Source organism: Copadichromis virginalis, linkage group LG19, assembly GCF_057382275.1.
Source record: "Copadichromis virginalis isolate Kocher_CV1m ecotype Utaka linkage group LG19, C_Virginalis_male_GT1.1, whole genome shotgun sequence".
Classification (NCBI taxonomy): Eukaryota; Metazoa; Chordata; class Actinopteri; order Cichliformes; family Cichlidae; genus Copadichromis; species Copadichromis virginalis.
The window spans coordinates 14061340-14133019 of record NC_140636.1 but is presented as its reverse complement, the minus strand read 5'-3'; the positions used below and the strand labels follow the sequence as shown (position 1 = coordinate 14133019).

The 71680-nt window shown below is 39.2% G+C and overlaps 3 protein-coding genes, 3 long non-coding RNA genes and 2 pseudogenes across 8 annotated transcripts; 1 reads left to right on the top strand and 7 right to left on the bottom strand.

Annotated features, from left to right (window-relative positions):
* Positions 1-2051: 2051 nt before the first annotated feature.
* Positions 2052-5194, bottom strand: LOC146685763 (uncharacterized). Of its 2 annotated transcripts, XR_014916869.1 has the most exons (4): positions 4795-5194; positions 4477-4613; positions 4168-4390; positions 2052-4079 (listed from the first exon to the last, which is right to left on the bottom strand). It is a non-coding gene; the product is annotated as an uncharacterized LOC146685763 (long non-coding RNA). The 2 variants fall into 2 exon arrangements; XR_014916868.1 differs by having other exon boundaries at positions 2052-4390.
* An 833-nt stretch (positions 5195-6027) lies between these two features.
* LOC146685762 (ATP-dependent DNA helicase PIF1-like) lies at positions 6028-9248 on the bottom strand. Its single transcript, XM_085442271.1, has 2 exons — positions 6809-9248; positions 6028-6648 (listed from the first exon to the last, which is right to left on the bottom strand). Exons 1-2 carry the CDS (start codon positions 9095-9097, stop codon positions 6538-6540), a joined length of 2400 nt encoding a protein of 799 aa, XP_085298397.1. The 5' UTR covers positions 9098-9248; the 3' UTR covers positions 6028-6537.
* Positions 9249-14272: 5024 nt separating this feature from the next.
* On the bottom strand, positions 14273-17170 carry LOC146685761 (uncharacterized). The gene is made up of 3 exons (XR_014916865.1): positions 16982-17170; positions 16133-16158; positions 14273-14885 (listed from the first exon to the last, which is right to left on the bottom strand). It is a non-coding gene; the product is annotated as an uncharacterized LOC146685761 (long non-coding RNA).
* An 18848-nt stretch (positions 17171-36018) lies between these two features.
* Positions 36019-39944, top strand: LOC146685760 (malonyl-CoA-acyl carrier protein transacylase, mitochondrial-like; annotated as a pseudogene).
* A 783-nt stretch (positions 39945-40727) lies between these two features.
* On the bottom strand, positions 40728-41181 carry LOC146685759 (uncharacterized). Its single transcript, XR_014916713.1, has 2 exons — positions 41018-41181; positions 40728-40936 (listed from the first exon to the last, which is right to left on the bottom strand). It is a non-coding gene; the product is annotated as an uncharacterized LOC146685759 (long non-coding RNA).
* A 2321-nt stretch (positions 41182-43502) lies between these two features.
* On the bottom strand, positions 43503-46983 carry LOC146685758 (serine/threonine-protein kinase pim-1-like). Its single transcript, XM_085441864.1, has 9 exons — positions 46159-46983; positions 45533-45769; positions 45282-45407; positions 45064-45158; positions 44878-44925; positions 44575-44793; positions 44305-44485; positions 44058-44228; positions 43503-43968 (listed from the first exon to the last, which is right to left on the bottom strand). The coding sequence occupies exons 1-9, from the start codon at positions 46217-46219 to the stop codon at positions 43877-43879; spliced, it is 1230 nt and encodes a 409-aa protein (XP_085297990.1). The 5' UTR covers positions 46220-46983; the 3' UTR covers positions 43503-43876.
* A 2758-nt stretch (positions 46984-49741) lies between these two features.
* On the bottom strand, positions 49742-55721 carry LOC146685757 (interferon-inducible GTPase 5-like; annotated as a pseudogene). The gene is made up of 4 exons (XR_014916700.1): positions 55673-55721; positions 54988-55094; positions 52228-52791; positions 49742-50952 (listed from the first exon to the last, which is right to left on the bottom strand). The product of XR_014916700.1 is annotated as an interferon-inducible GTPase 5-like (transcript).
* Positions 55722-64486: 8765 nt separating this feature from the next.
* LOC146685756 (interferon-inducible GTPase 5-like) lies at positions 64487-67424 on the bottom strand. Its single transcript, XM_085442437.1, has 3 exons — positions 66648-67424; positions 65981-66539; positions 64487-65291 (listed from the first exon to the last, which is right to left on the bottom strand). The coding sequence occupies exons 1-3, from the start codon at positions 67422-67424 to the stop codon at positions 64672-64674; spliced, it is 1956 nt and encodes a 651-aa protein (XP_085298563.1). The 3' UTR covers positions 64487-64671.
* Between the last annotated feature and the right edge of the window lie 4256 nt (positions 67425-71680).

Here is a 71680-nt window from a genome sequence, read left to right as displayed (position 1 = left end):
CATCTTTTTACACACGCAGCAGAGAGAGGCACAGGATTATTGCAGTCTATTTCTCATAGTGACGACTCCCCTCAAACAAATGACCATAATTTCCTAACCGTAGGGGCTAGAACGGTCATTCTTACACCGTTTTGTTCAGAAGACATGGGGGAATCTTCCAGTGTTTACAATTTATCATTAAAATATGAATTATTAAAGATATTTGACTTCTAATGCACCATAACTGAGTAGAGCGAAGCAAAAACTGCCTTGACTTGCCCTCAAACAACTCTTTGTGACTTGAAATCTATTTGGAGTATCGATATCATTCTTTCACCGTAAGAGACAGCAGGCTTTGGTGAACAATCATGGAAATTTTCAGGTCTCTGTGGAAATCCAACAAAAAGTTATGACGAGAGAAAAAAGTGGTTCATTTCCACAGTTTGAAATCTGAAGAAATCTGAGCGAAGGACGAATTTCCTACCCTCAAACAAGTCCAACTCATTTCAGAACGGTAATAGGTGAGAAAGAAATTCTTGAATTGTGAGCGTCAGGGGTGTCTGAAGATATTCGGGGACAAGCCTCATGTCTTAACTTTGCTTCGTTAAGGAGATATGACGATTCGAATATGCCTCTCATTACAGAAATCCAGCGGTGATTTTGAACAAGCTCTCCATTCACTTTATATGGAGAGTTTTCTGACCTTGTGTTAGTCTGAGGAGATTTGCAAAAATTCTATAAATCCCACAACAATGATGGTGACATTTTCTGAAAGCCAGCAAAAATACCTACGTTTTGATGTATAATTTGTGGAAGTTGAGTGAAAATTGAGCAAGTAGCAGGAAGTTGTTCGGACATGAAGTGAAAATTGCAAAACCTTCAGTGGCACACTGGAAGCCAAGAGCATAGCAACCATAACAACACATGTATTTTGTGAAAAATCACAATTTTGCAACTCAAAACTTTAAGAGGCATAAAAGTAAAACAGTAAAAGATTTGAAAAAGCTGAATCATACCTGAATAGCCCAATAATTTGTGAACATTTTAAAATTTGAATGGTTGTTCTAGGTGAAAGTATGAGGAAGTAGTTAAGTTTCAAAAACAAGCAAATTTTAGCAGAATTGCTGAAGTTTCCCATTCATTTCAATGGGACAAATTAAAGGAAAAAAGTGGAATATTTTAAAAAGTATAATAGTTAAAAATAGCAAAAGTCATAGCCGGCATTAGCAAAAATAGCTGAATAGTTTAAAATTTGAACGGTGAAAATCGGCTGAAAATTGTGGAAGTAGTTCTACGGCGAAAAGTGTACGGAAGTCCTAAGAATAATAATAATAACTAGAAAAATTTGCATTTCCTGCGAAAATGCAGTGTGGATGCTTAAAGCTGAAGCTGTCTGCAAAAAGTAGCTGAAAAAGCTGAAAAGTTGCAGAAATTGTAAAAACTTTGCAGAAGCAAAAGAACTTTGCTAAAATGTAATAACTTAGCAGAACTGCAATCACTTAGAGGAAACTGTAAAGCTGAAGCTGTCTGCTGAAAATAGTTGAAAATAGCTGAAGAAGCTGAAGAAATCAAAGTCAGTGTTTAAAAAGTTGCTGAAATTTTAATAACTTTGCAGAACAATATCAAGTTAAGAAAAATGTAATAACTTAGCAGAAATGCAATAATTTAGAATAACATAACTTAACATAACATAACAAACAAAAGTAGTGTAACCTAGCAGAAATAATATAATTTAGTAGAAAATTAAAAACTTGGCAGAAATATTACAACTTATCAGAACTGCTAGAAATTTGCAGAAATGTAATAATTAGGCAAAACTGTCAACAGATAACAGCTGAAAATGAAAATGCTGAAGTAACCTCAAAGTTACTTGTTTAACTGTGAAAAATTACCAAAAACATTAGAAAAGGAAGAAAACATGCCGGCAGATAAACTAATGTGGAACAAAACCAAGGTAAAATTGCGAGTTTGCACAGCTGGTGAAATCTAAAAATGGCAAAAAAACATAACAAAGGCAAGACCCACACAAACAACATTTAGGTAATAAATGCACAAGATGCTGCGGTCAGAGATTAAAACACCCAAAAATAATGTTATTGAAATGCCAAAAAGTGGCAGAAAGTTTAGAAAGTAGAAAACCAGTAGTAGAAAAGTAGAACATTCAAATATTTTTAGAAACATATGATACAAAATATTTACTCAGTTGTTTCCAATGATTACAATAATGGCATAAAGAAATAAAAATACCATTTGGGACAAACAGAAAAATATTAATAGAAAATGCAAATCAAATTGATCTAAAATCTATACAAACAATTGAAGCATCTGTTGGAATTGTGAACATATCCTTGTTTGCCATGTTTATGTTTATGGCCCTAAGATGCGCAGACACATGATAGGCTATTAACTGCAAAAATATACACATATATAGCAAGTGAGAGACAAAAATATATCCTCTGATTTGCTGGAGTTTTGTGTAAATACCATTTGGCAAGGATAAACAACATGTTCCTATGCCACATTAAAATTTTCATAAGCTTAATTTTTTCAATTAGTTTACAGTTTCCTGATTTGATGATAAATATGGTACCAATCTACAAAATACTGTCAAAATGAAGTCCACATTGTGATATATTTGAGGTGTGGAGAGTCACACAGCTGAACAATCGATTTGCATATTTAAAGAAACAAGGATCAAATAAAGAACATCGTTGTGGAATAAATTACAGTGAAAAATAATCACTGCTTTGCGTTAGAGAGTGACTTATGATGAGGTATTAATTGGCTTAACTTTACCTCTAACAGCTTTTCACATAGTGCTGTGACCAGGCTGAAATCCATCATAAAGTAACTGTAAACAGTAGAACCATTAGCATGAATGTTATGGTTCTACTCTGATCAAAACTCAAGTCAGCTGTGTGACCTGATATAAAATGATAAAGAGGAACACATATAAATGGATGTGACCTTTATGAACTTTTCAAAATGACTTTATATGTCTGACCCATTATCTATATATATTACAGCAGCGGTCCCCAACCCCCGGGCCTCGGACCGGTACCGGTCCGTGAGTCGTTTGGTACCGGGCCGCGAGAGATGAGGCTCAGGTGTGAAATGTATCGTTTTCAGGGTTTTTATCGGTTTTCAGCGTTATTTTGTTATCGTTTTTATCGTTTACTCGGTTTTCCTGGGTCTTTTGACGTGTGTTATGAATAAATTTTCTTTTTTTCGGTACCGGTACTAGTTTTATTTTGTTATATTTATCCGCGACACCTTAAAGGCCGGTCCATGAAAATATTGTCGGGCATAAACCGGTCCATGGCGCAAAAAAGTTTGGGGACCGCTGTATTAGAGCAGATGTGGAAAACCACTGTTAGACCTACTCTATACTAATGTAGTTACTGACACCCCATACTAAGGCAGGATTCATACAAACACACATTATTTATTCTCTTAAACACTTTCTTTTTTCACATTTTGAGATTGTGTAATTTCTAAAAAGAATACATGTAATGGTTCAATAGATATAGTTATTTAAATGTCCATAATAATCACATGATCATTTTTGTACATCCTACAATCCAGGATTTAGAGCTGTGTGTCTGTATGAATTCAGCTTGCTATACTTATAGACTTAGATATATTAATCCACTATTTACCCAAACAAGTTACATTGTTTGGGTAAATAGATTGGGTTTGTTCTACAAAATAATTATTCAACAATAAAAAAAACACAAAAAAAATCTGCACATTAATCCAGAGTTCAGTTTCATATGTCTGATATTGTTTGTTAAATCTGGTGACACAAACACAGTCAATAATTCATTGCTAGCGTGACATGTGGTCCTTTTTGCCTTTGACCAATGATATGCTGGTTACTTGGACCAGTTTAGTATTTGCTGTCACAGAGGAATGTTAACCATAAATCCAAAAGACAAAACTGAAAAAAATATGTTAATTGCAAACATGTTTTTGCTTAGTAAAAGGATTGAAATTACATGGAAACTGTCACCTTAAAGCCTCATTGTAAATATCATCACAAACAGATGTTTTCCACACAGTTAACAAAGCTCCACCACATCCGATCACTGCACATAAATCTAAAAGAAAACAAAAACAAATAAAAAAAATAAAATTAACACAAGGGAAGACTTTTGACTTAATAACTACGCTTAAAATAAGTGTTACCTTTGAATATTTGTGGGAAAAATCTGATGCTACCCCAAGAATACAAAGCCACACTGGAAACGATGACAGGCTTGCAGCCCTCTGTCTTCCTGGAGTCAGGTGCCTGATCAGTAGCAGTGAGTTGACAGAAGTCGGTGTCTGTAAGAGTGGCCAAACACTGATACTCTGTCCACTTGAGTAGAGTCTAAGAAGCTGGAATGCAGGCACACTGGACGAGCTTGTTCTAAAAAATACAGAAAAAGGAACATTTTATTTGTGTTAAGGCCTAAAAACTACAAATAAGTTATGCAATGAACAATGTTGAAATACCTTATAGGTGCTGCAGGCCACATAACCAGAATCCAGAGCAATCTCACACTCACATGATGGTGAGGAAAGACATGAGCTCTGCAATGAGGTTTGAATGTCTCAGTTGGGACACTGAAGAACTCAGAAGACAGCAATACCTGCACAGAGAGACAGAGTAGAAAAAGCATAGATTTGTAATCCATAATGTGAATTAAAACTCAAAAAGTGTCAACAAGTATAATCATTTGAGTGTGGAATTATTTATGCACTAAACAGGATTTTAATTAATTAATTGAATTAAAAACACTGACATTTTTTATCAAAGATAAAGAATCATACCTCTCTCTGCTCTGAGGATCACTGAGCATCTCTGACAGGAAATACAGTTTCCTCAGTATGAGTCATCATTCATGGTCTCAGAGGTGTGTAGTGTGGCAGCATCATGATGGTCTCCAGATCAGGCAGGAGGTCAGGTGATGGGTGTGTCATCTTCTCCATTGAAGACATACTGGTATGGCAGTTCATAAAACAGCAGTCTCTGTGTGGCATGTAGTTATCTGTGCAGTCCAGCACTGATGGATCAGGTTTGGCTCAGCAGTTCATGAAGATGGTGTTAAGATGTTGTTGTTTCAGCTGAGGATGGTGAAGTTTGAAGGTTTTCCCACAAAGGAAACAGGACTGTGTGTGCCCTGTCTGAAAAAAATACATCTACAAAACATAAAGTGCTTTTAACACCACCCACCCATCTCAGCCCCCAAGTGTCTATATAATGCTGGTATGGGGTGTCAGTTACTAAATCTAATTAGTGCGTCAGAAAGCGGGGGCTACACCTAAAGCCCCCGCTTTCTGATGTCTTTGTTTATTAGCAGCTTTTTCCAGCTGCTCAGAGAATTCTGACTTGGCCTTTATCCACCCAAACCCAAACCCACCCGGATAAAGGCCAAGTCAGAAAATTGATGCAGAAACTTTCCATGTACTTCTAAATCAGTTTTTATACAAATTCTGTAAGCTGTGAAAATGTTTTTCTCTACATAATGTATAATTATAGACATCTCTGGTAGCCTAAAGATAGTTTAAAACTTTTAACATTTTTTACCTGTAAAACATGATAAGCAAAACCTCATTCATCCAAAAAACATTTGATTCTACAAAATTTACTATAATCAAGAAAATATAATTGTCTGTATTTATTCATGTGACCCATAATAAATACCTGCATTTATCTGTGATTTATTTATTTACTATTTCATATTTGAAAGCATCTTGGAGGGGAAGATCTCGTTTGTTGAGATACATACGTCAGAGTAAAAAAAGTATCAAAAAAGGAGATGACAATTAACATCCATGAAAAAATGTATAAGTAGATTTAGTCATTTAAAACATGAGAATAAAAAATAAATTATGTCCGTTTAATGCAGTATATTTCAGATCTGAGGTGCATGATAACAGAAAGCAGATCTCCCGGCTCTGCATGAAGTACAGCCATGATTTGGTGACATGATTAATAACATTGCAATAAGAAAGGGTCTTCTTACAGACAGAGTAGGGAAGACAATTTTTTCCAATGAAAAATATTTTTCATACTCTACAATCAGTAAACTCTGTAACAAACATGATCTGTAATTGTTTCAAAACTCACCAGACGACTTCATGATTGGCTCGAGGACAGGACACAAAACACAGGGTTGTGGTAACTGTAGTATGATCTCAGAACACCGGAATGGAGACATTGATCTGGCTGAGAAATAAAAATGAGGTCAAGCAGGGTGTTCTTGTCTGTAGTGGCAGAAGTGATCAGCTGTGAATACCCTCTCGACTGAAACTGCTCCAGAATCTGTTTTCTTCCACTCTGCAACTGGTTCTCATTAAAATCTCCACACACAATGATTGGGTGACAGTCCATTATTTCAAGGGAATCTAAAAGACTTACCAGGTTTTGCATGAATGGTGTCAAACTGTAGTCAGGGGGTCTGTACACAACAGCAATGAGTGCAGGGAATGGAGCCTGAACCTTCAACACTAAAAACTCAAGATCAGTGACATTATGCAGATACTGTTTTACCTGAACCTGAAAATGATTCCTCAAATACACAACAACTCCACCACCACTTCTGCTGGCCATGTGAGGAAAGTTTGTGTAGGACACATGTCTGTTGCGTTTGAACATGGTGTAGCCGTCCAAATGAAGACTGTCTGCAACAAAGGAGCCTTGGAGGTGAGACTCTGTGAGACACAAAACATCTGCTAAACACATTTCATGATGACTCTTGATGTCACTGATGTGAGATGGCAAACCCTCCGTATTGTGATGGATCAGTGTAAGAGTGTCAGGTCTGCTGGCTGTTTCTCTGACCTGAAGAAGAGGCATCATTTCCTCAACGCTGGCTTGTCTCATGGTTTGGAGTGCTGCAGTTACCTCGGGATTGGAGTAAATCTTTTTCTCATCCAAGTCCTGCAAATAGAGTCCACTGAGAGACGTCACCCTGCTGAGAGCAACATAAGCCATACCTGGTTCAAAAATGTTCTTCATTGAAACTACAGCTGTCTGTGTTGTAAGACCCTGAGTTTTGTGAATTGTGCAGGCAAATGCTAGCTTTACAGGAAACTGTCTGCGTACCGCTCCTTTAAACTTCAGACTCTCCTCTGCTCTCTCAATGTAAACCAGATCATCAGATGCTGCATTAGCACTGCGGTTGTGTCTCATAGGCTGCCGGTTGTCCATTCTGAGCCCCAGTTTGATTATGTGTCCATCATTTTCAGATCTCACCACCTTTACCAGTATACCAAAAGCACCGTTGACTAAACCGTTTAGTGTGTCCAAGTTTCTGGTCAGCATGACTCGAGCTCCTTCAGCAACATTCAGAGTGTCAGGTAAATCATTTCTCCCACCTGTAAATGGTTTGTCTCTTCGTTCCATTCTGCCTGTACGTTTATCCTTCTGGAAATCGTCTGCAGTGATGATTATGATGTTTGAATGAAGCTTCTTCAGGGTATCTGTGTTATGGGATTCCACATTCTTGTTGGTGGCATAAATGTGTAAGACCTCAGTTGGACATTCTTCTGGTGCAGTCACAGCCTGTGACAACAAATCTCTGTCGCACTGAGAAAGTTCATCCGTCTTTTCTTTCACTCTAATCCTGTTCAGCATCTCTGCAAAGGCCACATCATCTTTCTGACGCATGATCTCGGTTAGAGTGATCATCTGAAAATGTTCCTGCCATAGGTCAATCTGTTCTGGATCGTAAACGCAGAGAGGTTTAGACTGTCGCACTGGTGGCAGCTGGTAAAAATCTCCAACAGCTAAAACTGACATTCCACCAAAAGGTCTCTGAGTGCCTTTGATTTGTTTCAGTCTTGCATCCACATAGGCAAAAAGGGGTTTTGAAACCATTGAAATCTCATCAATAACAATAATTTCTGCATTCATCAGCTCAGATCTGACTTCATCCAGTTGGTTACCAAGTCCTTGAATGGGTGGTTTCAGACTCCTGGGTAGTTTCAGTAGAGAATGTAATGTAGAGCCATTGATAGAAAAAGCTGCTGTCCCGGTAAATGAAGTAAGTAAAACAGTTGGATTTGATATGTCAGCTTCTTCTGCATTAGCAGGCAGTCTGCTCAGGATCTTTGATGCTTCAGAGTGAATACATTTAATCAGATGTGACTTTCCAGTTCCTGCACCACCGTTGATATAGAAGAAAAATGGATCTGGGTTCAAACCACAAACTCGCTGAATACACCAGTCTCTTATAGTATAGAACACGCAGGCCTGCTTCTGGTTCAGATTCTGATACATTACACGTACCACGGCTGGATCGACTGCAGGTTGTTCTCTGATGGCTCTGATCTCTGTTACAGCATCAGACTGACGACTGTAGTCGGGGACATTCTCCTGTTCGTTCTCATCATCAGAATGTCTCTCAGGAAGATTCTCATCACATTGCAGCCTCACAACTTCAGATTCAGGAGCAAGATTACACCATTCATCGATCACAACATCCCTATTTTGTTCAAACTCTTCCAGTGCACTCTCAATATCCTCAGAGTTCTTCTCATACTTGTCTTTATTTCTTTTCACAATCCGTTTCACAGACTCACTGTGGTCTGAACATGGAAGTCGCACAAAACCCGAGTTGTAGAAGGACTGATAGGTTTGGAAACATTGTGGTTTCAGTTCCTGCTCTGATCTGTGTGGAAGGTAAAGTCTCAACAGTCGACCATAATATTGCTCAGGATCTTTTTCCTGTGAACAGTGGTAATACCTGATTATAGCTGGTTTATCATTCTTTCGCCTTTGTACAAATCCAAGCTGGTTTAGAAGAGGAAGCACATCTTTTCCTTCATTTGGACCACTCACCAACCGGCACAGGGCAGCAAAATCAGCCAGCGACATTTCCTCATATTCTGGGGTCTCAGGTCTGCATTTGTATTTATCACTCAAACTTGTCATCCAAATATTACAGCTGTCATGTGTTGTGCTTTCCAGGAAGCTCATGGGCCGACTCATTTTTACTGGGTTATCATCTGTTGGTACAAATACAACACTGCGGGAACATTTTTTCATTTTTAGGCCACAGACTCGAGTCACACACTCCTGTGCGCTGATCTCTCTCTTTTTTGAGTAAGCCTGCATCACAGCTCTCATTTCATCACATTCATTGACGGTGTTCTTATCAGAGTTATCGATAACTGTCTTCAGGTATTCAGAGAGGCCAGATTCTTTCTTTGTTATATATTTACAGAGGTATTCTACACATGAATAGGCATTCAAAATGAATGAGACATCTAAATTAGAGTTCCAGGCTTCAAGCAGATCTGGGTTGTAATTGTTGATCCAACAGTCCTTTGGGTCACGTTTCAGAATCAGAGCTGTTTTCTTGTTTATGTCTTGGAGGCATTGTTCATACTCATTCATTGTCAAGTTGCATCGTGACAGAATCTGCTCTATGGTGAGGGAAGCAGCTTCAGGTTCCTTCAGCAGGTTCAACAAAGGTCTGAGTTTGGCTTTTGCAGCTTCAGTGTCTGAATCCTCATCCTGTCTCACAATCATTGTTCTTGTGGATGGTGGTTTTGGAAACCCAAATCTACAACCAGAGTTCACACTCTTAAAGCATGTCTTTGTGTGGTTCTTGCTGTGCTTTTGTAGTTCAGAGACTTTTTTGTGCAGTTCAGGTTGTTTTTCTGGATCAGGGAGTTGAGCTGAGATGTATCTGTCCACAAAGTCACAGACAGTTTGGTCATCATCCACATCTGCTTCTACCTTTTCTCGAATCCACAGCAACATGTGTATATGCGGACTACCTCTGTGCTGGAACTCAACTCTGTAAAAGTAATCAATGATCTCACCAAGGGGCTGTGCAGGAGAAAAAAGCAAATCTCTGAACAAAGCCTCAACACGCTTATCAAACATCCGCATGGTGGTTACTGGATTTGATCTTAGAATTTCACACTTTTCTGACCAGTCCAGGGCTTCAAAATCAACCTCTTCACCTTGCTGTCTCTTTATTGCTTGAATCACTTCAGGCCATCTCATCTCAGCAGCAGAGAAAGTGACAAAGAACTGAGGTGTTCCTATTTGACGAATCATACTGAATAAATCTTTGGTAGTTTTCTGCCAGTAAGCTGGAGTTCCTCTGAGTGGCTGCATAAATCTGATTGCATCTTTATTTCTTACCAGCTTCTCTACTTCTGTCTTACTTTGTAACATTCCCGATGTGATTTTGCGTCCATCTTTGGTCATAGTTTTACCTTTCCTTAGCTGTATTGTCATGCTGGAATTAGCCAAATGTATTTCAGTGACAAACTGTGAGAAAAACAGGTAATTTGTGTCTTTAGCAAATCTTGCATCAATGTTAAAAAGCCTTGACTTGAAGTAAGCACTTGGTGTGAGTTTAAGAAGTCTCTTTTCATCCAGTGTATTCTGACCAGTAGGAAACTGCACAGGAAATGCCATGGCTTCCAAATGAGGAGTTCTGAAGAAGCTAACAGGATTGTTTCTTTCTGCAGGAGCCACACAATATGTGTTATCAGTGAAACAGAGAATCTCTTCTGAAATGTCAACAGGCTGCAGACAACTTTCTAGAGCAAAACCTCCATTGTTCAAATCACTTTCTGGTTCATCTGGATTTTGTTCCTCTGGTTGTTCATCACAGGATTGCATATTAATAGCTTGGTCACTTTCAGACTCACTTTCGCACAAAAGGGCATCTTTTTCATAGTTGTCAATTTCCATTAAATCTGCTTCATCATAATCATCACTTCCCATGCTGGCTTCATCACTGCTGTCATCATCAGGTAACGTTGGATCACAAAGCAATGCATCATCTCTGATAATAATATCTGTGTACTGTGGATGAATTTGTTTGAGTTTACGCAGGGCTTGAATGAGTTTAGACCAGGTGACAGTCTGGAACAGCTGATGGCCTTTGTAGCACAGTCGTCTTTTCAGCTTTATCCTCATGATCTGTGATTGGCTTCTGATCCTCGGTAAACTGTCAACTGTTTGTTGGACCTCAGATGGTACACACACCACATTACCACGTATGAGTCTCTGTCTGCCCTTTGGAAGTGGAATAATCTTAGCAAATGGTATGCATTTGGCAATCAGATGTCTCTCCAGAATGTTGAGATCGCACAGTTCAGCTGGAATATCCTGCAGTTCTAAACCGTTGACAGCAGCAAGTCTTGGCATGCGTCCACTTTTGAGGGAACTGTGACACGTGTGACAGATATACTCCTTTTTTCTCTCAACAGGAAAGCTGCAGTGATCATGACATGCTTCATCACACACATGAACAAATTTACCAGTTAGACACTGCTGAGCTACAATTTGGTGTTTTGAGTAATTTTCTCTTTTGCAGATTTTCACCTGATTAGGAAAAGAAGCTTTTAGACAAACAGTACAAACATAAGATGGTGCTGACTTAATGTTTGATCTGAAACGAGATATGGCCTCATTCATTAAAGTGTTCTCTGGATGACACTGTAAACTGTCAGCTGGTCGATGCATCTGACGATATTTTCTTTTTATTTTCATTGCACATCTGATATTATGCATCTGTCTAAAAGAAATACTGTTCCAATATTTTACTCTCATTCGTTCTCTCATATTGTCCTTGTGTTGCTGCTGAAATTGTCTCTCTTCTCCATAACGTTTAGTGATGTAACATTTTTTTTTCTGTCTAAATTCTACACTTTCTTTATATAGGTTAGAAACATATGACCTCATGTAAGCTTTATGTTTCTCTCTGAATCCAGCACAAGTTCTGTAATTTCTTCTTATACGTTCCTTCTGCTGTTCTTTGAATATAGGAGATTGTCTATAAGATTCTTTATATGTTTTTCTCATACGTTCCTTCTGCTTTTCTCGAAAAATGGGAGATTCTCTATATGTTCTTGTTATACGTTCCTTCTGCTTTTCTCGAAAAATGGGAGATTCTCTATATGTTCTTGTTATACGTTCCTTCTGCTTTTCTCGAAAAATGGGAGATTCTCTATATGTTCTTGTTATACGTTCCTTCTGCTTTTCTCGAAAAATGGGAGATTCTCTATATGTTCTTGTTATACGTTCCTTCTGCTTTTCTCTGAATAAAGAATCTTCTTTATACATCCTTATGACACGTTCTCTTTTTCTCTCTCTAATTTTAGCACTATCTCTATAGATTTTTCTAAAATGTTCTCTCTGTTTCTCTCTATATGTAGCATTGAGTTTACACAGATTATTTTTGTACACACTCTTCTTCTGTCTGTGATCAGGATCATGAGACTTTCTGCTAGAATCTTTTTTCTTTGCCTTAAAGCTTTCATCAAAAGCGTACATCTGTCTTTCTTTCTTTTTCTGATTTTCCCTTCTCTGTGGTAGTTTTTCTTGGACCAACAGTCGTCTCCTAATCTTTCTCCTTTGCTGTTTATTATGCTTCAACAGTTTATGTGAGAGTTCATCTGTTGTCATAGTTAAACAGGAGGCAGTGTTTAAATCATTCAGAGGAACAGAATCTTTTGTTACCTGAGTGTCTCTTACAGAAGATGCAGAGGTTTCTATTTCTAAATAATCAGAATTGTTCAGCTCAGCAGCTGGCTCATTTGAATAATCCACTCTGGATGACATCACTTCAGTAGCTAAAGTGTCGGCCATAGTTTTCTGTGTTTTCTCAGTGGATTTGGGGGTTTCAAATTTAGGTTCATTTAAAGCTGGTGCTGGAACAGTTGTAGCTGTTTGTCTGTTTTCATCAGCATTTCTTTGGTCAGCAACGTTTTCACTGTGGAACTCAACAGGCTGTAGTTCATAAGTGCAGGTTGGTGCGATGCTACACATTCGGTACAAACGTTTGATCCTGTCAATCATGTCGTTAAGACGTGTGAATTTTAACATAACTGCAGTTCCACCACTTACACTTAGCGACAATGGCATTCCTGTAGACTTACGTGGGTGAGGATCAAAATATGCGTATTCACCTGAAGTCAGCCTGGAAACTGCAATGGCTGTTCCTCCCATGACTAGCAAAGCATAGCAAATGTCTGAAGCCAAACACTGTAGTCCCTGTTCAAGGCTCGGAAGATGATCTGTACCGTCAAATGTGCCATAAAGAGCAAACTGAGACATGTCGACTTGATACTCGTGTCTGCGGCTGATGATCACAGTGGGAAGTTCATCACAGGCTAGAAACACGCTGTTCACAAACCTCTTTCTGGCATCTGAATACACGGCATGGCCTTTGTCCAACACACGGTTAAGATCTGCTCTGGTAATGAATTCATCCTCGTGTAAGAATGACAGGAAAACCAAACTGTTCGCCATGCATTGCTGATTCCGGTACTTTCCATACTTAGCATTGGCCTGGCTTCGGGATGCACAGATGCTACTCACTCGTGGACGACTTTCACTGTTTGTAACCTGTACATGAGACGGTCCTGGAGCTTCTCCATCATGCTGCGTTTGCACAGTTAGCTGGGGTTCAGTCTGGATTACCTGCTGTACTTTAGCATTTGGCACCGATGATGAGCAAACACCTCTCTTTACCACATCTGCATAAGACACTGCGGCTGTCTGAACGCTGAGCTGCACTTCTGGACTGGGAATACTTGTAACAGACACCTTTACCTGCTCACCGGTCTGAGAAAGATTTACCTGTTCCTTCTGCTTTTGCCATCTAAGCTTCTGGGACTGTGACCTTTGACCTTTCCTTGGCATTTTGTGCAAGTACAAACTGGACCTTATATGTATTTATACACAAATGTATACAAAAATCAACCTGTAAACACTGAAAAACTCCTCAAGTTTCTATTAAATGGATAAATGTAAAACTATACAAATGGTAAAGTGTTCTTATAACTGTTTAATTGATGTAAAAGGCTGACTTAAATACAAACTCAATATAAAAGTTATTGAAAGATCTTTAAAAAGTTTTATTGTAGCTTTTTCAAAAACTGTATATTATACTTTTTTTTTTTAAACCAGACTGGTTAATGAATAGGTCTATACTTCTGTGAAGTAATATGCAGAATAAATCTCAACAATCAATCAACAGGCTATAATAAAACTCTTAGTTTTAAAGTAGACTTTGTGTAAATCTTTCAGATATCTAAAATCTAAAGCAAATATAAGGAGCTGTGGTGGTGATCAGATGACAGGCGATGAGGATTCTTCAGCTGGATGTTCTGCAGCAGTCAGGAAACAGGAAGTCTGGGTTCTCAGGGCAGCCTCTAGATGACAATTGTAACTGAATACTTACACTGAGTGACAAAAAAAGGGTTTGTCCTTAAATAATAATAGTTTAAACTTGTAGTCAAATGTTATAGCCAGTGAAACAGACTTGAAAAATGTATTTGAATCTAATTTAATATTTATCTAAATAGAGCAGTCTGAATGTATATATTACAAAATAACCAGATTGTCTTATTACAAATAAACCTTTAAGAGGTGTATATTTTATATAATTTCTCAAAGTAATTGCACCTGTAAGCCAAACAGCCAATCAATGTTTATTCCAAAGTGTAATGCAAAATTAAAATGACAAATTTAGGGCTGTGTAAATAGTTTCTACAGTGACTTCTACTGTACTGTATATTCAACTTCTTACTTGTAATTTCCAGTAAAATGAGTGGATATGAGAGAGTTTAACGACAGGAAAGAAGGAGCAGTGAGAGCAGAGATCTCTCAGATTTCTGAAAACAGATCGTCGAAGTTGCGGTAACTTCAATTTCCAAAAACTTGGTTTGTTGTCAACCTTGGTTTGTTGTCAAACTTGGTTTCTTGTCAAACTAGGGCTTATGCTTGTCAAAATTAGATAGAGTACATGGCGGAGAAATGATAGAAGATAGAATCCCTTGTCAAAAAAGATGGAGCAGGGAGAGGGAGAGTGATAGGACAGACTGAATTTGCTTGTTAATGGCTTGTTAATGATAGAGGGAGAGGGTTTTCTGCAGCAGGTCACCTGTAAGACAGAAAGAAAGTGGAATTAGACACACTTCCAATAAACCTGGCTTTACCCTATTTTTCAGACTATAAGGCACATTTAAAAGCCTTTAATTTTCTCAAAAATAGACAGTGCACCTTATGTATGGTTGTGCTTACTGATTTCAAACCAATTCTATGTGGTACACGGCACTCTGTCAAATGTTCTAGTATGACTTTGGTAAGCTACAAAGCAGCACCACTTGATGTATCGTCGGAGCATGGCTACCATAGTCAGCACCCTCGTAGAGTAATTCGTACTGTGCTTCAACATAATATGGTGTGTGTGTATAAGGGCCTGGCACCTGTTGAGAGCCATGCTTATGTAGCAGATTTCAAACTGATCAATCCACATTCATCAGTCCATAAATCCTGAAAAGTAAGTGTATTGTTCTGTATTTTATGTCTTACAACTGAACAATTTTGAGAGTTATTGTAAATGAGTTGAATAAAGTTTGACTTATCTGTTTTGTTTGGCTTAATGTGCCTTAGAATTTAGTGCACCTTACAGTCCGAAAAATACAGAACATATATATCATTACACACTGAAGAGTTGTACAGTACATTATTAGATTCAACTGAATAAAAATGTTTATCATATGGTGGTGGAACATTTCTAAGGACATTTTCGCATTCTATTAACACAATAAAAACAAACAGAGTCTGTAAACCAAGATATGGTGCTATAGTAACTTACTATAAACATTATATGGTCAAGCTAAACCCACACAATGAAGTCAGAGCAGACAGTTTCAGACCACCTGCTTTAAACACTTCACATGCACTCAACTCACATGATCCTAAATGCCCAAAGGTCTCAAATTCCCATTTCTGTGTGTACTTACCTGGTACAACAGTATATCATAATGTCTGGGGAGCAGTTAACATAAAAGTAAAAAAATAATTTACTCAGTATGACTTTTGGCAAAATGAAAAATTTGGAGACAGATGACTCCTAAACAGCAGTTTCTACATTTTTCAGTCAAATTTGGGGCATGTTTAATACACACTCCACTAAATCTACAATAAACTTAGCATGGCCGATATTAGGGCCTAATTAAAAATGTACTATGATGATAAGAGAGATCTGTAAGTCTGGAAATGTTTACATAGACTTTTCTATGATCTGATTATTCCCAAGAGCTGTGCTGACTCACTGCACTAAACTGAATCTCCTATAATGAGAAACATTTCCCAGAACTGCACCTCAGACAAACCTTTACTTACCAGACTGAGACGATCAGATCAGCAGTCTAGAGAAAGGAAACAATTCATCAGATCACTGTTTGATGATTCAGACTGTTGAGCCTCTTCACACACAATCCAATTTACTGTGACATAAATTAACTAGTAAATTTATTTAAGGCTTTATGAGCTTACTGTAGTCTAAAGAGGAGATAAATGAACTGCAGCGTCTCACATGGCTATAGCAAGTGTAATAAAAGCATTCTTTACTACAGAAATACAAAGAATAGCCACCAATATTTGTTGGCACAAGTGCAGGATATACCAAATATTTCCTACACAGAAGCTTTGTGGCTCCAACATTTTCTACAACAGGTCAGTACTAGTAAAGTGTGAAAACCAAAACTTTTAAAAATGTTAGATACAAAGTAATTATATAAATCAGAAGCAACAGAAAACCTCGTCATGTCTGATATGAATATGTAAATCTTAAAATAAATATTGACATGTTACAATAGCAGAGGTGCACCATGTTTTGTAATTAAAATTAAATGTCTTAAATTTTTACACTAAAAAGTCCTCTCATTGTACCCGTTGCTAGGAATATTTATGTATTTTGCAGTGTACCTTTTTGGCAACTTTTCTATTTAATTTTAAAACACATTATATTCACCAAATAAGTGATAAACTAATTAGACACACTGGCTGTAATGTACCTAACAATGTCCACTCACACCTCTGGTTCTCTTAGTTTTTCATTATGACTTTGTGTTTTTGCCAATCAGTAAATGGAAACATATCACAAAAAGTCAGACTACTGTATGTAAGTTGCCAAATGTGCTACGCAATGCCAGGTTCATACTGCTTCAGTTACAATCACTGTTTACTTACCAGCAAAGGCAAAACCAAAGATCTCTTTCACTCTGTGTAACAAAAGACAAAGCACAAAAACACAGAATAAGACAACTCAAATCAGCATCACAGTCAATACTGCATCACTCTGTGTAGTCCAAAAGATTCAGTACACTTCTTTGTTTACCACAGCAACAAACAACTCACCTCTTTTTTCTACACCTTATTAAAGATTACGTCTTCATTAAGGTAAAATGTGGTTTCATCCATTTATAATAAGCCACACACGTTTCTCAGTTATGTGATAGCTCTATTAGTTTGGTGCTATTAGATAACACAGTAGATTTAATAAGCAATGATTTACTACACCTAGCTCTGCACACTTTATCAAATTCTGACATCACAATTTCAAAGCATGAACAATCATAAATGAAAGCTTGGATGATATTTTTGTAGGCTTCAACATTTGAGTTCGTCTGCATTCAAATTCTGCTTCCTAAAAATATTATCACCTGCACACAGTATCATTTAATATGCTGTTGTTTTAAATATCTACATATCATATTTATAATATTAATGGTGCACTGCTGCATTTTATTTATTTGAAGGTAGACGTTTTTTATATTTCGTTAGTTTTTCACAAAGTGAGAAGTTAAACAGAACTGCAGGTGAAGGTTTTATTTTAAAAAAAAAACAACCTGCACAAACAAGTGTTTGTTAAACAGTTCTTAAAATTTAACTAAAAAACTAAAATTACCTAATTAAAAAAAACTTCTTGTTAAGAGATGTTATTATTCTTATATTATGTGTTTCATCCTCACTCTCTCTCTCCCTTCTGTTAATTAACCCACAGCACAAAAACACACCGGTACAGGCACGTGACTCTTCTTCTCCCGGCTTTCAGTCAGAAGCTGTGTCCCAAAATGTCGGCTGCATCCTCCGGAGGCCGCATTTGAAGGCCGATTATGTCACAGCCAGTCGACGAAGGCTGTCTCAAATGCGGCCGACAAATGAGTCCTTCATTTCATAAACTTTTAACATATTTTTAGGCGAGAAAGTAGCGGTGTAAATTGCAAATATCTGCTTGGTTTATCAAGACATCGCATATTTGCAAAAGTGTGCCGACGTTTTCAGAGACGTCTGTCACCCACCGGCTCGATGGCAAGCCGGGAGGGGGGTTCAGACCCCCGCTCTTTCGCTACTCAGGTTAAACATGATATACAAGTCACTCTGATAACTTAAAAATGTAATTGTTTGCCTTTTTCTGTGTTTTATTTGTTCTGGAGTAAATCGGTTTGGCTGAGATCAAAGTTATTAGATTATTAGATTAAATAAAGCTTTATTAATCCATCCGGTGGGTTCCTCTGGGATTTTCACAAAGCTCAATAAACGTTAAACGGTCGAGAATTTACGCCAGTGTCCTGTTATATTTTAAATAGCAAGGAGCAGACGGCCGAGTTTATTAAACTCCAGCGAGACAGCGGTGACGCAAATCTGAAGGCTAGACCGTCCAGTTTCACAGCCTTCTCGGTCCACGTAGACCGCGAAGGCCGGGTCCTCCGAAAGATGCAGCCGACGTTTTGGGACACAGCTAATGGCGGTAAAATGGCTCCTTTGAAGTTGCCGACCCTGCTGCTTCAGCAGCTAATCAGTGGTTCTAAAATGACGGCTCATTACCTTACAACCGAAAGAATGAGGCCGTTTTAACTGACTGATTTGTGAAGAGAACTAACTTCAGCTTCCCTAACAGACTCAGAAACACTAACACACCGAATGAACCAAATACAACACAATAACTGTAATAAACAATCAAATGAACCATATTAATTTCACACTGGGCCTATAGCAGCTAGGCTAGGCGTTAGCACTTAGGGCTAGCATACCAAACACTCCTTTTAAATAGTAAAATTACAACGTTTCACTAAAAAAGCAGCCATTGTGTTACTTTAACATGACTTATACTTCGACTGGCTTCATAAGTCACTAACAACAACTGGGTAAATCCCTCATACAGCTTATAGACATTTCATTTCAGAAAAGAGAGACAGAGAAGCAGCGCTTACCTGTGGGGATCGAGCTGAGAGTGGACGGAGATTCAGGAGTCAGGCAGAGACGTTAAAAAAAGAGGCATTCACGGGTAGTGGGAAACTCCGCAATTACACAAAATTGGCATGGAAAACGTGAAAAATATATGTAAATTTAAATATTATTATACTAGATTTTTTTGCAACAAAAAGCAACTAGCAGAAATTTTATTCTATAAGTTTAATAAATGTTTCAAACAGGATTCTTTGAATTTGAAATAATGGTTAAAAGACATAAATAAACACAAGGTCATTATGTTAAAATGTACTTTATTATGATAGATTTATTTAACTGACTGCAGTAATAAGAACAGTCTTCTGCTGAACACCAACACCAAGGAGCTGGTGTTGGTGATCGCCTAAGCATCCTCACAGTAGGAGCTGCAGAGGTTCATCTCACTCCACTGCAGGACTCAAGAGGTTCAGGAGGTCCCTTAACCCCACTGCTATGAGACTTTTTAACAGGGACTCCTGATATGTTCATTGCACATTTGTTTCTTTTATTCTACTACATATTGGTTGTAATCATGAATTCTGAATTGCTTTAAAGCTGAAGCTGTCTGCTAAAACTAGCTGAAAAAGCTGAAAAGTTGCAGAAATTGTAAAAACTTTGCAGAAGCAAAGGAACTTTGCTAAAATGTAATAACTTCGCAGAACTGCAATATCTTAGAGGAAACATAATACTTGGCAGAAATACAATAGCAGAACTTAGCAGAAATATTGTAACTTACCAGAAACATGATAACTTCTCAAAAATACAAGAATTTAGGAGAAATAGTATAAGATAACAGAAAGAATATATTTCGCCAAAAATACTTAAACATTTCAGAAACACTATGATTTAGAAAAATAATACAACAGAGCAGAAATATTGTGATTTACCAGAGATACTGTGATGAACTATGAATATTGTAATTTTAAATTAAGACTATGTTTTAGCACAAATATTATAATTTGGCAGAAATACTATAATTTGGCAGAAATACTATGTTTCAGCACAAATACTCTGGTTTAGCACAAATATTATAACATAGCAGAAATACAATTATATAGCAGAAATGCTATATTTAGAAAGAAAAATATAATATAGTAGAAATAGTATGATTTAGCAGAAATACTGTATTTAGCACAAGTACCAAAAAGTAGCAGAAATACTATGATTTAGCAGAAATACTATGATTGAGCAGAAGTACTAAGATGTAGTAAAAGTACTTTGATTTAACAGAAATACAATTATGGAGGAGTAATACTTTAAAATGGGAGAAATAGCCTAAAGGGAAGAGTATTTGTGCCATGGAGTGTTAACAAGAATGTGAGGTCCATATTAGAAAAGCTGGTAAAATCTTAAAAGTTTGCAGAATTGTAATAAATGATGAATATGAATTACTGGTCTGTGACAGTGTATTAATTTGTAGGAAAAAAAAACATGTTGACCAAGGTGGAATTGAACCCACGACCTTTGGTTTGCAGACCCGTGTCATTACCAACTGCGCCACTTGGAAAGAGAGGAGCCATTTTGAAAAACAGGGTGATGAGGAGTCAGAATTAGATCGCGGTGAGAGGCGGAAAACCCCATTTTTTGCAGTTACAAAACGTTGTGTAACTCAAACACTAGGTGGACTAGAAGCATAATTCTTCTACTGGCTGAATCAGTGGACTTTGGTGTACTTTGACTGCGATTTTCATTGCTCTTTGTACAACCGTCACTGAGATATGACGAGAGAGGAAACGGAAGACCTCAGATATGATTGGCTGACTGGGAAGCCGTGCAGGCCCTGATATGTGATATGTGTCTGAGTCCGCACAGAGGATTGGCTGCCTGGCAGAAATATATAGAAATAGTATGATTAAGCATAAATACTACATTTAGCAGAAATACTATATTAAGCACAAATCCTATAAAAAGCAGAAATAGTATATTAAGCACAAATCCTATTAAAAGCAGAAATAGTATGATTTAGCACAATAGTAATAAGTTAAACAGAAAAATCGGAAAAGCAAAATGGACAGCTGAAAAAATGCTGAACATGCTGAGGGTCCCTCAAATATACTTGTTAAATGAAAAAAATCAGCAAAAAAAGTATATAACAGCCACACAATCAGAAATATGTACACATAAGGAAACACACATGCACAGAGAGAGACACACACAAGATCCAATTCAGTCAACCAGTCTAAATATATTGAATTTGAAGCTTAGAATGAGGTCATCCCATTGAAAGCCTTTCTCTCTCTCTCTCTCTCTGTCACACACACACACACACACACACACACACACACACACACACACACACACACACACACACACAGGGAGAGAGAAGTAAGTTTCTAGGTCAGCCTGGGAGCTGCTGAATTTGAATCCACCAATCAGAGAGCCTGTGCACTTTTTCCCGCCAAAACAGGTGCTTCTGTTTACACACGCAGCACAGAGACACACAGGATTTTTGCAGTCTATTTCTCATAGTGACGACTCCCCTCAAACAAATGACCATAATTTCCTAACCGTAGGGGCTAGAAGGGTCATTCTTACACCGTTTTGTTCAGAAGAGATGGGGGAATCTTCAAGTGTTGACAATTTATCATTAAAATATGAATTTTTAGAGATATATGACATGGATGACTTGTTGACTTAGAAGCCACGAATTCCCCAATATGCAAATTTGAATGCCTGGAGCCCACATACATGATTGGCTGGCTGGGAAGCTGTGCAGGCCCTGATTTGTGGATTTGAATTCCTCAGCCCTCAGATATGATTGGCTGGCTTAGAAGCCACGAAGGCCCCAATATGCAAATTTGAATGCCTCAGGACACATATATGATTGGCTGGGAAACCGTGCAGGCCCTGATTTGAAAATTTGAATGTCTAAGTCCTCACAGAGGATTGGCTGCCTGGGGACCTGGCAGAAATATATAGAAATACTATGATTAAGCATAAATACTACATTTAGTAGAAATACTATGTTTTAGCACAAATACTATAAAAAGCAGAAATACTATAATTTAGCAGAAATACTATATTAAGCACAAATCCTATAAAAAGCAGAAATAGTATGATTAAGCATAAATACTACATTTAGTAGAAATATTATGTTTTAGCACAAATCCTATAAAAAGCAGAAATACTGTACTGTGATTTAGTAGAAAAACTATAATTAATCAGAAATACTATATTTTGCACAAATCTTATAAAATAGCAGAAATACTATGATTTAGCAGAATAGTAATAACTTACAAAATTACAAATATGGAGGCATATTGAAACAAATGCACAGAGGGACACACAAACACAGGCTCTAATTCAGTCAACCAGTCTAACTATATTCAATTTAAATCCTACAATGACATGCTGCCAAATAAGGGCAGGGTCCTCTCTCTCCCACTAAACACACACACACACACACACACACACACACACACACACACACACACACACACACACAGAGGGAGAGAGCTGCCGAATTTAAATCCACCAATCAGAGTGGCTGTTTACGTTTTCCCGCCAAAACAGGTGCATCCTTTTTACACACGCAGCACAGAGAGGCACAGGATTATTGCAGCCTATTTCTCATAGTGACGACTCCCCTCAAACAAATGACCATAATTTCCTAACCGTAGGGGCTAGAGCGGTCATTCTTACACCGTTTTGTTCAGAAGAGATGGGGGAATCTTCCAGTGTTAACAATTTATCATTAAAATATGAATTATTAAAGATATTTGACTTGTAATGCACCATAACTGAGTAGAGCGAAGCAAAAACTGCCTTGACTTGCCCTCAAACAACGCTTTGTAACTCTAAATCTATTTGGAGTATCGATATCATTCTTTCACCGTAAGAGACAGCAGGCTTTGGTGAACAATCATGGAAATTTTCAGGTCTCTGTGGAAATCCAACAAAAAGTTATGACGAGAGAAAAAAGTGGTTCATTTCCAGGGTTTGAAATCTGAAGAAATCTGAGCGAAGGACAAATTTCCTACCCTCAAACAAGTCCAACTCATTTCAGAACGGTAATAGGTGAGAAAGAAATTCTTGAATTGTGAGCGTCAGGGGTGTCTGAAGATATTCGGGGACAAGCCTCATGTCTTAACTTTGCTTCGTTAAGGAGATATGACGATTCGAATATGCCTCTCATTACAGAAATCCAGCCGTGATTTTGAACAAACTCTCCATTGACTTTATATGGAGAGTTTTCCGACATTGTGTTGGTCTGAGGAGATTTGCGAAAGTTCTATGAATACCACAACAATGATAGTGACATTTTCTGAAAGCCAGCAAAAATACCTACGTTTTGATGTATAATTTGTGGAAGTTGAGTGAAAATTGAGCAAGTAGCAAACAGTTGTTCGGACATGAAGAGAAGACTGCAAAAGCTTCAGTGGCACACTGGAAGCCAAGAGCATAGCAACCATAACAACGCATGTATTTTGTGAAAAATCACAATTTTGCAACTCAAAACTTTAAGAGGCATAAAAGTAAAACAGTAAAAGATTTCAAAAAGCTGAATCATACCTGAATAGCCCAATAATTTATGAACATTTTAAAGTTTGAATGGTTGTTCTAGGTGAAAATATGAGGAAGTAGTTAAGTTTCAAAAACAAGCAAATTTTAGCAGAATTGCAGAAGTTTCCCATTCATTTCAATGGGACAAATTAAAGGAAAAAAGTGGAATATTTTAAAAAGTATAATAGTTAAAAATAGCAAAAATCATAGCTAGAAAGAGCAAAAATAGCAGAATAGTTTAAAATTTGAACGGTGAAAATCGGCTGAAAATTGTGGAAGTAGTTAAGTGCCAAAAAGTGTACGGAAGCAACTGGAATAATAATAATAATAAAGTATAAAGAATAAAGAGAAACAGGAACTCAATAGTGTGGATGCTTAAAGCATCCACACAACTAGAAAAATTTGCATTTCCTGCGAAAATGCAGTGTGGATGCTTAAAGCTGAAGCTGTATGCAAAAAGTAGCTGAAAAAGCTGAAAAGTTGCAGAAATTGTAAAAACTTTGCAGAAGCAAAAGAAGTTTGCTAAAATGGAATAACTTAGCAGAACTGCAATATCTTAGAGGAAACATAATACTTGGCAGAAATACAATAGCATAGCAGAATTTAGCAGAAATATTGTAACTTACCAGAAACATGATAACTTCTCAAAAATACAAGAATTTAGGAGAAATAGTATAAGATAACAGAAAGAATATATTTAGCCAAAAATACTTAAACATTACAGAAACACTATGATTTAGAAAAATAGTACAACAGAGCAGAAATATTGTGATTTACCAGAGACACTGTGATGAACTATGAATATTGTAATTTTAAATTGAGACTATGTTTTAGCACAAATATTATAATTTGGCAGAAATACTATAATTTAGCAGAAATACTATATTAAGCACAAATCCTATAAAAAGCAGAAATGGTATGATTAAGCACAAATACTACATTTAGTAGAAATACTTTGTTTTAGCACAAATCCCATAAAAAGCAGAAATACTGTACTATGATTTAGTAGAAAAACTATAATTAATCAGAAATACTAAATTTAGCAGAAATACTATATTAAGCACAAATACTATGAAAAGCAGAAATAGTATGATTAAGCATAAATACTACATTTAGCAGAAATACTATATTAAGCACAAATCCTATAAAAGCAGAAATAGTATATTAAGCACAAATCTTATAAAATAGCAGAAATAGTATGATTTAGCACAATAGTAATAAGTTAAACAGAAAAATTGGAAAAGCAAAATGGACAGCTGAAAAAATGCTGAACATGCTGAGGGTCCCTCAAATATACTTGTTAAATGAAAAAATCTGCAAAAAAATTTATTACAGCCACACAATCACAAATATGTACACATGAGGAAACACACATGCACAGAGAGACCCACACACAAGATCCAATTCAGTCAACCAGTCTAAATATATTGAATTTAAATCTTAGAATGAGATCATCCCATTAAAAGCCTTTCTCTCTCTCTCTCTCTCTCTCTCTCTCTCTCTGTCACACACACACACACACACACACACACACACACACACACACACACACACACACAGGGAGAGAGAAGTAAGTTTCTAGGTCAGCCTGGGAGCTGGTGAATTTGAATCCACCAATCAGAGAGGCTGTGCACTTTTCCCCACCAAAACAGGTGCATCTGTTTACACACGCAGCAGCACAGAGAGACACAGGATTTTTGCAGTCTATTTCTCATAGTGACGACTCCCCTCAAACAAATGACCGTAATTTCCTAACCGTAGGGGCTAGAACGGTCATTCTTACACCGTTTTGTTCAGAAGAGATGGGGGAATCTTCCAGTGTTGACAATTTAATATTAAAATATGAATTTTTAGAGATATATGACATGGATGACTTGTTGACTTAGAAGCCACGAATTCCCCAATATGCAAATTTGAATGCCTGAGGCCACATATATGATTGGCTGCCTGGGAAGCCGTGCAGGCCCTGATTTGTGGATTTGAATTCCTCAGCCCTCAGATATGATTGGCTGGCTTAGAAGCCATGAAGGCCCCAATATGCAAATTTGAATGCCTCAGGACACATATATGATTGGCTGGGAAACCGTGCAGGCCCTGATTTGAAAATTTGAATGTCTAAGTCCTCACAGAGGATTGGCTGCCTGGGGACCTGGCAGAAATATATAGAAATACTATGATTAAGCATAAATACTACATTTAGTAGAAATACTATAATTTAGCAGAAATACTATAATTTAGCAGAAATACTATATTAAGCACAAATCCTATAAAAAGCAGAAATACTATATTAGGCACAAATCCTATAAAAAGCAGAAATAGTATGATTAAGCATTAATACTACATTTAGTAGAAATACTATGTTTTAGCACAAATAGTATAAAAAGCAGAAATATTATAATTTAGCACAAATAGTATAAAAAGCAGAAATATTATAATTTAGCACAAATAGTATAAAAAGCAGAAATATTATAATTTAGCACAAATAGTATAAAAAGCAGAAATATTATAATTTAGCACAAATAGTATAAAAAGCAGAAATACTACATTTAGTAGAAATACTATGTTTTAGCACAAATAGTATAATAAAGCAGAAATACTATAATTTAGCAGAAATACTGTATTTAGCACAAGTACCGAAAAGTACCAGAAATACTATGATTTAGCAGAATAGCAATAACTTACAAAATTACAAATATGGAGGCATATTGAAACAGAAATGCAGAGAGGGACACACAAACACAGGCTCTAATCCAGTCAATCAGTCTAACTATATTCAATTTAAATCCTACAATGACATGCTGCCAAATAAGGGTAGGGTTCTCTCTCTCCCACTAAACACACACACACACACACACACACACACACATACACACACAGACAGACACAGACAGACACAGAGGGAGAGAGCTGCCGAATTTAAATCCACCAATCAGAGTGGCTGTTTACGTTTTCCCGCCAAAAAAGGTGCATCTTTTTACACACGCAGCAGAGAGAGGCACAGGATTATTGCAGTCTATTTCTCATAGTGACGACTCCCCTCAAACAAATGACCATAATTTCCTAACCGTAGGGGCTAGAACGGTCATTCTTACACCGTTTTGTTCAGAAGACATGGGGGAATCTTCCAGTGTTTACAATTTATCATTAAAATATGAATTATTAAAGATATTTGACTTGTAATGCACCATAACTGAGCAGAGCGAAGCAAAAACTGCCTTGACTTGCCCTCAAACAACGCTTTCTAACTCTAAATCTATTTGGAGTATCGATATCATTCTTTCACCGTAAGAGACAGCAGGCTTTGGTGAACAATCATGGAAATTTTCAGGTCTCTGTGGAAATCCAACAAAAAGTTATGACGAGAGAAAAAAGTGGTTCATTTCCACAGTTTGAAATCTGAAGAAATCTGAGCGAAGGACAAATTTCCTACCCTCAAACAAGTCCAACTCATTTCAGAACGGTAATAGTTGAGAAAGAAATTCTTGAATTGTGAGCGTCAGGAGTGTCTGAAGATATGCCGGGACAAGCCTCATGTCTTAACTTTGCTTCGTTAAGGAGATATGACGATTCGAATATGCCTCTCATTACAGAAATGCAGCGGTGATTTTGAACAAACTCTCCATTGACTTTATATGGAGAGTTTTCTGACCTTGTGTTAGTCTGAGGAGATTTGCGAAAGTTCTATGAATACCACAACAATGATAGTGACATTTTCTGAAAGCCAGAAAAAATACCTACGTTTTGATGTATAATTTGTGGAAGTTGAGTGAATATTGAGCAAGTAGCAAACAGTTGTTCGGACATGAAGAGAAGACTGCAAAAGCTTCAGTGGCACACTGGAAGCCAAGAGCATAGCAACCATAACAACGCATGTATTTTGTGAAAAATCACAATTTTGCAACTCAAAACTTTAAGAGGCATAAAAGTAAAACAGTAAAAGATTTGAAAAAGCTGAATCATACCTGAATAGCCCAATAATTTGTGAACATTTTAAAATTTGAATGGTTGTTCTAGGTGAAAGTATGAGGAAGTAGTTAAGTTTCAAAAACAAGCAAATTTTAGCAGAATTGCTGAAGTTTCCCATTCATTTCAATGGGACAAATTAAAGGAAAAAAGTGGAATATTTTAAAAAGTATAATAGTTAAAAATAGCAAAAGTCATAGCCGGAAAGAGCAAAAATAGCTGAATAGTTTAAAATTTGAACGGTGAAAATCGGCTGAAAATTGTGGAAGTAGTTTAACGGCGAAAAGTGTACGGAAGTCCTAAGAATAATAATAATAATAATAATAATAATAAAGAATAAAGAGAAACAGGAACTCAATAGTGTGGATGCTTAAAGCATCCACACAATAAAGAATAAAGAGAAACAGGAACTCAATAGTGTGGATGCTTAAAGCATCCACACAATAAAGAATAAAGAGAAACAGGAACTCAATAGTGTGGATGCTTAAAGCATCCACACAACTAGAAAAATTTGCATTTCCTGCGAAAATGCAGTGTGGATGCTTAAAGCTGAAGCTGTATGCAAAAAGTAGCTGAAAAAGCTGAAAAGTTGTAGAAATTGTAAAAACTTTGCAGAAGCAAAGGAACATTGCTAAAATGTAATAATTTAGCAGAACTGCAATTTCTTAGAGGAAACATAATGCTTGGCAGAAATACAATAGCATAGCAGAACTTAGCAGAAATATTGTAACTTACCAGAAACAAAGCTTCTCAAAAATACAAGAATTTAGGAGAAATAGTATAAGTTAACAGAAAGAATATATTTAGCCAAAAATACTTAAACATTACAGAAACACTATGATTTAGAAAAATAGTACAACATAGCACAAATACTGTGATTTACCAGAGACACTGTGATGAACTATGAATATTATAATTTTAAATTAATACTATGTTTTAGCGCAAATACTATAATGTGACAGAAATACTATCATTTGGCAGAAATACTATGTTTCAGCACAAATACTCTGGTTTAGCACAAATATTATAACATAGCAGAAATACAATTATATAGCAGAAATGTTATATTTAGAAAGAAAAATATAATATAGTAGAAATAGTATGATTTAGCAGAAATACTGTATTTTGCACAAGTACCAAAAAGTAGCAGAAATACTATCATTTAGCAGAAATACTATGATTGAGCAGAAGTACTAAGATGTAATAAAAGTACTTTGATTTAACAGAAATACAATTATGGAGGAGTAATACTCTAAAATGGGAGAAATATTGATACACACACACACACACACATACACAGAGCCTAAAGGGAAGAGTATTTGTGCCATGGAGTGTTAACAAGAATGTGAGGTCCATATTAGAAAAGCTAGTAAAATCATAAAAGTTTGCAGAATTGTAATAAATGATGAATATGAATTACTGGTCTGTGACAGTGTATTAATTTGTAGGGAAAAAAAAACATGTTGACCAAGGTGGAATCGAACCCACGATCTTTGGCTTGCAGACCCGTGTCATTACCAACTGCGCCACTGGGAAAGAGAGCAGGCGCTTTGAAAAACAGGCTGATGAGGAGTCAGAATTAGATCGCGGTGAGAGGCGAAAAACGCAGTTTTTTGGAGTTACAAAACGTTGTGTAACTCAAAAACTAGGTGGACTAGAAGCATAATTCTTCTACTGGCTGAATCAGCGGACTTTGGTGTACTTTGACTGCGATTTTCATTGCTCTCTGTACATCTGTCGCTTAGATATGACGAGAGAGGAAACGGAAGACCTCAGATATGATTGGCTGGCTGGGAAGCCGTGCAGGCTGTGATCTGTATACTTGAATGTCTGAGTCCTCACAGAGGATTGGCTGCCTGGGGACCTGGCAGAAATATATAGAAATAGTATGATTAAGCATAAATACTACATTTAGCAGAAATACTATATTAAGCACAAATCCTATAAAAAGCAGAAATACTGTACTATGATTTGGTAGAAAAACTATAATTATCAGCATACTACATTTAGTAGAAATACTATGTTTTGGCAGAAATACTATATTTACCTCAAATCCTATAAAATAGCAGAAATAGTATGATTTAGCAGAAATACTATATTTTGCACAAGTACCAAAAAGTAGCAGAAATACTATGATTGAGCAAAAGTAATAAGATGTAGTAAAAGTACTTTGATTTAACAGAAATACAATTATGGAGGAGTAATACTTTAAAATGGTAGAAATATTGATACACACACACACACACATACACAGAGCCTAAAGGGAAGAGTATTTGTGCCATGGAGTGTTAACAAGAATGTGAGGTCCATATTAGAAAAGCTGGTAAAATCATAAAAGTTTGCAGAATTGTAATAAATGATGAATATGAATTACTGGTCTGTGACAGTGTATTAATTTGTAGGGAAAAAAAACATGTTGACCAAGGTGGAATCGAACCCACGATCTTTGGCTTGCAGACCCGTGTCATTACCAACTGCGCCCTGGGAAAGAGAGCAGGCGCTTTGAAAAACAGGCTGATGAGGAGTCAGAATTAGATCGCGGTGAGAGGCGAAAAACGCCGTTTTTTGGAGTTACAAAACAGTGTGTAACTCAAAAACTAGGTGGACTAGAAGCATAATTCTTCTACTGGCTGAATCAGCGGACTTTGGTGTACTTTGACTGCGATTTTCATTGCTCTCTGTACATCTGTCGCTGAGATATGACGAGAGAGGAAACGGGAGACCTCAGATATGATTGGCTGGCTGGGAGGCCGTGCAGGCCCTGATATGTGATATGTGTCTGAGTCCTCACAGAGGATTGGCTGCCTGGGGACCTGGCAGAAATATATAGAAATACTATGATTAAGCATAAATCCTATAAAAAGCAGAAATAGTATATTAAGCAGAAATCTTATGAAATAGCAGAAATAGTATGATTTAGCACAATAGTAATAACTTAAACAGAAAAATTGGAAAAGCAAAATGGACAGCTGAAAAAATGCTGAACATGCTAAGGGTCCCTCAAATATACTTGTTAAATGAAAAAAAATTGGCAAAAAAAAATATAACAGCCACACAATCACAAATATGGACACATATGGAAACACACATGCACAGAGAGAGACACACACAAGATCCAATTCAGTCAACCAGTCTAAATATATTGAATTTGAATCTTACAATGAGATCATCCCATAAAAAGGCTTCCTCTCTCTCTCTCTCTCTCTCTCTCTCTCTCTCTCTCTCTCTCTCTCTCTCACAGTGGCGTGCACAGACATTTTGGGGGGCAAGTGCTCCAGGGGGAAAAAAGGGCACTTTTTGCATATGTGGAAAACCTTTTCTTTGTATAATAAAAAAATCGCACAGGTTAAATGCAATTTGACTTTTATTTTCTCCTTTCTCAGCCTCTCTTTCCTAGGCATTATGCTTGCTGAAATTAGTAAATAAATAGACCAAAATGTATGAGAACGAATAAGACTGACTGTGGTCATTACAAGAACAGGGCAGAATGGTCGTTTTCACAGGCAATTGGGAACTGCCTATTTTTCCTTTAGCAAATTAATGTGTTAATGTTGCCAATATGTTACACCAAAAAAAATTAACATGTCTAACCAGTGCTTCTCAAAACTTTTAACATGCACCACCCCCAACACCGTACCCTTCAAACTACCAATAACAACGTCACTGTTCTGTCACAATCAGGTCACAACACAGTGCGTAAATGTCTGCGAGCATCGCTGAGTCAGTAACAACCAGTTAGGCTAAAGACTGCATCTTTAGACAGTTGGACGGTGTTCTAACTTTCTCACAGGAGACACCTACTAAAGACAGTCAAAGACATTAATTTCAATCTTACCAAAGTAGGACAGTAGTTGACGTTAGTTATGGAAAGGCTAATCCACAAAAACGGAGAAACGTCCATAATTCTATTATTCATAATCATGTCAAGGTTTTAGGTTTTTCTGCAGTTCCATCTCTAAAAAGTGTGATGTCTTCCTGTCACTGACTTCAGTTTGAAAACTTTGTATTTATTCACAGATTTCCGTGAGATCATCCTAAAATTTGTAACGAAAAATGGGCTCAAAAGAGCCCTCTGCCTAACGGCATGTAGCCTTAGCCTATAGCATAACGTGATATTTTCAATAGTGTATGCAAAAAGGTCGGAATTGATGGAGAGTGGGGTTGCCTAAATGGTTTAGGTTACATTTTAAATGTGTCGTTTTTTTGTTTATCCATATGGATGGATGGAGGGGTAAGCTGGCAAAGTTTGTCATGTGCAGTTTCTGACAGGCTACTTCACAACAAAACAATTGCAGGTTGGTCTTAGAGGGCAAACAGAATAATTTCACTCGATTCATGGGTTACCCGACTGGTTGGGAAGGGAAAGAGCTGCCGTGTTGTCCGCTGTGGCTCCCAGTCGCTATAGTTAGCCTACTATGCCTACTCCAAGTAGTCCTGTGTCATGCCGCTGCTACACGCCTCACAACAAATGAACTGCAAGCGTGTTCACGTGACACGGTGACAGTGAAAAAGCGACAGGGTTCGGGTGTCTTTGAAGAAGGGGCACAAATCAAGCCATTATTTTCACACCTTTTTAAATCGCGCAGCTTTAAAAAAAAAAAAAAAAATCACGTCTTTCAAAAGGGCACTTTTTTGGACTGAGGGCAAAAGGGCAAGTGCTTCAGCACCACCTCGTCTCTATCTGTGCACGCCAGTGCTCTCACACACACACACACACACACACACACACACACACACACACACACACACACAGAGAAGTAAGTTTCTAGCTCAGTCAAGCAGCCTTGGAGCTGCTGAATTTGAATCCACCAATCAGAGAGCCTGTGCACTTTTTCCCGCCAAAACAGGTGCACGCAGCACAGAGAGACACAGGATTTTTGCAGTCTATTTCTCATAATGACGACTCCCCTCAAACAAATGACCATAATTTCCTAACCGTAGGGGCTAGAACGGTCATTCTTACACCGTTTTGTTCAGAAGAGATGGGGGAATCTTAAAGTGTTGACAATTTATCATTAAAATATGAATTATTAAAGATAATTGACTTCTAATGCACCATAACTGAGTAGAGCGAAGCAAAAACTGCCTTGACTTGCCCTCAAACAACGCTTTCTAACTCTAAATCTATTTGGAGTATCAATATCATTCTTTCACCGTAAGAGACAGCAGGCTTTGGTGAACAATCATGGAAATTTTCAGGTCTCTGTGGAAATCCATTAAAAAGATATGACGAGAGAAAAAAGTGCTTCATTTCCACAGTTTGAAATCTGAAGAAATCTGAGCGAAGGACGAATTTCCTACCCTCAAACAAGTCTAACTCATTTAATTCTTGAATTGTGAGCGTCAGGAGTGTCTGAAGATATACTGGGACAAGCCTTATGTCTTAACTTTGCTTCGTTAAGGAGATATGACGATTCGAATATGCCTCTTGTGCCTCTTGTGCCTCTTGTGTGGATGCTTAAAGCATCCACACAATAATAATAAAGAATAAAGAGAAACAGGAACTCAATAGTGTGGATGCTTAAAGCATCCACACAATAATAAATCCGAGCAATAGTAATAAGTGTGCCTTTTGGCATAGGCACACTTAATAATAAGAATAATAAATCCGAGCAATAGTAATAAGTGTGCCTTTTGGCATAGGCACACTTAATAATAATAAGAATAATAAATCCGAGCAATAGTAATAAGTGTGCCTTTTGGCATAGGCACACTTAATAATAAATCCGAGCAATAGTAATAAGTGTGCCTTTTGGCATAGGCACACTTAAATATTAAACATTATTGTGCAGCACATAAGATCAACAGAACACAGTGTGCTTTGAGGTAGGAGCCAAAAGGGGTGTAGTTTGTGGGTGTGATCACCCGTGTGTACACCTGTGAGCATGGACGCACTTGTTTTTTTAAAAGGTTCCTTCATGTAATGATCTGCTAGAGGGTGTGGGGGGGCCACAGCCCCGTCCTCCAGGGCATGAAGCAGGTATGGAGGAGATCAAAACTCCAGACATCCAGAGGCCCCCAGAACACAAGAGACCAAGGAAGACTAACAGAGGGGCAGCCGCGCCACTGTCCCAGAAAGAGCTGAGGAGAGTCCCAGATGAGGGCTCACTCAGCAGCCGCGGAGCAGAAGCCAGGGGGAGTTGCAGTGACGCGCCCGTGAGCTTCGCCGGCAGCCAGCTGTGCCTGAGTGACCGAGCCCCAGGCCGAGAGGCCGGGGGCACCCCACCTCCGAAGTGGCCCGAGCGAGCCCCAGGCTCCAGGCCCCGATAAGCGGCCGCCAAGGAGTGAGCCGGCGTGTACCTGGACGCCCATCCCCAGACACAAAGAACCACCAACGCACCGATGTCTGAGGGAGTCCGCCACTGGCAGGGGAAGTGGTGGTGGGGGGAGATAGGCCTCCTTTTTTTAGATTTCTACAAGGCGTTCGACTCCTTACAGTATGAGTTTATTTTTACTGCTTTAAATAAATTTGGGTTTGGTCAGTCCTTCTGTAATGCCGTTCGGACACTGTATTCCAATAGTAACAGCTCCATAAAGCTTGCCACTGGTATTTATTTCCCCAAGATTCTCTCTAAAGCGTGGAGTGAGGCAGGGTTGCCCCCTATCCGTATATTTATTCCTTCTTTCTGTGCAACTCCTTAATTCACACATTAAACTCAATTCTTTAAAAGGCCTGGTCATTGCTAACAGAGAAATACTCATAAGTCAGCTGGCAGACGATACAGCTCTCTTCCTCAGAGACGCCTCGCAAGTTTCAGTGGCCATTAACAATATACAGCCATTCTCTAAAGCCTCCGGACTTTCACTCAACCTGCATAAATGTGAACTTTTACCAGTTAAAAGTTGTTTAGCAACTTCAATTCATGGAATACCTGTAAGAAACTCTGTAAGATACCTTGGAATTCAAATAATAAAAAATGAGCAATCCAGATGTTCCACAAACTTCATTCCTATTATAGATAAATCCCAAAAAATCTTTAATCATTGGCTACAGCGAGACCTGTCGTTGAAGGGTAGAGTTCTGCTATCGAAGGCTGAAGGTATCTCCCGTCTAACCTATGCTGCCCAGTCACTACATGTTGATAATACAACCTGTAAGTCAATTAACAAATTATTATACAATTTTTTATGGAAAAATAAAACTCACTACTTGCGTAAATCAGTAGCTTTAAATTCATATGATAAAGGGGGTATAAATTTTATTGATTTCGGTGCTCTTAACAACACCTTTAAAATAAACTGGATTAAAAAGTATTTAAGAAATCCCACTTCTATCTGGAACTTTATCTCACATCATGTGTTCTCTAATTTAGGCGGCCTTAACTTCCTGCTGCTCTGCAATTATAGTATTCCAAAAATACCACTGAAACTTTCTCACTTTCATCAACAAATTCTTTTGGCATGGGCGCTGATTTACAAACACAATTTCTCTCCACAAAACTGTTTTATTTGGAATAACTGCAATATTATTTATAAAAAATAAAACTCTTTTTTTAAATAACTGGTTTAATAATGGAATAATCTTGGTTAGTCAGTTATATAGAGAAGATGGACTCTTTTATAATTACTCTGAGTTCCTCAGGAGATACAATGTACCGATAACGCCTAAAGAATTCTCAATAGTGTTCGATGCCATCCCATCTGGTCTGTCCATGTTACACAGATGCTCCCACAGTGCTCCACTACAGGTCACTCCCCCGGATGTGTTACATTCTTCTCTTGGCAATGTTTGCTTTTCTTCTCATAAATCTATAAATACCAAAATAAGATCTCTCTTTCAGGATGCAATGGTCTCTGTTCCATCAGCCATATTTTATTGGGCCAATTTTGCAACAGATATTGAATGGAAAAAAGTTTGGACTTTACCACAAAGGTTTTTCTTAACAAACAAAAGTAAAGAGATTTCCTTTAAGTCAATTCATAAGTTTTACCCTACCAAACAATATTTGTCCAAATTTATGGCTGAAATAAATGTAAATTGCACCTTCTGTCAAGAGCAACCTGAAACAGTTTCTCATCTGTTTTGGTCATGTAAATTTACATGTAAATTCTGGAAGGATTTCCACAAGTTTATTACTCGTCCTCGGCAGAAAGCCTGAACTTCTTGTATTAAAAATGGAACTTGCACAATATATAAGGACAATCTCCTCATCAAAAAACACTAAGGCTCTCAAGACTGTTAACATCTATAACCGATTGAAACTGCTAACTTGAGTTTGGCTCTTGCAAACTTTTGTTTATTTATGTTCCCCTTAATTTATTTTATTTTTTGTACTCACTTTTGTCTCACTGTCCTTGTCCCTCTCTCTGTTCCTCATTGTACTACCACAATGTCATTTTTATGTGATTCTTGTTTTACTTGACTGTATGTCTAAAATGTGATAAATAAAGTTAAAAAAAAAAAAAAAAGTTCAAGCAAAGTTGACTCTTTCGGTGATTACAGTTTGTCCGGGCGGGCTGTGCGTCTTATTTCATCCGCAGACACGTCGTTGGATGAGGAACAGCTCATGTTGGCATCAGTGGCAGTCAGGATGGCAGCATCTTCCAGAGGGAATGTCAGGTCGCCGGTCTCTCTGAGCAGGACGCTGTCCACCAACAAGCCCGGTTCCACGGCTGGAGATTACCCTCCTCCGGCTGAAGTTCCCGCTTCTCCCCCGAACAGCGAGCCAGCCGCGGCGCCTCAGCGGAGACCCAAAAAAAACCCCAGCGGCTGCTCCGTGCTCCTCTTCCCCCGGTCAGGGCAGCCAGTTTGTGGGCATGGGCAGAGGACTTTTGAAATACCCCAACGTTAAAGAAATGGACAATAACTGCAGGTCCTGCCTTCTTAAATGTGGCCATTTTATCTTTTTAAAAAATAAATAAATAAATACTGCTACAGTAATATTAATTTATATTTAAAATGTGCGCACATTATGTATGAAGGTGTGGATGAATGATGCTTGTTGTAAGAAAGCATTTTGAGTGCCCAGTAGAAGAGCATCTTTCAAATGCAAAGTTTCTCATTTCAACTTTAATTACTGCACCTGATTAAGGCGATAGAGTAAATAAGGCTTCCAACAGTGGGTATTTCTTATTATCACATCTTGTTTTTATTGTTTTTATCAGTAGATTGTTGTTTCACTCCCACCAAAAACATCACCGTAAATAATCTTCTGATTCTGAATGACCATTTAAAAAAATAAACAAATTGTCCTGAGTTAATTTCAGTTACGGATGTATCAGTGACGTAAATGATATATCGGTCATAATCGGGAGGCTGTTACATTTTTATTTTTTTTGACTTGTTTCCTGCTGTACACAGGCCATTGAGCTGTGTGTTGCTGCTGCAGGTTTCAGTGTCGGAGAATTTGCTGCTCTTGTCTTTTCTGGGGCGATGAACTTTGCAGAAGGTAGAAAGATTTCTTTTTTGGGTTTTTTTGTGCATTTGTAAAAGGTGTTTTAATCACAACTTTGGTTAATATTCTGTATTTACTCCTTATGCATCTTCTAGCTTTGTATGCAGTGAAGGTGCGAGCGGAGACTACACAGAAGGCCTCAGAACTGGTTCCCAGTGGGATGCTGTCAGTCATTGGTAGACCTCAGGCTGCCTGTCTGCAGTAGGGCTGCCAGGATAGTCGACTAGTCACGATTACGTCGACTATCAAAATCGTCGACGACTAATTTAATAGTCGAGGCGTCGTTTGAAGCTTTGTAAGATCACAAAAGACGCAGGAATAAGTAGTAGGATTTAAGAGTGTAATAACGGACTGAAACAGAAGATGGCAGCACTGCATATACAAGGATGCCAGCTGCCGTTAAACCCCGAAGAAGAAGAAGAAGAAGCGGTGTCCCAGAATTCATAGCGCGGCCCAGCTCAGTTTCCAACAATGGCGGCAGCTAGTTAGTTTTAATATTACTCTTATTATTCTTTCTGGGTCACAAAATAAACGTTTAACATATTTTCAGGCGAGAATGTAGCTGTGTAAACCTCAAATATCTGCTCAGTTTATCAAGACACCACATATTTTCAAAAGCGCTCCGATGTTTTTGGAGACGTCTGTTACCCACTAGCTCGATAGCTAGCCGGGGCAAGGCTAACTAGAGCCGTGAGAACACCGGACTCCCGGCAGATCGTTTTCAAACACACCGCTGTCTTTCGCTGCTCAGGTTAAACATGATATATAAGTCACTTAGATAACTTAAAAATGTTATTGTTTGGCTTTTTTTAGTATTTTATTTGTTCCTGAGTAAATCGGTTTGGCTGAGATTAAAGTTATAGTTTTTACATGGCTGAATAAACGTCAAGCAGACAGCTGATTATCAGAAGTGTGAGATGCTCAAGAATATTCTCCGGTGTCCTGTTATATTTTAGATAGCAAGGAGTTTATTAAACTTCACCGAAACAATCTGCAAATTTCATTAAAATTTAATAAACTATCATCTTGTCTTTATTTTTAGTTAGCACATACCTTAAACACTTAAAGCTGTAAGCTAATGATAGTTATATAAGAGCAGATGCATGCTGGTGCAATAAGCTGAACGTTTTACGTCCAATGGATGATGATCTGATTAGTCGACTAATCGCAAAAATAATCGGTGACTAGTCGACTATCAAAATAATCGTTTGTGGCAGCCCTAGTCTGCAGGCAAAAGAGCACTGCAAGAGTCTGGGGATGGAGAATCCTGTGTGCTCTGTGGCCAACTAGCTGTTTCCAGATGGCAGGGTTATTGCAGGGCACCAGCAGGTAATGCATTCATATATTCTTGCTGCTTTAATATACCGTGAATCTATTGTGTTCTCTTTTCCGTCTTCTCTCAACCATCAAAGAAGTTGTTAGAGCTGCTCTTGTCATTTCTGCTGTCTTCTTTGACTTCTCAGGCTCTGGATTTCCTCCAGGAAAACTCTCGGCGCCTAAAGTTCATGCGGACCAAAACTCTCCCAGTCAGTGATGCGTTCCATACTGAGCTGATGGCATCGGCTACTGAACCCCTCGGACAGGTGCTCCGGCAGGTGGAGGTCAGTCAGCCACTTTATCCAAAAGGGATTAACATATTTTCTGAAACATGCATTCAATTACTCTGTAAAGCTACACCAGTCCTCATTTTTTTAAGATAACCCGTCCTATTCAGTCTGACTTGGAAAGTTCACCATGAACTCAAACTGAAGCGGGAAAACAGTCAGCGGGAACGCAGCCGGAGCGCCCGCAGCAGCTGCAGCAGCAGGGGCAGCCAATCTGATGACTTGACTATCCATGAGACGGAGAAGACAGAAAAAGAGAAAGACAAACAGGACTTAGAGATTGAAAACATTATCAAGGTAAGTGAGGGCTATAAGAATCTTTTTTTGTAATATTTATTTAATTACATCATGCACCAAACTATCCATGGTAGTGATTATTTAACTAATTCATAGTGGCACTGTGCAGCTGCCAGTGCAGTTCATTTTGTCCATTTAAAAAGTACCATGTACACTCACTGGCCACATTTTTGTTAGATACACCTGTTGAGCTGCTCATTAGGTCAAATACCTAATAAGCCTATCACATGGCAGCAGCTCAGTGCATTTAGGCATGTATACGTTAATAAGACGACCTGCTGAAGGTCAAAGGGGATTTAAATGACTTTGAACATGCATTGTTGTTTGTGTCGGACAGGCTTGTCTGAGTATTTCAGAAACTGTACAACCATCTAACCGGTTTATAGAAAATGGTCTGAAATGGAGGAAATCTCCTGTGAGCAGCACTTCTCTGGGAAAAAATCACTTGTTGGTGCCAAAGATCAAAAGCGGAATGAGCAGATTACTTACAGCTGTAAGGAAAGCAACATGAACTCAAATACCCACTTACTTCAACCAAGTTATCAAGAAGACCACCGCTGAAAGCACAATACGTTGAACCTCGATGCTGATGGCCTAGTGTCACCTGCTGGATAGAGGTGAAAACACAAACCAAACAATGGCTCTTTCATCTGTTTCACAGCATGCACGGGAACTGGAAACTCGCCGAAGGGAGGCAGAGGAGAGAGAGCGGAGGAAGCAGAGGGAGGTGCAGATGGAACTGGAAAGACAGCTGAAAGAGGCTGAGATGGTAAAAAAAAAAGTTTTCCACTTGACACCAATTATGTACAGAGTCTTTTCTCCTTGACTTTGATCTTTGAGAACTGCAGCAAAATGTTGACTGTCATTATAAAATTCACACCTAGTCTTTAATGATTTGGAAAAATGGTTATGACAGTCCAGGAAAAGGTGATTCAGGAATAGGTCAGTTTATACCGCTCTGTTGGTGCATCTGTTTATGTAGCTGTGTGTGTGTGTGCATAGATAAAAGACAGCATGCAGGCTGAGATGCAGGTGAAGGAAAAGGAGGCTGAACAACAGAAGAAGAGGATCAGGGAGCTGGAGCCGACACAGCAGCAGCTGGAAGTTGCCCTTAATATGGAGATCCAGGCTGGAGGAGGAGAGGACCAGACTGGAGCTTGAGCGGTAACAATGGATTTCTAACTCTTATTATGGCCCTCTCATTCAAGAAGCTTCTTCAGTTCTCTGAAGAAATTCTGAACTGAAGAAGCTTCTCAGATGAGAGGTGAAACATCTTCAAGTAACTTAAAGGAGTCCGGATTATTTTCTTTCCAAGCTCCTTAGACTGTAGTTAAACTTCACACACTGGACTTGTCAGTCACACATCCTTCGCCAGTAGGCATTCCCAGAATGATCTTTCCCCTTCTGACGCTTAGAATGACCAAATATGTGCAAAATGGACAATTCAACATGCCACCATGTCACTCTTTTATTAAATATGACATGAAACAAATGACTGAGCCATTAAATTTGTCACAAAGGTGTTCACCTAATTCCAGGCAAATGGAATAGACTTCTATGGGACCATAAGTCTTTTTGCACATTTGTTTTACTTTTCAGATCTGTAACCTATAACTTTTATACTGTATGTGTTTTGATCATAGGAGTCTACGGGGACTTACTTACTTTTAGCACGTTTAGCAGTTGATGTTGGCTTCTTTTTTCAGTACTGGAGCTTCCTGCTCATTGAAGACTTTTCTAAAAGGAAATGCTTAATCCAAAATGGCGTTTTAAGGGCTTGGATTAATGTCAATTTCAGCAAATATTCTTTCTTATGTTAAAAAAACATGGATCTCTGTCAGTGATAACTTCTGACTTTATAACTCAAATTTTAAGAGAGAGCTTCACTGCTAAGCTCTCATCTGTGTGGGTGTCACGGTTCGCTTGAGGACTCACACGCAGGACTCAGAGGCACAGTCAGTATTTATTACAGTTCCACCAGGTGTATATACAAACAGTGCAGGGGATAGTGCTATATACAAAGCGGTGACAGGGAAAAGGCTCCGGGGAAATCCAGGTAGGGAAAAGACACTTGCTCCTCTTCTGACTATCTCTCAAAACACTCACACAAAAAGGGAATCCGCTCGGGGAATGCAGAGTCGGGTCCAGGGGATCTATGTACAGAAGGAAACACACGTGAGAGGTTTTGGACAGGGAAGCAAAAGAGAACTTGCTCAGAGCCGGGCTGCACTGACGCGAGTCACACACAACGATCCAGCGATGAGTAGAAGCCACTCCCTGGCTTAAATGCTGGCTGCACTGATGAGGCCCAGGTGTTTCCTCTTCAGAGGGGCGTGGGCCGAGGGCGTGAACCCACCATGAGTTCCGCCCTGGCGAGAGAGCAAGAGAGAGAACACTACTAGTCAGCGGCCTGCTGATCCCCTAGCCGTGACAGTGGGGTTCAAATCCCTTATTCAGAATAAGATTTTATGTGACATTACATTGGCAAAAATTAAATTTACTTGAATAATGTGAGTATTGGAGTAAGTACTTGAGTAATTTTTGAATAACTTTAATTTTGTAATGTGCATATTTTATGAATAATGATGTTTCAATACTTTAATCTACTGAATAAGTAAGAATTAGACTTAATAATCTTTTTACTTTAAAAAAGGAAATTGTGTACAATCTTTTATTCTCCAAAATGCACATAATAAAAATGTTTTGGGGAATGTATATGCTTTTTAAAAACCAATTGCTTCTTACTTGATGCATGCTATAACTTTCAGCAAAACTGAACTAAAATTTGTTAACAAGCTTACCAAATAAGAAATGTTTTGTGAATTTTCTTTGCAGAGCGACTGGAAAGCCGGCTGTTATCAAAGCCCACATGCCCTAAAAAGGAGGACGCGCTGGCCAGTAATGAGTTCATCACTAAGTTTAAGATAAGAGTTGATCAGAATAGAGGCGATGATGAAAGTCTGGAGCATCAGTTGGAGGCTGCCAACCTGTCTGATGAATCAGTCGAGGCCCAGACAGAAGTCAACGGACAAATATGATCACAGACATTTTAAAAACGCGAGTTGAGAGTTAAGGGGGAAAAATATTGTAATAAGTATATATTTGAATTGCACACTAAGATATAAAGTGATGGCAGCGAGCACAGTGTTGCAGGATTTAATTAAAAACACATCTGACTAAGACCAACTGAAATTTAGAGTTGTGTATAATAAAGTTTATTCATGATTAATAAAACAAATCTGTAATATTTTTCTTTCTCTTTTGTCCATTTGAATCTCGCTACAGCTTAAATAAAAGAAAAGAATGTGTTTTGAATAAATTAAACTCTATTCTCTCTTTTTCTTTCTTTTATTCTTGGTGGGTTTTCTTTTGCAATCAAACGCAACATTATACAATTATATAGTATAGTAAGAAATATCCTTTAACTTAATTTAGTATTTGTTTTTTCATTTTTGTTTTTATTGTTTCCCCTTCAGTTTTGTGCTTATAACATGATCTGACATATTATGCAGTAAATTATTTTTGCAATAACTTAGCAGGCCATTGTGGGAGCCAACATTCACTTATCAAAGACATATTTGTATATTCTGTGGGCTGCTTTATGGTTAAGTCATTTAGAAACATAAGCCACAACAGACTTCCACTGGAGAGTACTTAAAAATGTATTTTTATGTAAAGATATTTTAATAACTACTATATTAAGAGAGAACCTATTGTTACATGGATTAATTGTACAAACTGTAGAGAAATAAGTTTAAGCGTGCAACTTTTTATTCATTTTTAACTGTATTAATGTTTTTATGTTGATACAGCCGCCTCATATCTGTTTCCTCAGTGTTTTTTAAACCATGTACTCCATCTATGAGTAAGAACATGAATAAATTCCTTTCCAAATTTGTAGTTCTTTTTTCCAACTGTTTTTAGTATATGTGTAACATTTCTTTACACACAAATGCAGGTATTCTTTTGCACCAAGACGTTAAAGAAATGCTAAGAAAAAATTAAAATACTACGTTGCAACCTGTGTGTGTGTATATACATCTGTATCTATATAGATGTGTATTCGTACCCTTTTTTCATCATCTAGTTTCCTGTGCTAAATCTTCTACTGATCCACTGAGGCAGACATGTAAAAAAACATGAACTAAAGCATATTTCTGTATATAAACAGGACTTTAAATCTTTATCAACAGCTACTTTAGAGGAAATTCTTCAATAAACTGCAACCAAAGGCTCAACTCAGAGGACAAAACCCAACCTGTTATAAATAGTGTGACAGCAAACTTTCTCTTGTGTAAAGTTATAAATAGGAGTAATTATCCACAGGAGCTTTTATACATAATGAAGTTATAATTCGTCCTGTAGAAATTGTACATTTAAGCTATATAGTTCCCTCTGTGATAACTCTGCTATGAATGCCTCTTATTAACTTTTATGCTTTTACAACCCACTATGAGCAAACACTCAGCAACAGTGGGAAGGAAAAACTCCCTTCTTGAAGGAAAAAACCTCTGGTAGAACCAGGAAATCTGTCTAAACTAGTTGGGGGTTAGAGCAACAGATGCAAGTCTTCAGAGCATTTGCAGTGTGACTGTCTTTGTGCACACTTTAACCTGATTCAGTTTTCTTATTTGTCAAAATGCACCATGGGTAAAAAAAAACAAAGCGAAAAAACCAAAACAAAACAAAATAGTAATGAAGGAGAATCCTCAGCAAAGATGAATTAAACAAGTTTTATTTTGATCAAATTTTACTTTAAGTAAAACACATCTTTATTTGATGACTTTAATGTCATCAAATAAAGACAGTTTTGATGGAGCTCCTGACCCAGCCCAAGCTCTCTATGAAGACGAGGAAAAACTCCCCAGGGGGCCAGATCGATGGGAAGAAACCTCGGGAAAGCCCATTCAAAGAGAGATCCCCTTTCCTGGGATGGCTGGGGGGGTTACAGGAACTCCAAAAAAGCTAAATTTTTATTTATTTATTTTTTAAGATTGACCCATTCTATCTATTCCTGTCCAACAGAAAAAAGGAAGGAAGTTACTACAAAGTATCACACTTGCATGATAAGGTGTGAATTGTGTGTGTGTGTGTTATCTTAGCCAGGGGTGAAGCTGGAGCTCCTCCAGTGTTGGGCGCTTCTCCGGGACTGTAGTTAAACATGCGTCCAAGAAATTCCGGCATTCTTGAAAGAAAGAAAAGATCAAAAAGATGAAGATGATAGTTCTAGTGATCCAAGGCATCAGTGAATCTGGAAGTGTGAAGTTTTCTTACCCGTGGACAGACGCTTTTTGATGCTCAGTTTCTTTGTGAGGAACCTCTCTGTATTAAAGTCCCGTGCATGAAGCGCTTCATACAACACCACTCCCATTTGCCACACCGTGGTGGGTCCACACCTGTAGCAGCTCCTCCTGTACCACTCGGGAGGGGTGTGAAGAGGAGTGCCTAACAAACAGACACAATTACAATTTCTTCTAAAACAAAAGACACATCTGTGAAAAGCAGGAGCAGAATATGTTACCATAGAAGATGCGATACAGAGATCGCTGTTTAACAAAGCAGCTCAGTCCAAAGTCAATGATGCGAACACGAGGCACATCTGAGCCGGTCTCAATCAGAATGTTTTCTCCCTTGATGTCCCGATGAAAGATGCGTTTATCCTCAAGTTCCTTTACAGCATCAACTAGTTGCTTCAGAATGACCTGGAAAAGATGAAAAACACAATAATGAGTTAATGCTTTTCTGCCTTGATTGAATGCTGTACAGTCTAAGGCTCTCCCAGTCAACCTACCTTGGCCTTGTCCTCTGGTAAAGTTCTTCCATTTTCTGCTTTGTATTTTTGCAGGTCCACAGCGGGGACAGGTCTCTCCAGCACCAGGATCAGCTCTTTGCCAAGGTCAAACCACTCCAGCAAGGACACAGGTGCTGATATTCCCACTGACCCTTCTGCTTCACCTGCAAGTTTAAGCATAATGGCCACTTCCACTGAGAGCATCTTCCCATTTTCATCCTGAAATATTACAACAAAGTGGATGATGAGGAACGTCGCATTCAATCCAGTAATGTAAAACTAATTCAAGTGTTGGACGCTTACCGCCACTTTGCAGTAGACTTTATTTTTGGGAATGTGTTTGATGGCAACCTAAAAGACACAGAGCATTGGTGAGCATTTCCTCAGTATGACATAATGAAAGGTGGAAACACAGCAGACGTCTCAGTTTACGATATTATCCATTATCTGCGTTACTGCCTGTCTTACTACCATCATCTGAACACTTACTGGAAAACGATCTTCTATCCGGTAGCCAGAAAACACTGCTCCGCAGCCTCCTTCTCCGAGCTGGTGCTCCTCCACATATCTGGCTTGGAATTCACCTGAACAGACAAAACAGCAAATCTTGTTTTATTACAGCTGTGACACAAATTACTCTCCTCTGTAGCCTAAATGTTCCTTCTGCCCTTCCCCTGAATGTAAAACCCAAGCTGCTTGCTACTTACGTTTTTGGTCTGCCACTGATTTTTTGTCCTGGTCCACATTCCTTTTTTTTTTCTTGGGTGACTCTCTGTTGTCTCCCGCGGCCTTTCTTTTGCCATTTTTTGCACACTCCTGTTTGTTGTTCAAGTCTGGAGATGTGGAAAACACCAAAAGCACATCAGCTCACTGGATGATAGACACAAACACTAAACACCAATATCTTAAACCTAGCAACCACACTTAATCTACCCCCTTATTCAACTAATTAGCCTACCTTTACCAGAGTCCAACGAGGAGGATGCTTGCTCCTTGTCACCGCTTGTATGGTCGAGAAGTTTAGCCTTCTTTGCTTTCTTTGTTGTGCCCTCTTCATCTTGCACAACCTTGCGCTTTACTCCTTTGACCACATCTGAGCTGGTGGAAGGACCAGCCTGCTCAGCGACCCTCCTCCTTTTTATTGGGGTGTTCTTTTCAGGACTGGCCTTTCTTTTAGCAGTCCTGCTCTTACAATCTATAAACGACAACAACACAGTGGTGAAAAAGAGTCCCCGACATCAGGACTGGAAGCAGTTTGATGGCAAAGAATTTGAAATTGCTTTTGCTTAAATGATCACAAGTTTATTCTTGGGATAAAAAAAACTGACCAGTGCGAATTGATACTAGGTTTACTAAGTCTTAGATCTTGATGACACTTGTTGGTCTGTTTTTACTGTTGAGTCCAAGAATAAACTTATTACATTACTTTACCAAAAGACCGGTAACCTTTCTTTGATTAGACATCTTGTATTAAAGCTATTTTCAATCAAACATATGATTCAATTGCTCTAAAAATGATTCACACAGTGTCAACATTTCTAGGATTTGTATTTTACCAGGTTCTTATTTTATTATTTTACTTACCTTGATCTCCTGAATCTTTCTTATCGGCCGGAGTGGTAATTTTTCTTGTTTCCTTTTTCATTGTAATTTCGGAGACCCTTTAAAATCGAAAATGTAAACCGTAATGAGTTAATATTCCTTCAAATGTGCACCCTTCAAATGCTTGACTTTTCTAACTGAATTCTGTAAGTGAGCTTTATAAGTAAACTCTGGAAACTACGGCAACACAACATAGAATCTTGCCTTTCAGTGACTTCACTGACTGCCAGTAGTTCAAAGTAGTTTACAGAAAAACACTGGCAGACAAAGCCATAATATTTCATATAATTCAATCATTTCATATCAATTAAACAGTTTCTTTCATTATCTTTCATCGTTTGTATAAAGACCTCATGTATGGATGACAGTATGAAGATTTGTGGTTGACCACACACTAATAAACACAGTGTCAGCTACATTGTCATCTGATTTAAAGTATTTATTATGTACATTTAACTGTCATGGTACTGAGTCTGTGACCCAGTGTTTTGTGTTTGTTCATTTATATTCATTGATTATTCTTATGTATGTTTTTGGTTCTCTTTATTGTTTTCTTCTTGTGTTATATTCTTAGGCTTTAGGTTTCTGTTACTTTGCCTTACCCCTGTGTCCCACGTGTCATGTCTAGTCATTCTTGTTTCCATGTTCCCCAATTTCTCCCCAGTCAGTCATGTCTCTGTGTCAACTCTGTGTCTTTGTAAAAGTCTCTTGTTTGCTGTTTTACTTTGATAGTCATGTGTGCTATGTTAGTGTTTTCATGTCTGTGAAGGTTCTCAGTCATCTAGGTCATCGTAGTCTAAGGAGTTTGGAAAGAAAGCATCTGGACTTGAAGTTGCTTGAAGATGTTTCACCTTCTCGGATGAAAAGAACTTAAACTTTGCTTGAACGTCTTCAAGCAACTTAAAGAAGTCCAGACGTTTTCTTTCTAAGCTCCTTAGACTATGTTAGTGTTTTCAGTTTTCCTTCCCCATGGTCTTGTTGTTTGTGATTTCTCGCAGCTGTGCTCTCATCCTGTGTCTTATTGCCTCATTTATCCCTCTGTGTATTTAAGCCCATTGTTTTCCTCTGTTTGCTGTTGGGTTGTCTGTGTATCATCCATGACAATTAAATTAAATAGCAAATGCAACTACAATTTCAATGAGATTCATTCCTGGCATTCTACTGCGGTGGCTGAAAGTAGACACCAAGCATTATCACTGTAACTGATGTAAATATTGGACTTGGAGGGGATTCATCTGATAGACTGATGCAACAATTACTGTGAGGAAAATTTTGAATCTCCCAATTTTCTTTTTTTCTGAAAGAAAGAAAGTTGGTTACTGTATCACATTTGTATGGCAAGATGTGAATTCAGTATGCGTGTGTGTTTGTGTCAGAGAGGAGTTTATCTGAGCCAGGGGTAAAGCAGGAGGTCCTCCAGCATTGGGCACTTCTCCAGGACTTTGTTAAAACTTGTTTTCAAGACGTCTGAAATGAAAGAAGGACAAGAGATATCGAGATGATAATTCCAGTGATCCAAGCGATCACATTGATTTTCTGCAAAATTTTCTTTTTGAGAGTCATTCGGCTGGACAGAGGGTATAACACATCTGCAATGCAGCAACATCTGCTCTCTGGGCCTGTGTGAGAGTGTTATCTCAATGGCGGGAATGAGGATGTTGGAATTTGGCATTTCAGGCACCAACTCATCTCTTTCCTTAACCGGGCTCACCAGAGATTGGTTTCAGCCTCTCTCCATGCTTTAAGGAGGTTGAGTTGATAAATCTGACTGGCCCCTCCCCTGTCTGACCCTATCTCTTCATAGTTAACACCAATGTTCTCACCGTGTGACCATGAATGGTCCTTACCACTTGGCAAGTAATTTCGAGCTAGAAGAAGGGAGTAAGACAAGCACTTTATGTCCCTGTTAAAATACAATTACATTTGATCAAATATCACTAAGCAGTCCTTACCCTTAAATACATCCTGGTTTCTTTCTCTTTCTTTCTGTATCTCTGAGTGAAGTTAGCTCTCACTCTTTCTCTTCCTGTGAAATACAGCACGTGGAGCTTTAGCTAGCAACACACTGTGACACAGTTAGTGTTTGTTGCAGTGATAGAAATGCTGCATTTGAAATTACCTGACACAACATTTTACTCCCTTTTATGTTCACTCCTTTTTTTCTGAAGTACCGCAAATTATGGGCACGTGGGGTTGTTCTGGTGTTGTGCTAAAAATGAATAAATCAAAACTACGGTACATGGTTTGCTCTTTCATCTCTTTTTATGCGACATCCTCTACTGATTAAAACGTGACTGCCTTTCACTGTTTAGGCTCAAATCTCATTGTTTGAAGGCCTGCAGTGACGTGAAATATTAACTTCCCCCAATGCGTTAAACCCAAAGTAACGAGTTTGTTTTGAAAATATACGGAGTGGAAACTACAGATATTTGTTTAAAAATGTAGGGAGTAAAAATTAAGTACAGCAAGGAAGTTTTTTTTTTACTTTTTTACTTCCTACCTGTGGAGCCAATTAAGCTAAATTTAAGAAGTCTGTGTATACTTAAAAGCTCTTATAGTTATTTTCACTTTGTAGACAAATTAAAGCACAGAAAAGAAAAACACGATACATTAGAGCATGACATACTTTGACCTGAGGTGGCGCTGCAGCGTGAAAGAGCCTGAACGTCAACCGGAAGAAGACGAGAATAAACTCCGTATAAACAACATGGCGTCTCCCTGTGAGGTGTCATGCCGAGCAGATGTCAGAGTTGAGTTCAAGCAAAGTAAACATCTAAAGATTAACAAATCACCTGGAACTGACGGCCTTACTGCCGAGTTTTACAAACAGTTCGCTGACAGTTTAGCCCCGTTTCTTTTAGAAGTTTTTAAGGAAAGTATGGATAGAGGTGCACTCCCTCCCACTTTATGTCAAGGTTTGATCACCCTCATTCCAAAACCAGGAAAGGATCCTTTGCTCTTAGACAATTGGCGACCAATCTCTTTACTGAATAATGATTATAAGATATTGGCACAAATTCTGGCTAATAGAATGAAACCTGTATTAGATAAAGTTATTGATGAGAGTCAGTCTGGTTTCATGCAGAATCGTCATATCTCAAACAACAGAAGATTTTTTTTTTTTTTTTGCCTGTCCCGTTTGGCTCTTTTGCCATCAGAATTATTGTCTAAAGGCAAAGAAAGATGCCCAACGGATTTACTTTACCAAATTGACCATCCCAGCCTTGCCATAATGGTCCATTTGATTCACCTTTTATTGTTTATTTTATTTTCACTTGCTGAATACGGGACAGACTTGACTGGAGGAAAGAAGGGGAGAAAGAAAGAGGGAAAGAGAAACAGCTGAGAAGAGGGACGGGGGAGAAGGGCAAAAAACAAAAACCAACAGAATGGGCAGGGAAAAAAAGAAAAAAAATGCATATATCGATCACCTGGATCACCTGAGGTCACACAGAGCGAAACGTTGTAATTGAATAACTCTTCATGATTAGATATATTTAATTTAAAACACTTCTTAAATAATGACATTAAAGGCAAAATGTTTATCAAGAACAGTTTATTAATGAAAAGCAGGAATAACGTTGATAAACATTTGGATTCATATTTGTATTATTTGTGTGGTAGTTCCTGACTGTGACCACTGGAGGGCAGTGAACTCTCATCACAATCTACAGTCAACAGGACAAAAACGCCACAGAGCAGTTTCTGTTCAAACACGCCTGTTCATCATCAAACACTCTGCATTAAAAGTATTTATTATGCTGTAAGCCACGATATGATAATAAAAGAGTTTAATCACAAAGTAAATCAAACAGAAGAAGTTCAGACGATGATGTTTCAGGAGCAACTATCAGATCAGCTGATCTGTAAACAGTGATGACATCACCAAATCAGACAAAGGATTAGAACAGAGCTCTTCTAGCAGCTTTTATCTGAATAATAACATCACATTTGTTCCTGTATTGATGTGATGAGAAGAAATGAGACCTGCTGAGGCCTCTGATACATTTATCAGCTATAGTAGGATAATGGCTCAAATGTGCAGCTGCAACATGATTTGGTTTCAGTATATTAATATTTAATGATTTAAACTATTTTCATTTGTACTCTTAAGTTTCATTCATTTTAATTTTTAAATTCACACTGATGTGTTCAAACCCAGAGCCTTTTCAAACATCCTCTGAGCATCATCAGCGAGCTCGTTGAGGATCAAATTCAGAATGTTGGAGGTTGTTTTGAAAGAAAGGCCCATGGCTACTGGGATTCCAATAAATGGAAGAAATCTGAATACTTCCTCTGCTACAACTGATACAACTGTAAATCCCACTTGGGCTATCACCTTCTGGAGGAGCTCTGTAGTTATTTCTGCTGCAGCCAGTGGTGAAATGATGACAGCACGCAGATCAGCATAGGGCACACCTGTTCTGGCAGAAAGTCTCTTCAGAGACGGGATATCGAGACCAAACGCATGAACAAAATGTGTGACAGCACCAACCAGCAAAGCAGCATCAACAGCAATAGAAAGTCCAGGAACTGGAACAGCTGCTCCAGCTGCAGATCCAAGAGCATAGAATATTATTGTGGACTTCAGCGCTTCCTTCTTCTTGATGATGATCTCTGGATTGATGTTGGGCATGACGAACAGCAGAGTGTCCCGCTGGTTTGATGGAAGGTCTTTTTCTAAGGTCTGCTGCAAGAGAGAGAAGTCGTACAGGTGGAGCTCAAAGCTGGACACCAGGAAGACCTGTGGAGATTCGATGCGTTCTTTTTTAAGACCTGCGTTATGAGAGATAAAGTATAATTCGAGGTTTGATTTTATGAGTCCTGTGTCACAGAAGAAATATATGTCAAGATGATGTCTAAAAAATGCATATAATATGAAGACGAGCAGCGTGGGGAGTTGATGGAGAAGTCTACACTGCAGACTTCTCCATCAACTCCCCACGCTGCCACCTACAGAAGTTCTCTGACGACTCTGCCATAGTCGGCCTCATCACAGGTGAGGACGACTCAGAGTACAGACAGTGGACTCTGGACTTTGTGGACTGGTGTCAGCAGAACCACCTGCTGATCAACGCCGGGAAAACGAAGGAGTTGGTGGTGGACTTCCGGGGACGCAGACCCACCACACTGACACCGGTGAACATCCAGGGAGTGGACATTGAGATAGTGGACTCTTATAGGTACCTGGGTGTTCACCTGAATAATAAACTGGACTGGAGCCACAACACTGATGCTCTTTACAGGAAGGGTCAGAGCAGACGCTACCTGCTGAGGCGGCTGAGGTCATTTGGAGTTCAGGGAGCGCTTTTAAAGACCTTCTATGACTCTGTGGTGGCATCTGTCATTTTTTACAGTGTGGTATGTTGGAGCAGCAGTTTATCGGCAGCTGAGAGGAAGAGGCTGGATAAACTCATCAGGAAGGCCAGCTCTGTTCTGGGATGCACCCTGGACCCAGTGCAGGTGGTGGAGACAGAAGGACTGTGGCCAAAATAACATCTCTGATGGACAGAGTCTCCCACCCCATGCATGTAGATGTTGCTGAACTGCAGAGCTGCTTCAGTGACAGACTGCTGCATCCTAGATGCATGAAGGAGCGTTTCTGCAGGTCCTTCCTCCCTGCAGCTGTCAGACTGTACAATCTGAACTGCTCCCAACAAACATAGAGGTTTACATCAATGCTGTAACTGCAATAAGTTAGTTAATTAACCAATTCGCAGTACAACCTGGTTTACCTCTTACCTGTAATTATTTTTATTTAATTTAATAACTGTACAGTACTCTCTGTTTATAGTAACCATTGTCCTTAATGTAAATATGTAAGAAAAATTGTGTATGTTTCTGTTCCGTGTCCTGTGTACTGTTTGTTTGTATATTTGTTTTTTTGGCTGCTGTTACAACCAAATTTCCCCTTGTGGGACAATTAAAGGATTATTCTATTCTATTCTAAGACCTAGTAAAAAACAACAACAAATCATTTAAAACTTGGTTCTGAATATGTTTAAAAAGTGAACTCAGATCTCACTGAGCTGTAAATGATCAGACACTCACTATGAATGCAGTCATCTCTGATTTTTGTAAGAGTCTCCTCTTTATTGAAGTTTCTCTTTCTTCTCTCAGCTTGGATATCGTTGTCAATCTTTGATCGAACAAAGTAGTTTTTCTTCATCTTCTGAATCTCCTGAGCAAGTTTCACGTCATTTTCTGTGAAGCGAACGGCTGAGATGATGATGAAAAAGTCAAACTTCTCAAATCCAATATGCTTCAGGTACTTATCAGCTGGAAACTTGATGCTGCCAATTCCAGGAAGATCCCACAAAGTAACATTGGGATAGTTTGGATGGGGGTACGGTGTGACCTCCATGGTGGTTTCTGTAACACCAGTAGGAGCAGCTCCCTCATCATCATTGGACATCCCTCTGAGGGCGTTAACAAAGGTGGATTTACCAGAACCAGTTTCCCCTGTGATGGCGATATTTAGTGGAATATTATTATTTTTCTTCTAAATACTGTTTAATCCTTGCAGCTGCTGCAGCGTAGTTGTTGTTTTTCAGGTTTTCTCTAACTCCAGGAATTTCTTCTGGGTGTGAATCGTTTTGATCCTCCATGCTAATCCTGAAACAGAAGAAGAAAACCATAGGTCACATGTGTCAGATTTAACAGAATAATGTTCATTATTTCTATGTTTAAATATTTTGGGAAAATAAAAAAGTAAAAGTAAAATAAAAAAATAAAAGATGGTGGTGAAAACGTCTGCTAGTTGATCTGCATATGCTTTAAGCACTTTACCAGCTACACCGTCAGGACCAGCTGCTTTCCTCGCGTTGACTCTGCGTACTGTGGCTCTGACCTGACGCTGCTCCAGCTGGATGGGTGTGTTGTCCCTCTCTGAAACGGCAGGATGGGTAATGGTGTCCCTGTTTTGTTGGTCAAAGCGGGCAAAGAACTGGTTTAGGGTGTCAGGTAAGGTGATGTCCGGGGAGTTTGTTTGTGTGCAATTGTGTTTGTAGCCAGTAAGTGTCTTGATCCCCTGCCACATGTTTCTCGAGTTCTTTGTGTTAAAGTGTTCCTCGATGCGCTGTTTGTATTTGCACTTGGTTTCTTTTTAGACCTTTAAGTAGAGATTGGCGTGCCTCTATGTAGACTTGTTGGTCTCCTGATTTGAAGGCACTGTCACATACTCCTAGTAGAGCTCGCACCTCGCTGTTGAGCCATAGCCTTATGTTCAGGGACATTTTAACAGTCTTTGTTGTTGTTACACTCTCGGTACAGAAGTTGATGTATGAGAGTACGGCAGATGTGTGGCCCTCCAAGTCTGATCCTTCTGCAAATACACTCCGTTTCGTGTTATCAAAATGGTCCTCTAGGGCCGTGGTGGCTTCCATGGTCCACACTCGTACTGCTTCAGTTGGTCTTTGTCTTTGATTTAGAGGTTTATAAGCCGGGATCAGGGACAGACAGAGATGATCAGAGAGTGCAAGATGAGGCAGGGGGATGGCTTTATAAGCATCTGGGATGTTGGTGCAGACCTGGTCCAGTGTTTTATTATTTCCCTTGTCAGAAAGCTTACGTTTTTAAAGAATCCAAGCAGGACAGATTTCAGGTTTGCATGGTTAAAATCTTCCGCCACGATCACAGGGTAGTTGTACCTCAGGAGCTAGAGCAGGTCACCTACTGATCGGAAGGTTGGTGGTTCGATCCCTGGCTCCGCCAGTCTGCATGCCAAGTGTCCTTGGGCACGATACTAACCCCAAGTTGCTTTCCAATGCATCCATCGGAGTGTGAATGTTGTTAGAAAAGCACTCTCTCTCTTGTCCTTAGCAGGTGTCCAGCGGCGGTAGTTGGCTGCTGTAGGTGCCGCAGGTTCTCTTGCTTGACCAACGATGATCTTCCACGCGTTTTGATCTAAAGCAATGGTTCTTGCCTGGTCGAGGTCGAGTCAACGGGCCTTCAAATCATCCTCGATTTGTTTCATCCATGTCTTCTTTGGTGCATTTCGCTGCACCCTCCAATCGGTGGGGTGGGTCAACCAGAGTAGGCCATGGGAGAAGTGGCTTGGGTCCATTCGACAAACGTGGCCAAACTATCAGAGTCGGCGGCGCTGGATTAGCTTGCCGATCATCGGTTGGCTGCCGCAGCTGGTGAGGATGGTGTCATTCGAATGACAGTCGCGAAGGGAAACGTCGAGCTTGCTCAGGTCGTGTTTGAGCATTGTCCACTTCTCCGCACCGTAGAGTAGAATGGGCAGGATCAGGGTTTAGTAAAGGTGGATCTTTGTCGCCAGTGAGATGTTGCTCTTCTTCCAGACGCATCAGCACAGAGAAGCGAACGCTGCCACCGCCTGCCCAGTTCTGGAGCGTATCTCCACTGATCATGCCACTTTCTTCTCCTCGACGACGGACCCCAGTCAGCATCACACGAACATTAAACTTGCTGATATCTTATAAAAATGTCTCTACCTGTGATGATCATTTTCTTCTAAGGAAACAGCACTGCACCTCCTTTGGCCTCATCTCCATTTAAATTGCTTAATTCTCAATTTATTTGTGAGATGTGTGCACATTCACAGCTTAACCAGCTTAATAACAGTGCAGGCAATTTCTCTCTCTGTCAACAAACTGACAGAAAATAGCAGAATGAAATGTAACTACAGACTGAATAGTTCTCATATGACAGCGAAAACCCCCAAAATTTACCAACTTAATGGAGTTCTGAGTAAGAACAGATGAGGACTGTCACATGATCATAGGCTAGGAAAATTAATATTACAACAACATAACTTACAAAGTTTCACCAAAAGATGAGCTTTACCTGCTTCAGTGCTGGGATGATAATAGGTTGGAGGTCTGGTCGCCCACAGTGGAGCCTTGTATTGTTGACCTCTGTTCTACACTGAGGTGTGTGTCCTCTAACCCAATCTGAGAACAGCAAGAAGAAACTGGTTTAACTGAACCTGCTCAGTTATGTTCAGTCCAGTATTATAAGAAAAACAATTCCATGTTCTCACAAATTTAACAATCTCATAACCACATTGAAAGGAGTCCGTTGAGGTCATTTCTGATCATGAGGCCTCCTCGGCACCTCCTCGGTGAGCTATTACAGACATATTAACATATTATAGCTTCATAATCTGAAAACAGTGTCAAATATGATACATGTAAATAATGTAAGCCATTCTCTGTTCATCACAATATAATATGATTGGATGCACTGAAACTGGCTCAATCAGCAGACTGTGTGATGATGAAGTAACACCCAAAGCTAAAAGAGGAAGTTTCCCTCACAGAGTCTGGTAAAGATTTTATTTTGTCCATATAAGGTTACATCAGAGATGGGGACAGGAAGTCATTCAGCAACCTCACCTGTATAATTATTAAAAAGTACCAAATCCATAAAAAAAATAGATTTTCTGTGACTTATCTCGAAAAATAAAAATGGTGACAATAGAAAGAAAGTTACTTTAGCTTAATTCATGAGATAAATTAAAAGAACTTACACCGGATTCCTGGTGAGGCTGAAAGTGAAGACAGCAGCACACTGCAGTCAGTAACAATGGGAGAAGTTGCAGTTTGGCTTTGAGCTTTTTTGGTTAGTCACAGGAAATACCTCCACCCAAGATAAGAACGAATGAACCAATCAGCGAGTCTTCCTGAGGGCCACAATAAGATATGTAGAAGCAGCTGATTTACAAGAGGTCATGTTTCCACAGCAGAACTCAGTGGACTATAGAGTGGAGTGAAAAAATGTGTTTCTATTCTTTTTGTGTTTGTCACACTTTAATGTTTCAGATCATCACACATCAAAAAAAAAAAATCAAATTCATCAAATTCTGTTTCTAAATGAAGGTGTTTGTTATTAAGGGGAAAAATCCAAACCTACATGTGAAAAAGTGTTTGCCCCCTGTTAAAATACCTGAAGTGCCTCAATGCTATTCTTTAATAAGTGTCATATAATTATATAGTGTAGTATTGAATGGACGCGGCCCTGATAATGAAGGCCTTAGACTGCGTGTCCTTTAGCTGGAGACTCACACCCACATTTGTCTGCAGGAGATGAAAACAGGAAACATCTGCCAGTGGAAACTTACTAGAAGGGAGTAGGGCAAGGTCACAGCCTCACTGGAGCTGAGAAGAGATGTTTTGCAGCTAATAGACAGTAACCTCTGAGTACGCTATGCAACGTGACTACTGAATGTATGTGTAACACTGGTGTTTAGACTGGAGTGGGACAGCCTGTAATAAAACTGTTGAGCACATACCGCCATTTCAAGATCCACGGCATTAATACATCTTTTCTCTCCCACAGTCTTCTTACAGATGCTTTCAACATTTAACACTTTCTGTTCTTCTGTCTTAACGGCTATCAACAAATTTCCATCCCTGAGAATTTTAGCCAGCTGCACTTCTCCAGTGGTCCCCAACCTTTTTTGCGCCACGGACCAGTTTAATGTCAGACAATATTGTCGTGGATAAATACGACAAAATAAAATGATACGACCGAGACAAAAACTGTGGTATTTTGTAAATATAATAACAAACCCAAATTCACTGTGTAATTGTGTAACTTTATTAGCAGCGTCCTCCTGAAAAGCACCAACAACATTGAGAGTAACGTCCTCCTTTCTGCCCCTTACTGCTCTCTGGTCGCTATGGTAAAATAAGACACACAACTACAACATGGGAAAGACTCAGGGAGTCAGAGGCGATACTGGTACTGTGTGGACTCCCGGTAAACTTCAGTGTTGAGGTTTCCATTCCCTTCAATGCACACGGCACAATCCAGGAAAGGCAAACAGTCGTCCTTTGTGTCTTCCTGGTGAACTTGATGTTTTTATCCACGGCGTTAATGTGCGCAGTGAAGGATTCCACTTCTTGTGTTTTGATTTTGACCCAGGTGTCGTCCACATATCTGTACCAGTGGCTGGGTACTCTTCCTTTAAAAGAGCCAAGAGCCTTTCTTTCCACTTCCTCCATGTAAAGGTTGGCTACAATAGGTGACACGGGGGAGCCCATGGCACAGCCATGTTTTTGTCTGTAAAAACCTGCGTTGTATTTGAAACATGTGGTGGTAAGGCAGAGGTCTAACAGTGTGCATGTCTGATCGGGTCAGCCGAGTCTCCACAGGACAAGACTCGGCTGCCCATCTGCATCTAAAGGTCAAAGGTCACTCTTTCGAGGATTCCAATGTTCACATGTAGGACAGAGTGTCACGGACCCGGCTCTGGGGACTCGGGGTCCGTGAGCAGCGTGGACTATTATTATTATTGTTATTATTTGGTGATGTGTGTTTTCTGCACGATGCTGTGTTATCTGTGTTCCACTCGTTATATGTATAGGCAGGGTGTGGGTGTGTATATGTGTGTGTCTGCGGGTGTGGCTGTAGGATGGAGGACAGGCACCTGCAGTCCTGATGGGTGTGGCCCTGCTGGAAGATTGGCCACACCTGAAGTCCCTGCCACACACCTGCTGCTGATCAGGGCTCGTTGGGGGAGCTATTTAGGAGAGTGTTGGAGCTCCCACCGGCGTGGGATCATTGCATCCCATCCCAAGTCAGTATAAGGTAGTGCTGATCGTGTGTGCCCGCAGGGGTCAGTGTTCACAGATGCTTCTGTTATTGTCCTGCAGGTGGAACGAAGGACCAGAAGGACAGCACGCACAGGGTGTGTAGGAACACGACAGCGGTGAAGACGAGCACGGACGTCGGAGGGGAACACACACACGGGAGTCCAGGGAGCAAAGGGGATTTTGTGTGCATCTGTTATTTTCCTCACTGTAAATAAACACACTGTCCTCACTAAAGAGTCCAGCTTTCGGGTCCTCCTTCCCCACGTCCCTGGCAAACTGTGACAAAGAGAAGACAGATGGTTTTGAAAGAGGAGTGAAAGAAGCCATCCATGTCCACTGTGAACGACCGTCTTTGAGCAGAGGCGGTGGTTTACAACACCAACTGTCTGCCATCTATAACCAGGGGTGCACATAAGTGGTCCGCAGGTGCGCATTTGCTGTCAAAATAAAAGACGCGCACCAGATAAGAAGTTGCAACGCGCGTTTGCGTACATAAGATTTTCTGGAGGAGGACAGACATTTGTTCAGAACTCTTAAAGATAAATAAAATAAACAATAAAAGGTGAATCAAATGGACCATTACGGCAAGGCTGGGATGGTCCATTTGGTAAAGTAAATCCGTTGGGCATCTTTCTTCGCCTTTAGACAATAATTCTGATGCAAAAGAACCAAACGGGACAGGCAAAAATAAAATAAAAATAATAATAAATCAAAAAATTAAACATGAGTTTTTAACTGCTTTTCAAAGAAAAAGTCCACAGATCTCAAACTGAAAGGGAGCGAGTTCCAGAGTCTCGAGGCCACTGATACAAACACTCTGTCACCTTTTGTTTTAAGTGTGCCACTATTCTGAGCGCACGTAAAAAAAAATGTGACCACATGTAAAAAATTTGCAGGTGCAAGTGTTGCATTTTGAGGTGCAATCCATTTTGAGCGAAGAAAAGCTAAAATGTATTTCAGTGTTTGCTATTATCCACATACACAGCAGCCCCTCTCGCTCAGTTTTTGCATCTGCGCTTGCTCGCATTGTGTTGCTCGCGCTCTCAACATTTCTGTCTGTGCGCGCTCAGCTCTTTCTGTACACCATGTAAATATGTAAAAGTTGTGTATTTTTCTGTTCTTTGTCTTGTGTACTGTTTGTATAAAAAGACATTTGTATATGTGTCTTTCTTGCTGCTGTTACACTCAAATTTCCCCCTTGTGGGACAATTAAAGGATTATTCTATTCTGAAAGAAAAAAAAAAGGATGTTACCCTTTAAAGCACTGAGAGCCATCTCACACAGCCCATTAATAAAATGGGCTGTGCAAAATACCTCCATATACTAGGCAGGGATTTATACAACTCCTCCAGCAGTGCAAAGTTTTTCCACATCCGTGAAGACGACATCCTTTTTTGCCTCTTTAAAAACTTGACGGTCTGATAACAAATTGGTTCCAAGTCTTAAATAGTCAGGCACTCTCGATTTATAATCTTTTAGAAAATACCTGTATGAGGTAGATGTGTCATCATTAAAAGCTACTAAGTAGTATTTTGTACTACGTGGAAACATCCGTCTACCTAAAATTGAGATTTGGTATTTATCTCTAGGGTTAATAAACAGAATTAAGTAACTAGTGTTCAGTGAAATTGTTCTACTGGATTTTCCCTGCATAAACCAATTCTGAACTAAACACATGCAGCCCACGTTCCTCTGATGAACGTATTGTGTGAACATGTTTTGAACTTCTACGCTGTTAGAAGCTGTAACATCGTTGATAATGTGCAAGTTGCTCTTATCGGGAGGTAAAAGGTCATCGTCACGCAGAGATTCTGGTACAACATTCACAAAGGTGATTTTTCTTATCTGGAGAAGCTGTTTAAAGGCTGCCAGCAGGAGTAGATGTAAACAATATTATCAGTTTTGGTTGAAATAATGCTGGACGCATTTTCAATGACGCTTTTGACAAAGAAAGTCTTTCTACAATTACTCAGCCCACTAACAACCAGACTAAATGGGTGCTGAAGCGTTCCATCAAAGGCTTGATCCTGCTCAGTATCCATGAGGGAGCGTTGTATAATCAGGCAGCACCTTCCCTTGTTATAGACCACCTGACCTGATGGTGTCAGACACAGCAACTAAATGTGCATCCCCTGTTGGCCACAAATGCCCGGACTAAGCCTTTCAATGATTCAGGGGTAACAACTTTAGAGTTAACAGCACTGAGTGTTACACCTTTACACTTAACCTGAGTCTTACCCTTTTTTGTGCTAAAGCATAGGCTTTTGGATCACCGGAGAAAAACTCTGTACTGTGATCATCCTCCTCTCCAGACCCACCATCACTGAGCTCATCAGTCAGCTCGCCGAGATATGGGCCTAATGGAAGCACCCACTCACTGGGATGAGAGGTGAAGACTAACAAGCCATACAACACGAGCCTTGCATTAGCTGTTGTCATTGACAAAGACATTCACATCCTTCACCGGCGACCCTCTACCATCAGCGTGACACCACTGGACCATAGCTACATCATCAGAGATGAAACAAAGCTGATGGCATTTCTGCTCGCATGGAGAACCGCAGTTTATTACAACTGCTGATTTGTGTTTAAAGAAAAAAAAAACCAGATCTTAGTGGGTTCTGATGTCCTTTGTCTTCAAACTTCTGCTGTTTCTCAGCTGCTTTCACATTTTTTGGGTAACCAGATGCCTGCTGCTTGAATTTCAAAAATGTTTTGACATATGGTTTAAACAGTGTGTCAGTCTTGTTCTCAGAGCAACCACCTTCTCACAACTCGCGTAATACAGCTCACCATATCAGAGCTTATGGTTAGGGTACATGCACGAGCAGAGGTAGCAAAGCTGAGGTCTGCTGTGTTGGTGTTTATTATGGAAAGTTAGTTGTAGTAGCTCAGCCTTCACCCACAGCCCAGAGTCTGAACAGCAGGAACAAGAAATCAGGTTACAGAATCATTAATGACCCTTTAAAGAAAGGACACCGAGGGAGTCTAACAAACAGTAATGTTTGCCTAAAGCTGATGCAAAGCTACTTTAATACATTAAAAAAAGAAAATCTGCTGTTATCAGCCTAAAATATATCAAGAAAGGATCAGCAAGCTAAGAGGAGCCAAACCAATAATTTTAATTTGTGTTGAGTGTAAAAACCACTGGGGAAAAAAAAAAAAAAAGCTGCATTTTCATTAGGAAGAGGGCCGTTTTCCTCAAGGGGGACGCATCCCAGAAAACATCCCAAAATTTGTCTCACTCTGAAATAAGTGATCACATAGGAAACTCACCTTCCTACAGGAAGTCTCCTCTTTGCTTGAGTCTCTTTCTTTTCTCAGCTTGTATATTGTTGTCAATCTTTGAGCGAACGAAGCAGAACAGTTCTTGTGAACATACTCACAAGAACAAATGTTATGATATTCTTGTGAATATCAGAACATTTTAAAACTTAGCATACTCTGCTTAATGTGTCACAATTAAGTTAATAAAAATGAAATGAAAAACAAACATTTGATCTATGCTGAAGTGAAATTCTGCAGATACAAAATTTAAAAAAGAACAATATTAAGTAGAGCACTGATATAATTTTAGTTCAATGAAAATAATATTTCAGTTAAATTCATTTCTCATTGAGTCAAATGTCTTCATTCACAAACAGTGCTGTCTTACACGCCACACGTCTGAACATCAGACTCATCGTTTGGCTGAATGTAGTGTGAGTCCTCTTATCTCTGTGTTTATTATTCTCCTGTTTCAGATTTATTGATTTGATTGTTGTTAATTACATTCACCTGCGTCTCCTCCCCCTCCTGCGTCTAATCTACAATCATTTACTTCTGCATGAAATGATTCGAGTGCCGCCTCCTCCAATGAGAAATGACGATAAAACAGTGATTAAAAATCTCTAAAGAACTGCAGCAACAACAAAAGACAAAGGATGAATGCTGCAGAAATAAAGGTTGATTCTGTTCATCTGAACGTGAACCTTTTGGGATTTACTTACCTGGATGACTGAGCATCCATCAAGACCTTCATTGAAGGAATCAGATTTCTAATTTTGTTCACATTTATTTTATGCTCCTTTTGCAACCTTTCAATTTTATTTCCCAAAGACTCTGCAGTGAGTTTGACATTGTGTTTTGCAGCCAGACCCTCAAATGCTTCGAGTTTTTGGAGACTTTTCTAGTCATTCTGACTTTAGAAAAATCCCTGACTCAGCTTATTACAGATGATTCAAACCACATTTTGACAAATCAGTCATTTCAAATTCATAATGAACGCGATAAGTTACACGTCTTTAATGCATCATAAACAGCTCAGCAGACTTTTCACCAGTGGACACGTCACAAATAACCGCTGCAATCAGTGTTTTCTTCCATACACAGCCGTTTATTGCATGTCTGGCTTTATGTTTCCACAGCTGAGATTCTGTGTGTACAATTACAGTTTCAGTGCAGCGTGAGTCTGTTCACACTGAAGTGATTCCATTTCTCAATGACCTCTTGAAATCCATAAAAGCAAATAACTGCAGTATTTCAATGTGGATGAAGTGACTTGATATCAATGAATCCACTCCAAGGATGAAGTAGGGAATGCTGCTTTGCTGTTTTTAATCAGTCTCCAAACATTTTCCACTGAGCATTTATCGAATATTTCAGCAATCCATCCACATCGCAGTCAAACCCGAGCACGTACAAACTACTTGAAGGCTCGAGACAAGACAAGACGACTGACACGCACAAGCGAACACGGTCAACAAAAACCACACTGTCCCTACTCACCCATTCTCAAGGCCGCCCGACCGGTAACCAGGTGAATGTATTTCCCACTCGTTCATTAAGAAATTCACACTGAAATTTTAAAATTAAAAAAAAAAAAAAATCTTTTGACAAGTTTGGTTATATTCCACTGAACACAGTGAGGCATGAGGGTAACACCTCCCACGTGACAAAGAAGCTAACCGTAATCTCTGGAATAGACAAGCAACACCATACACACAACACTTTATCACCACAAAGTCCATATGGCTCCAACACTGTGTTTGGAAAGTATTTGTTTTTCTAAATTTTGACAAAAAAAGATTTTCAAAGATATATTGCAGCAATGCAAAGTTTGTACAAGACAAATGTTGGTTTTTTTGCAAATGTTGATATTTTACCTACAAATTGATGTGAAATATGATGTCTGCAAAGACCTAAGTTGTGGATTTTAGCTAGAACAGCATAATTAATATCTGTATTATTCCTCAGACCCTTTCTGCTGACAGGTCCTCTGGTGCTGAGGTGGACTCCTCCTGTGATTTAGCCCACTTACTTACAGAGACAGAGAGACTGATTCCCTTCTTTTCCACTGTCTCATCCACACTTTCACACACAGCTGGTGATGCTTAAGACCACTGACTCACATTTTTGGATTCTTATTTTCTTTTGAACCCAGAGATTTTTGGACTCTACCCTTCAGATAAGTTTTTATTTGGGTCTGTGTACAATAAGCTGCTGTGAGGGATGTTCTCTTTGTGTGAGTGATGTTTGGGATTTTCATGGAAATTCAACTTATGTAATCAGATTTTTCTAGAAGCGTTTCAAAGTCAGGTTACCAGGGTGCGCCCGACATTGAGACCTGAGGACTAACACGTGGCCAAGTCTTTATGCTGGTAGTTTTATGTATTAAAATGTTTTTTGTAATTTTCTTTTTCATCATTGTGGCATAAACCTGTGGTTGTCAAATCTGTGGTTCGGTTCACTAAAGCTGGTTTGTTCTTTAAATTTGCATCCCTGCCTCTGTGTCTCATTTAAACACACGGCTATGCTCCTGTAATCAAACCTGTTGGTCCATTAATATAATCTATTCAATAATTGTCACCACTGTGTGACAAGAATAAAACAACATCCTCCAAACCTGCAGCAGGAGAATAAAAACTGTTCAGGGTTCTTGATGTTTAAGATCAGATTTTTGAAACTAGATGAAAACACGAGGAATGTTTAATTTTCCTGTAAATCTTTCCTCTATTTATTGTCCTTATATAGTTTGCTATTATTAATACACACAGCATCACAAATAATTGTTAAATTTAAAAACTGCAGTCACAGTTTCTCATTATTTCAGACCATTATAATGAGAAATTTATTTTTATTTTATTTTATCCATTTTATTCTACTGCTGACCCTCATCCACCTTTTACCAGCTTGTCCTTCATTTGCTTTTTGTATTTCCAGCCTATAAAATTTCTTCCCGTCTTGTTTTGTGTGTTTGCTCCTTGAATTCAGAGCTCTGACCTTCTGTCCTCTCTGCTGTGTTTCTGTCACAGCCACTTCTCTCTGACTGGGATTGGCTGCTCAGCCTGAAATGTTCTGCAGGAAAACCAAGACTCATATTTCTGATGACTGTAAAATGACGGTAGGTTGATTTTTTTTTAGAACAAGTTACTGAAGGTTGCTCAGTTTAGTTTCAGATTATAATTATAGATCTGTATACATGTACCAAATAAATCATTGCGTTATGGAGTAAATGGGGACCTCTATATTACATTTACCCATAATGATCCATTTTAATGAAGCTGAGAGTTCAGTGATTCACCAGGTTTACTTATCCCCCCCAAGTTTAGGAGGATATTATGAAATACGCTAAAATACATTTTATTAATACCAGACAGGAATGATGAAGATGAACATTACTGTTCATAGTGTTGAAACTCATTACACACACAAAAAAAACCAACAACAACAATAACACTATTCAGCAGCTCTTCTATATATTACAAAGTTTATAACGTTGACACAGTTCATATCTGAGTAATGAGATCACATTTGTTCCTGTGTTGATGTGAGGAAGAGGAAACTTTCAGTGTGTGAAGCTGGGAGAAGTTAATCTGTTTCTGCTCTGATCAGAGGAAATGAGACCTGCTGAAGCCCCTGACACACTGATCAGCTTCATTGTCTTTTATCTTTACAGACCCAGAGCTTTTTCAAACACCCTCTGAGCATCATCAGCGAGCTGATTGAGGATAACATTCAGAATTTTATAAGTTGTAGTGAAAGAGAAACCCATGGCTATTGGGATTCCAATTAATGGAATAAATCTGGATACTTCCTCTGCTGCCATTAATGAAGCTGTGCATCCCACTTGGGTCATCACCTTCAAGAGGAGCTCTATAGTTATTTCTGCTGCAGCCAGTGGTGAAATGATGACAGCACACAAATCAGCGTAGGGCACACCTGTTCTGGCAGAAAGTCTCTTCAGAGACAGGATATCGAGACCAAACGCATGAACAAAATGTGTGACAGCACCAACCAGCAAAGCAGGATCAACAGCACTAGAAAGACCAGGAACTTGAACAGCTGCTCCAAGTGCAGACAGAGTGGCCCAGTATGTTAATTTGGACTGAAAAGCTTTTTTCTTCTTGATGATGGTCTCTGGGTTGATGTTGGGCATAGCACACAGCAGAGCATCTCTCTTCTTCATAGGAAGTTCTCTCTCTAAGGTCTCTTGTAAAAGAGAGAAATCACACCAGTGCTGCTTAAAACTCGACACCAGGAAGACCTGTGGAGACTCGATGTCTTGTAGACCTGTGTGATAGAGAAACATGTTGACATGGTTAGATTTATAAAATAATATCATAGGATCCTGTGTGGAAGGAAGTGTCGTGGATCCAATATGCAGGACTCAAGAGAAGCTTTGATGCTGGATTTACAGGTCACAAGATAAACTACAGCAGAAACCTAAGAATATTAATCAGGGAACTCTCCAAACAGAGCTCACAGCTGGCAGATATGATGACAACATGACAAAGAACAGTGGGAGAAATAGTAACTACAGTAGTTAACTGATGATACAGGAAGTAAACACACATGAGGGCACACACATGAGACTGTCAAAATAAAACAGGAAATAACACACCGACTCTGACAAAGACACGTGAGCTTGACACTGGGACTGGGAATGAACAGACATGGAGACACATGACAGACTGGGTAGCCAAAGGATGAAACACAGAGAGAAGAACATGGGAAAAGGAAAGGGAGAAACAAAGAGTAGGACTAGAGACGTACTAACAAGACAAGAGAGGGAACACGGAGACACAAGGACACACCTGAGGAGACCACGACCACAAAGGGAACAAACACCCACGGAACTCATACAAACTCAAAACACTGTGTCACTGACCCAGGAACCAAGACAAAGAATAAATAATTTAAAACTAGGATATGTTTAAAAAGTGAATCCAGATCTCACTCAGCTGTGATGAGACACTCACTGTGAACGCAGTCGTCTCTGATTACTTTAAGAGTCCTCTCAGCACTGAAGTCTCTCTTTCTCCTCTCAGCATTTATATCGTTGTCGATCTTTGATCGAACAAAGCAGAACTTTTTCTTCATCCTCTGAATCTCCTGAGCGAGTTTCACGTCATTTTCTGTGAAGCGAGTGTTTGAGATGATGAAGAAGTCAAACTTCTCAAATCCAACAAGCTTCAGGTACTTCTTAGCTGGAAACTTGGTGGTGCCGATTCCAGGGAGATCCCACAAAGTAACATTGGAATAGTTGGGATGGGGGTACAGTGTGACCTCTGAGGTGGTTTGTTTCACACCAGTAGGAGCAGCTCCCTCCTCATCATCACTCACACCTCTGAACGAATTAATAAAGCTGGATTTACCAGAACCAGATTCTCCTGTGATGGCGATATTTAGTGGAATATTATCTTGTTTTTCTAAATGTTGTTGAATCTCTGCAGCTGCTGCAGCAATGTCTTTGTGCTGCAGGGCTTCTTTATGTCCAGGAATTTCTTCTGATTCATTGAATCCTCTGGCTCCTCCGTGCTGATCCTAAACAAAAGAAAAATAAGTAAAATTCAAATTTTATGTTAGAATGAAGAATTTGTGAATATTTCATATCTTCAGTTTATTTTCTTTATAAAGATAACTTACTGCTGCCTCGTAGTGCGTTCCATTCTCAGTTGTGTTAAAAAGCTGGTCTTCAGTGGTCTTCATGCTTCTTATCAGGATCCAGGTCTGCTTTCTGGCCAGGGCCTCCAGTTTTCTGTACACTACAACTTCAGGTGTGTTCTTGACACTGAAAGCAAAGTTCTCACTGAGGAGGGCGTTCCACAGGTCCTGAATTTTGGTTCTGAGCTGTGAGAGAGTGATCCCAGCAAACTTTGAAGCTTTAGAGAGGATGGTGTTCTTCACTTCTTGGAGGCTCTCGCTGTAAGCTGGATCAGGAGCAGCCATGGGTGGACTGCCCTCCCACAGCTGCCCACAGTATTTCACATCTTCCTGAACATCAAATTCAATGACATCACTGAAGCGCTCAGCATCACAAAGCTCCTCTTCAGCTGCTAGTTTGGTCATCTGGTCCAGATGTTCCTGCAGGCGTCTCTTTCCGTCCATGTTCTTCTTTGCTGCTGCAACATCTGGAACATCCTGAACAAACACACATCTGGGAGAAAGCTGAACTTTCTTCATCCTCATCAAAGCCTGAACAACAATCTGCAGAATATCTTGGATCTTCAACAGATCATCTCCAAAGATGCTGATCAGTGTCACGTTTCCCAGACCAACGACAAATGTCGCCAGTTCGTTGTCACGGTAACAAGTCTTGTTACCGTCCAGCTCAGGAGCCTGCAGACCTTCAGTGTCCACCACTAGAACATAGTCAAACTTAAAGTCTGTCTTCATCTCCTCTGATACTTTGAGCAGCTGCATGAAGGGACCCTTGGTACTCCTGCGAGCACCTACTGCAGGTTACATTTTATTTGTAAAGAAGTTCATTAAGTCATTACTAGTCAAAGCAGGGGTGGGGAACTCCAGGTACCAGGTACCAGGGCCCGGTGTGCTGCAGGTTTTAGATAACACGCCCTGGGTCAGCACACCTGAATCAAATGATTAGTTCATTAGCAGGCCTCTGGAGAACTTTAAGACATGTTGAGGTGGTAATTTAGCCATTTAAATCAGCTGTGTTGGATCAAGGACACATCTAAAGCCTTCGGGACCTGAGGCCTGGAGTTCCCCCACCTCTGTGTTAAAGGGATGGTTGACTCAACAGAGCTCTGACTGTTTGTCAGCCTGGCTACAGAGCTGAAGAGAAACCTGGGGTTGGGGTTGTTTCTCCAGGCTAAATGATGATCCTCTAAATTTGTGACACGCCATTTCCTCTCCAGCTTACGAGTCATCTGCTTTAGGCTACGTGTTTGAGAATTATACCACGGAGTCAGGTACTTCTGATTTGAGGCCTTAGTTTTCACAGGAGCTACAGTATCCAGAGTCGTACGTAGTGAGGAGGTAAAATTATTAACAAGATAATCGACCTCTGTTGGAGTAGTGTTCAGATAGCTGCTCTGCTCTGTGTTGGTACAGGGCATTGAAGATGATAACAGTGGGTGGATTATATTCTTAAACTTAGTTACAGCACTTTCAGAAAGACATCTACTGTGATAAAGTCTACTCTCCACCGCTGTGTAATCAATTATTGTAAATGTAAATGTTATCAGGAAATGATCAGACAGGAGAGGGTTTTCAGGAAACACTGTTAAATGTTCAGTTTCTATGCCATATGTTAAAACAAGATCTAGAGTGTGATTAAAGTGGTGGGTGGGTTCTTTTACATTTTGACAGAACATGAACTCAACCTGGCTCAAGCTCCACCTGGGAGCCTCTCTGACAGCCAATGTTGCCTCTAAGCTGCGCACGTGCGCAATTGCGCACTGCTGGCACGGTCTCTGCACACAGTAAATGTGTGTTGCGCACAAAAAAAAATCTAACTTGAATTTAAATGTTATTAAAATAAATACCTTAACAATTGTCTGTCTGTTGTCTGTCCCTGTGTGTTAGCCCTGCGACAGGCTGGCGACCTGTCCAGGTTGTACCCCGCCTTTCGCCCTATGACAGCTGGGATAGCCTCCAGGGCCCCCCGCGACCCTGAAAAGGATAAGCGGAAGCGAATGGATGGATGGATGGACCTTAACAATTCTGTTTTGCAGAGTTACAGACCTATCTTCCAGACCACAGACTCATAATACAAGTCAGAGCTTTATTTTTAAAAACAAGAAAGTTGTGTTTTCAAAATTGGAGTTCAAGTTATTTTTACTTCCAATAGTGTTAACATCCTACACAGGTCATGAACAAGATTTTTTTTTAATTTTCATTGTAAGTGGGCTAAAGCAGTTAATTAAAAGTAGTCTAACATAAATGTAAATGCTGTAGTTTGATAACTTTTATGAACCATGTAACTTGGATGGATTCGATGCTGGCGTGACCACAGTGCACACGTCTGCTCTTGCTCACAGTGGTCCAAGGGACGCTCAGGGAGTTTGTGTGTTCGCTCAGACACATGAAACATTAGAGGGAACATTGCTGCCAGCCTACACTGCCAAACGTAGTGCACTGGCCTATACAGCAGGAGGACTGGGCACACCTGAGGACGCTCCTGGGCTACCTTAATTGCCCAAAGGCAGGGAAAACCCTTCCTTAGTGGATATAGTACTCCTGGCTCCAAAGCCGGGAAAGTTGTCAGGAGGATTGATTGTTATTACCCTGCAGTTGGCTTGATATCTGCAATTTTGCGGGCTTTTGGACTCACTTTGGCCAAAAACTGTCAGAGGGACACCATTAAAAATGATGGACGACAGCGTGTGAGAACAGCGCCCAGAAAGTCCTGGAGTAGTGCCAGAATGTTATGTAACCTGAGCGACGGAGATTAAAGAAAATGTACAAAGTGCAAGTAGGATAACTGATTAGGGCAAAGTACTGACAAACGTTTTACATTGATAAAGGGAGTGATATTGAGATTTGTAAAGTTAAGGGAAAACTTGATAGTTTGAATTTAAGACGGACAGGGAATGGAAAACTATCAAGCAGGAGGAGGGGTCACTGACCCGATAAAAAGATGGGTCAGATGCGCCCTGGGTAGCTTTTTGGCTGCTGTTCGTCTGTTTGTTTTTGATCTGGATGTTCTTACGGCGAACACCCCGGGGGAGCTTTTTGCTTCTTCTGATCTTTTGCTGAATTTGATCTTTCAATAAACAGCTGGCACAGAACTCTGCTCTTCACCTGTGATCATTTTGTTTTTGATTTTTAATTGGAATGTTGACACAGAAATCAACTCCTTCTAACCTGAGCGGTACTTGGTCTCTAAAATTTGCGACTCAACAATTAGATTGATTCTGCCAGTTAGGTTTGGGTTGTTTTCTCCTTCTGAGAGAGGGACAGTGTTTTTCATACTTGGGACATGTCTGGAACTGGGCCTAATATTTTTGTAACAGTGGACTTAGAGAAAAGCTGTCAGGGGTCATCCCTCCGGTGATGATATTTTCTGTGTTGATGATTTAATAATCATCTCTCTTTTAAGCAGGTGTTAAGGTTCAAATATTGAGGAAGGAGAGTACAAACAACCATGGTCCAGAAGAGCTTGGTCAAACAATTGATTTTAATGAATACACGCGTGGGGGGACCAGCTCTGTTCGCAGACAGCGCTGATCTCCGACTACTCAAAGCATAAGCAGATATTTTATACCATCAGGGTTTGAATTTAATGACGCCCCTTCATGCGTCCTCAGACAGAATATATGCATACGTCAAATCAAAGCCACAATGACTTTTAACACAGTTTAAAAAGAACATTGTCTCCGTCTTCACGGCAGGTGTTTCCTGTCCCTTCTGACTTTCACTTCTCGTCTTGAACACAAGGCACACATCCTGCAAGAAACTGTTCCTCTTTTTGCAGAGACAAACATGACTAACCTCTCACCTATAAATGCGTCTATCTACTGTGTATGTGTGTGTATGTGTGTATGTGTCGACCTTACATGTTCTCTCATTTCACCCATTGCACTTCTGACCTTTTACGAGAACAGAGGCTCATCCTTATGTGTAACAACCTAACTGAAACTGTATGTACTATGTTGAATAAATGTTTTAATCAAGAACCTCTACTGAAAGCTTAATCAAAGAATGTAAAAGTATAAAAGACAATTTGAATAACCTGGTTATTCAAATAGCCTCGTCTAACCAGCTCCTCAGAATAACCTGCACTTAGACTCTGCTCTCGGTTTCACTTCTACAAAAGCACGCTCTGCAAACCTGCAATTTCCTGTCAGCCTGCAACTTAGTCTTTCTGAAAGACACACACTGTTTAAACATCTGAATGCAATATCAATGCTGTAGATTATATTATCAATGCAATGGTAAGGATGATGATTATTAACAATAGCAGCAAAATTATTTCCCTGCTCTCCACACAGGCCTCCAAGATTGGAATTAAAAGTGCTATGAAATATTTCACTGAGAGCAGGTACAAGGTGAGCTTCTTCAGATTACAATGGGCTTAGCAGAGGTACACCTGTCTGGGACACTGACCACATCCAATGGGTCTAAAAGGATTGTAGCGATTCAATCCATAACAAAATCATAAAGAATTGTTTTTATTTAATTTCTTTTTTAGATCAGATTACTGTCAGTGGATACTCAAATGAGTGCGCGGGTTTCCACTGTCAGCAATAATTGGTATAAATGCATGTGACTGGACTGTGATGGACTGAAGGTTTGACTGACTTCAAATGGAGATTAAAGACTTGACTTATTTTAGGATTAGAGACTTCATTTCTAGTGCCTAATTCACCCAAATAGTGCAAAAAGGGTGGATGGATGTCTTTTATTTGCAGGAGCAGGAGAATGACACAGACCCAAGAGGAGAGAGATTCTAAGTTCACATGAGTGTGTGGACCTGCAGACTTAACCCTTTAGCTGCCACTTTTCTGTGTTACTGATTTTGTTTTTTGCCTGTCCCATTTGGTTCTTTAGCCATCAGAATTGTTGTCTGAAGACCAACAAGGATACCCAATGGATTTACTTTGCCAAATGGATCTTCGTGGCATTGCCGTATTGGTCCATTTGGTCGATCTTTGTTTTTATTATTTATTATATTTTATTTTCAGATGTTACAGATGGGACAGACATGAGTGAGG

Excerpts from the sequence above, each read along its gene's own strand:
- LOC146685762 (XM_085442271.1), bottom strand. The coding sequence starts at position 9,097 with ATGAGAGCTGTGATGCAGGCTTACTCAAAAAAGAGAGAGATCAGCGCA. Across the intron at positions 6,649-6,808 it reads AAATGATGCCTCTTCTTCAG|ACAGTCTTCATTTGGACGGC; the intron begins GTCAGAGAAACA and ends CCTTTGTTGCAG.
- LOC146685758 (XM_085441864.1), bottom strand. The coding sequence starts at position 46,219 with ATGAAAAAGGAAACAAGAAAAATTACCACTCCGGCCGATAAGAAAGAT. Across the intron at positions 45,408-45,532 it reads CTCGTTGGACTCTGGTAAAG|ACTTGAACAACAAACAGGAG; the intron begins GTAGGCTAATTA and ends CCACATCTCCAG. Across the intron at positions 44,794-44,877 it reads AAGTCTACTGCAAAGTGGCG|GATGAAAATGGGAAGATGCT; the intron begins GTAAGCGTCCAA and ends GTAATATTTCAG.
- LOC146685756 (XM_085442437.1), bottom strand. The coding sequence starts at position 67,424 with ATGCAGCTGCTCAAAGTATCAGAGGAGATGAAGACAGACTTTAAGTTT. Across the intron at positions 66,540-66,647 it reads GAACGCACTACGAGGCAGCA|CACGGAGGAGCCAGAGGATT; the intron begins GTAAGTTATCTT and ends GTTTAGGATCAG. Across the intron at positions 65,292-65,980 it reads CAGAGACGACTGCGTTCACA|GTCTACAAGACATCGAGTCT; the intron begins GTGAGTGTCTCA and ends TCTATCACACAG.